The 72,089-nt window shown below is 36.5% G+C and overlaps 1 long non-coding RNA gene across 1 annotated transcript; it reads left to right on the top strand.

The window, feature by feature from the left end:
* Positions 1-28,401: 28,401 nt before the first annotated feature.
* Positions 28,402-59,212, top strand: LOC103106381 (uncharacterized). The gene is made up of 2 exons (XR_470233.2): positions 28,402-28,684; positions 58,905-59,212. It is a non-coding gene; the product is annotated as an uncharacterized LOC103106381 (long non-coding RNA).
* The last annotated feature ends 12,877 nt before the right edge of the window (positions 59,213-72,089 follow it).

The raw sequence follows: 72,089 nt of genomic DNA, 5'->3' as shown, positions 1-72,089 counted from the left end.
AATATTTATTGCATCTCTTTTTATAGTAACCCCAAACTGGAAACTAAGGGGATGCACATCCATTAATTGAATTGTTGAACACATTATGATCAGTGCATGACTGTGAGTTCCTAGAGGGTCCAGTATTCTATCCTACCACCTAGCTGATTTTATTTAACTATAATTTTTTTTATTTGGTAGAGAAATATATGACCTTAAAAAGATTACTCCCAATAATTTATCTCTCATGCAAATTTTTAGACCATACATGATTCTTTGATAGATGAAACAACAGAAATTTGTTCAGTGATTCATCATTTATATCAAATGATATAAAACAAAGATCTACTTGCACACTAAAGGGGTTTGCCACCATTATCAAGGATGCCCAGTATGAACAGAAGGATTTACATCTAAGACCTTCCAGATATTCCCATTTGTTGATGACCTTGTGCTAATTTTATCAATCCTTCAAACATTGAAGAGCCTCCTATATTAGTTTTACACTTAAAAAATAAGCTAGACCTAACAGTCTGCATAAGAAAAGTGTATGGAAGAACAATTGATGTCTAGATACTGACTTACATTTATACTGAAACCCCATGATCCAATTCATCATACAAAGACCTTAAATGGATACTGCAAATGGACAATGAGCTGGGCCCAGACTTTATTAGGAGGAAATGGGAGTATTTCAGAAGTTGTAAAGTGGTTTTAATGATGCCAAACTTCTACATGAAACAAATATCCATATTTTTACACCATCATTGTTCTGGTGATGCTATGTGGCTATGGATCTTGGAATAGTACAATATATGAAGGATCAGAATAGCAGATCTCCCAGAAGGTAATGGAAAGATTTATGATTCAGAGCTGAAAGGAAGTTTGGATTATCTAGTTCAGTGGTATTAAATTCAAATAGACATGGATCCCTGCAGGCTAAATATTGACTTTGAAAACCGTAAATTAACATTAACTGTGTTTTATTTTATTTTGTTAAGCATTTCCTAACTACAATGTAGTCTAGTTTAGACCACTAAACTTGACACCTTTGGTATAGTCCAAACTCCTCATTTTATAGATGAGGAAAGGCCCAGAAATGTGAAATAAATTCCCCATGACTATACAATCAAGCAAGCAAACAAACAATAAACATTTATTAAGAACCTACCATGTACCAGGCATTGTGCTAAGCTTCAGGTAAAAGTAAAAGACAGTCTCCACCCTCAAGGAGCTATGGTCTAAAGTGGAAGACAACTTGCAAACAAATATGTATATATACATAAAATAAGCTCTATACAGGATAAGTGAGAAATGATTAACAGAGGCACATCACTAGAATTCAGAGAGAGTGGGGAAAAGTCAAAGGCAGGATTCAAACTCAAGACCTCTGATATCAGATGAAGAATTCTTCCCATTGCATTGAACTGTGGGTTTAAATAATGCTTCCCATGTTATTAACAAAGGGGAATGGTGAACAAGAAGTGGCAAAAAAGATTTCATCAATGATATGTAACTTGAAAAGGAGATGGACTGGTCATTCAAAGAGAGTAATGAATAATAAATGCTATGTCCTGCAAAATTATGATATCTTGAAGTAAGTCTTCAATGAAGAACCTCTAAGGGATGGTGTAAGGCAGGACATGGGTAAGAGTTAGAAAGTATGAGAAGGCATAGGTGGGTTGTGGAGGATATACTCACATTAAAGAGGTAACGTTCCTTTACTCAGTGAAGGTAGGCAGCAAGTGAAGGCAATATAATTTAAACACCTACTATGTGCTAGTCCCTATGCTAAATACTAGTGAAGTAATAATGTGATCTTCCCAAGGTTACCTGGTTTTAAGACACTTCCAGGGGATTTGGGGGGAGCAGTGGGAATGGAAAGGCTACACTGGTTCTTGGCACACTTCTAGATCCCCCTCCTAACTCCTTTATACTTCCCTTCTTCTGGGAGCAAATGGGCTCTCCCCTCGAGAGACATTAGAGTGATAACTTTGGGTGATAAGCTTTTCTAAAATTTCTTCATTCACTTAAAAGAATCTGATATAGGGAAAGGATATGAAATAGGGAACCAGATATTAATACCCAGCTTTGCCATAGGTTCATCCTAAATAGATTTGGGCATTTAATTTCCAAGTGACCTTAGAAAAAAGACCTTAGAGAACATCTTCATGGTCTTACTCTCTTCTCCAAATGGGGAGACTATCTGGGCAAGTCACAACCTCTATGGAGCTGTTGCCTGATCATTAAGATAAAAGGATTTCATGAGGGGATCCTTAAGGTCCCTTCCATCTTTAAGTTTTATGACCACATGAAACCCAGAGGACAGTTACTTGTCAAATGCCTACTAAATGGCAAATCTTAGACCAGAACTTTGATCTTCTGACTGCTAATCTAGTGCTCACCATGCTGGTTGAGTTCTGCATTAGGGAATCTATAATTCTAGTTTCCTATCAGTCATGGCAGGGAGGATGGTAGTAATAATGTAGTAAGAAACAATCTATATTTGCCTGAGGCATGTAAGTACAAGCCCATATTCATAAAGCTGCTAGAAAAGAATGTAGAGGCACTCTGATTTATCTTTTGTACCTATGTTTTTAATTGTTCTTGGAGAACATTGTGTGTGTGTGTGTGTGTGTGTGCATATGTGTGTATGTGTGTGTATAGAGTAGGTTTTATCATCAAATGGTTCCAAAGCATATTCATTGATTATCTTACATAATTAATATACTTGATATACAACCCTATATTTTATATGAAAAAGCAACTTATTTATTTATTTAACTGTAATTTTTTTTATTTGGCAATTAAATGCCCAAATTCATGTAGAAGAAATCTATGGCAAAGCTGGAGATGAGTAGCTGGTTTACTATATCATATCCCTATTTTTTTAATTGCCCATTTTCAACTAACGTCTGAGCATGAAGCAAGGATCCTATTTGTTTGAAGTATAACTTGAGTCCCCAATCCCATTGGAATGGGACTCTCTTCTCATTGCTGGTGATTAATGCCCTGAACCTGTGGGAGGGACAAGGTGGAGTTGGCAAGAGCTGGAGAGAGAAGCCATTTGGTCTTTTCAGTATCTGGAAGTCTGTTCAGTATCTGCAGTTACTCTGGGTACTTCTGACTTCTCACTTCAAGAGCGAAAATAAATGATGGTACCGACCCCACTTCAGACTGCCAAAAAGAGAATGAGACTGGGAAGAAGTCATCATGAGAAGAGCTATCAGTCTCCATCTGGTCCCTGTCACCAACTTGCTACACTGGAGACTTCAGGAAATTTCCCACTGGGTGAGATCTAGAACTCTCTTGTGTTCAAGCTGAACTGCATCACTCCCTATAGGAGAACTCCTTCCCCTTGTATTGTCTAGTATGTTATCCCTTGTATACTTTCTCTGATTTCTCTTTCGTTAGCAACTTAGATAAATGGGTTTCTTTCCTGTCTGCTATGTGTGTTCATTGTGGAAGTAGCATTTGTTGAAAAGAAGTAAATAGAGCTTAGGGTCATTAAGAAATAATATATTTAGCGGGATGTGAAAGGTACACCCTCTAGACTAGTAAGATTTATGGAAGTAGAGAAGTCTAATTCTAGCCTGGTACTCCTCTCTCTGAGGCAAGCAGAGTGGCCAGAATTACAGACACCACCTCCTGCTTCCTCTCCTGGGAGAAACTAAAGTCTCCCTGGAGATGAGGCAGACCAGAATAGGCTAGAAGTGTCCATTGTGCCCTCCATGCTTGAATGGATGCTATATGTGGGAGCAGCCTTTCTACAAAAGCGACCTACATAGATTCTATCATGGCACTGGATGAGAACTTAAGAGGCTATTACATGTTTTCAAAGAGGAAAGGGATGAACAAAATGATAAATGACATAAACCAGAGACTTAGTCCCTGATCAGCTAATAGATAACCTAAAAAAATCTTTTTTTGTTCAAACGTAATTTATTTGTGATAGCATTAAATAACTTTATTTGTAGTGCACATTATCACCTAAATCACTTGGTGAAATCTGCCCATGTTCTTGTCTCAAGACAATGACTTTAATCTTTCCCCTTCCATCCTCTCGAAGGGAAGTGGGTTCTTCTTCAGGAATGCACCAGGTATTACTGGTTTGCATATGTGTGTTTGTGTGTGCATGTGTGTGTCTTATAAAAATGGCCATTTTTTACTATAAGGATTATAGTGCATACTTTGAAAAAGCTCAGATTTTTGTATAAACATGACTCAAAATCCCTCCAAACATTTTTGAGTTATGCAAGGATTAGATATAGCTAATTCCCATTGTTTTTCCTTGAACTTATTGAACAGAAAGGTTAAGTGCCATGCCTTGGGTCAAGTAGCTTGTTGGTGGAACTTTGACTAATCCTGCTGTCTCCATTAACCAATAATCCCAGGTGAAGACTCTGACAGGTTTTCTATTGAACTCATTGACTTTTAAGCATTTTTTTTGGCCCTGAGATTGAAAAGATTTTTTTACACCTGAAACAAGAGAGTTTATGGGTTACCAAATCTTCCTGAGAGAAAAGAAATGTGTTCAAAATGATTTTCCCCTGGAGCAAACAGATTTTTCATTGGCCATGAATTAAGCAATCAATCAACAAGCATTTATTAAGTGCCTACTATGTTCCAGGCACTATGTTAGGCTCTAGAGATGAAAATAGGAAGAAGGAAACAATCCCTCCTTTCGATTCTAATAAAAGAAACAGTGAGTACCTAGATAAGTAGAATAAATACAAGGTAATTTGGGAGGTAGGGCACTGGCAGTTGGGAAATTAGGAAAGGCTTCTTGAAGAAGGCAATGCTTGAGCTCTGTTTCAATAGAAAAAAGGGACTCTAGGAAATGAATGTGAAGAAGTTGATTTGAGGCATGGAAGCTAACTTATATAAAGACAATGGAAACAGAAGATGGAATATAATGTATTAGGAATAAAGAGAAGTCTATTTCAAAGGATCTCCAGAGTGTGAATAATGTACACTGATGGAGGAAAGATAGATTTGAGCCTGGTTATAAAGATTTAAAAAAATCTAAACAGTGAAGTTTAAATTTGAACCTACAGGTAATAAGGAGCCATTGAAAATTGTTAAGGGGAGAACTGGCAGCTAGGTGGCCAACTGGATAGATCTCTAGGCTTAAAATTAGAAAGTCCTGATTCTGAATCCTGCACCATTTACTTATTATATGTGTGACCCTGGTCAAGTCACTTTCTTTTACTCATTTTCTTTATCTGTAAAATAATGGTATTGGACTTGATAATAAGATATGTTTTATCCTGAAATCTATGCTACCAAGAGTGACAATCAGATCGACATTTAAGGAAAGCCCTTTTGGAAAGCAAGGCTGAGTTTGATTGGATAAGAAGGGGTAGGGAGACAAATTGGGAGGTTGTTGCAATAACATAGGCAAAAGGTGATAGTGGCTTGAACTAAGATGGTATTGCTTTGCATAGGGGGAAAAGGGTTGGTTGAAAGAGGTTATACAGAAATTGAAACAAGATTTGGCCATTTTTAGGGTTCGTGAGTGTGAGGAGACAAGGATAATACCAAGATTAAGAACCTAAGTGACTGGAAGAGTGCTGGTACCTTTGACAAGAACAGAGAAATTTTGTTAAAAGATAAAATGTACTCTTTCGGAGCACATTTAATTTGAGATGTTTCTGAAATATCAAGTTTGAAATGTTTTATAGGAAATTGGTGATGCAGAACTAAAACACAGGGGAGAGATAGGGTCCAAATATATAATTATGATTCATTGCATAGAGATAATAATGCAACTCATGGGCAATGAAGAGGTTTCTGAGAAAGAAAGTATGTAGGGAAAAAAGTGGGCTCCAGAGATAAGGCTTTGGAGAATATTCACTATTGTGTGATGTGATGACTAGCAAATGCAGGTGAGGACAGGCTAGACGAGCAAGAGAAAGACACAGAGAAAGTAGAGTCTCAGAAACACAGAGAGTGTCTTCAAGGGGAAGGTGGTCAACAGTATCAGGTGTGAAAGAGTTCAAGAAGAATGAGGCTTGAGAAAAGACAACAACTTTTACAATTGAGGGATTGTTGTTTAAATTGGAGAGAATTTTGACTGAACAAGGTTGTAAGGATTGCGACATGAGTAAGAGGAAAGGAAGTGGAATTAGAGAACTTTTTCAAGGAGTTTTGCTGACAAAAGAAGGAGAAGATGGAGAGCTATAAGACAATAATTGCTTTGAGGGGATGGTAGGGTTCAGTGAAGGTGTGTTTTTTTAAGGGAGGGTAAAACCAGGTCATGTTTTAAGGTAGTAGGGAAGGAATCAGTAGAATTTATTATTGAAACTCCAAAACATAATTTTGACTATGATATTTTATGTGAAAAAAATTTTAATTCTTTTCAACTTGTTTTAAAAATATTTAACCTTTTCTAGCTGCGTGGCCCGAGGCAAGTCACTTAACCCCAATTACCTAGCCCTTTCTATGATTCTAAGAAGGAAAGTAAGGGTTTAAAAAATAATCTTTCAAAAATAAAATGATGCTCTTGGATGGAGCAAGTCTTTTCAGGTCATAGATCAGAGAAGTCTTCCTGGACAGGTGGGTGTAGATGGATTTCAAAGTGCAAGAATAAGAATGTGGATTGGTGACATCATAGACATTTTGAAAATAGTACCTTCATAATGCTCCCCATTCATTAAATACTGTAAGATATGACAAAAATATAATGGTCACTCCTAAATTCTGCTATATTTTTTCCATTTAGGGCATTGGTCAAGCTGTAAACCTCAAGCATATTCTGCCCAATACCTAAGTAAATTTGTACTATGGTGTGTTTTTTAATGGAATTCATAAAACAAAAGTCTAATCAGCAAAAGCCTCTAGTATACACTGATTTCCAGATTAGCTTCATTAGCTTTACTTCCTTTGGAATCTTCTAGTTTCCTTTTTATGTATATAACTGGTGTGTATTGTAGGAAATTTCCCCTTTACAATCTCATCTATATGCTTCATTCAAAGTAAAATAAACCCATTTACTTGAAATACTATAAGTATTCTTTAAGAACGCCACTTTGTAAAAAAAAATTTTTTTAAAGGAAGCCACTTCATAAAAATGTTTAAAATTATTGTGCTGTGTTCAAATGATGTTTTAAGTACTTGAAAAGAAACAACAAATAATAAGTCTAAAATAAATAGAAACAGTCTGCCACACATCTTTGTTATAGCCAGTTTATATAATGCAGAACTTAGAAGTAATTTTAAATATTTGTATATTAAACTAACTTTTCCTGAGAAGAGAAAATGGGAGTTATAGATTTAGAAATGAACATTGAGAAAGAAACAGAAGAGATCAATAATAACAACAAAAGATTTTAAGTTAATTGCTCAAATATAGAAAACTCCAAAATAAGGGATAGTACAGTGACTTAGTCAGAGGGGATAGGAAAATGTATAGGGAGAGACTTGGCTCTGGATACAGAGGGAAGTATAAGCAAACAAATAACTCATTCTCCAAATAATCAAGTTGTGTCTAAAAAAAATGTAAAATCACATTTAATCAGCAAAAGTTCTGACCTCTAGATTGTTTTCAGTCACTACATTTATTCATGAAGCAGTAAAGCTGTTAGAAGTAATGGACCGTTGACTGGAGGACCAAAATTAGATCATGATACAAGGATTGATGTTTTCAAAGAAAAAGCTATTGGTAACTTGGTTTTTATATTTCTTTGACTTTTGCACTAACTGATATCTTTTCTTAAGCTTTACTAAACAAATGTAATGTAAAACTAGTAAAAAGTCTATTATTCCTATTATTTAAATAGATAGTTTTTTAATAGAAAGGACAATATTGACTAGTTTATAGAATTTAGATATGGATATAGTTTATAGTATATAGTTTATGGTACAATGCAAAGAATGCTGGACTTGGAGTCAAGAACTTACTTCAAATCTGGCCTCAGACTCACTAGCTATGTAATCCTGGAAAAAATTACTTAACCTTTATCTATCTAGGGATAATAATAATACCTATCTTACAGAGTTGTGAGGATCAATGAAGTAATATTTGGAAAATGCTTAGTACTGTGTCTGAACATAGTAGGCACTTAATATGCGTATTTCCATCCTCCCTAAATAAGATGAGTGTTAGATCTCTAAATCAAAGGAGTCTAAGCCTTTCTTTACTCAAGGAGTCACCTGCCAGGGGCTACCAAAAGTGTAGAATTAGTGTGTTAAAAGAACTAACTTGCTTCTGCATATTGATAAAATGACAAAGAATGACAAAAACATCTCCAAAGCCTTTTAGTGGCTTGTATTTGCCTTCTAAATCAGTACCAAACTCCTGTTTGGAAAAAATATATATCATTTGGCCCTATAAGAGATAATCATACTCATCCTTATATCTACATTCTACCTTCCACACTAATCATCTGATTGACCATATTGCCTGTTGGACCACAATCTGCTTTTATTTGATAATTCTGTCTCCTAGACACAGAGGAAGTCATCTCAATGCCTTTTGTACATTTTATGGTTGAAAATTTTATAGCCTTGATGCATAATGGCTAACTCAAATAGACATAATTTTCTATCATCCTAGAGCATCTAACTTTAGCTTATTGTCAGAATGCCTATTAGTGTTTTACATAGTATACCATGTAATTTGTATGCAAATTACTTTAAAGACCTACTTGCAAATTGGGAACAATAATTAATAAATTAATTTACCTATCATGTTTACACTGCAATTGTCAATTCCCTAGAGCAGTCTACATATCCTTAAGAGAAAGTGAGTTTTTCTTTCACATGTATGAGCTCCACATTTCTTATCCAACCACTCTGCTTCTGTTATTCAATTTTTAATATAATGATCATTTTCTGAAATGTTCAGGGTCTTAGATAGGCTAATTACATAATTATCCTTTAGAAAAGAACTTCAAACACACTAATTTATGAATTTGCTAATAACTTCTCTTTATTTTTGGACATTAACCCAAATAGCCTATAGAACACATCAAATCTTAGCTATAACTTTTACTATCTTTTATCATCTTGCATCCTACTACAACTCCTTTCGGCAAGGATCTAAAGTTTTTGTTACAATCACTTGTAGAAATGATTATTTGCTATTGAAACTGATGACAAATAAGGATGATATTCAATACTTTTAGAAAAACTTTGCAAATGGCATCAGTAGTATATTAGACATAAAATTTGATGTGCAAATAATTAAGATAAAATCAATGAAAATGAGGACAAATTTAAGATATTTGTATTTTATATTAAAATATTATCATGATCAAAGAGATATGATTTCATTGGCCAGATAGAAAGCCTTACCTCTATACTAAACTAAGTTGTCTTGAAGCATACTTGATGAGCCCACCTCTCAGAAAACAAGCCACATATTGGCCAATTCTTTTGTTAATTAACCTTATCAAAATTAATTAGGTTGGTATTGGGACAAAAATTATCCTGGTTTCATATTCAGAACTTTCCAAATTGGAATAAAATGGCAGAAAACTCAATTTCCTTGACATAGCCTATGAGAATTCAGAATCACTTCTATACTGTGATGAAATATTGGTGCAAGGCTTCAAATATATAAAGAATAGCAAACTATTTAAGAAGTTTAAAAATAAATGAATAAGAATTCCAGTTTATACTATAGAAATTAATCAAAGATTGATCTCCTGAGAGTCAAAAATTATTGCTTTGGCAAGAAGCCCATAATTAAGCAAATTCCCCTTTCCCCCTAGCTAGACATGTTGGCTATCCCCTAGATATGATTTTAGAAGAGGAAGACTAGCAAAAAGGAATGAGAGAGAAAAATTAGGGAGTGAAAAATGCTCATGGGTTAATGCATAAATCTAGCAAATCGAGAGACTAAATATAATGCTAATAAGAATGACCTAGGCCATTCAGCTATATCTAGCATTTTCTAGCTTAGTTTGGAGGAAAGAATGCCATAGCTGAGTCAGGAAATGCTTCCTAGTTTCAAATCCTGCCTTTAACACATATTAACTAGTTGTGGAATCACAGACAAGTCCTTCAAGCTTCCTAAACTTCAATGTCATCATCTGTAAAATAGGATAGAAAAATCTGTGCACTTAAATTCTTTTCTTCTTCTTCTTCTTCTTCTTCTTCTTCTTCTTCTTCTTCTTCTTCTTCTTCTTCTTCTTCTTCTTCTTCTTCTTCTTCTTCTTCTTCTTCTTCTTCTTCTTCTTCTTCTTCTTCTTCTTCTTTCTTCTTCTTCTTCTTCTTCTTCTTTCTTCTTCTTCTTCTTCTTCTTCTTCTTCTTCTTCTTCTTCTTCTTCTTCTTCTTCTTCTTCTTCTTCTTCTTCTTCTTCTTCTTCTTCTTCTTCTTTTATTCTTCCCTTTCTCTAGTCTGTTGCTGTCTATATTCTCTCTTTGTCTCTGTCTCTCCATCTCCCTTTTTTCTTTCCTCTCTCTTCTTTCTCTCTCTTTGTCTATGTGTATGTGTCTCCCTCTCAGTCTCTTCCCACTCTCTGTCCCTCTTTTGCTGGTATCATCAAAATTGGGAAATTCCTACAAGGAAAGTTGCCATTTCAATGCAAATCAGCAATTACTCCACAATTTTAAGCCTGAGACCTTGAGAAGTTGAATGGCTTACATAGAGTTCCATGGACAGTCTGTTTCAGAGACAATATCTGAACCCCATTCTTTTTAACTCTAACATTGGCTTCCTAACTATTAATCCTTGTTACCATCTCTAACAAATAGAAGTATATTAAATGACTGCCTTTAAGGTTTTCAAAGTCTATATGACTACTTGTCCAGTGTATTTCATTGATAAATTTTTTTTGGGGGGATGAGTTAGAACACTGAGGTCCCTTATCACTCTGATGTGTAATTCCCTGATTACTTCTTGGGATAGTGCAAAGAAGGCTGGTGTTACACTTTCAGATTTCTTGTGCTACCATTTTACTCATCATTGCAGTTCTGTGAAAAGTCCAAATGATCCAAACTTGGCAATGTCTATCATTTGGCCAAAAGAATACTCAATTAATCTACTGGAAATAAAATAAATTCATGTAGCAAATTTGCCAGATTATTCTTCTCATCATCCTCAACATTTTGTTTCTTTATCATTGGGAAAATATGACCAGGATTTATTTTTTTCCCAATAACTACACCATTCCTAATAGAAGAGAGGTCACTGTAGTTTAATGCTTCCTTGCACAGGGTATAATGATATCCCAGAGCTAAGCAACTAGGCAGGCAAATAGAGGACCTTGATCTGAGTGTGACCAGTCAGAGAAAGGAGACTTAATTAAGCTGGCATATTTGTTTCAGTCTAAGAGTTGTCCTATACAAGTGAACTAGTTTCAAGAGAAGGAGGCATGTGAATGAATGTACAGAATAAAGAAGACTGCTTTTGCCTCAGAAGCTAAAATGAAATCTTGGTAGATAGGAGATCAATGTAGAGTAACACTAGTATGGAATCAATTCACTTGCTTGTTATCCCAAGGTAGGATAAAGAAAAAAATACTTTAAAAAATAGTGAGGTTAAAAGAGTTGTTGGCTTACAGAGCTATCATCCACTAAAGATAGAAACAGCCCATATCATGACTTTTTGCATAATAGAATATACAGAAGTTTTTTGTTTTTTTTTGCAGCTTTTCTGGGTGCTATCTTGGGAAACAGGAGCCCATCAGATGAACATACTAGTATTAAAGAGAAACTGTATCTTTACATTTTAATTTGCCTGTCCACTTATGGCTCAGAAAGACTGTTGCTCATAAAAAGGAAGGTCATGGATTAATTTTTAGAGTGAGATTTGTATATGAAGCTATGAAATTCTGTTACCTATATTTTTCAAAAATATATCAAACTTAATAATTAGTAATAAAATCATGGTATACCCTTCTGAATCACATAATTTGAATACTTTATTGATCTGAATTTTTTTTATTTCTACATTATATTCCTCCATTCCCTTCGAAAGAAATCATCTCTGATGAACAGAGATGTATAGTCAAGTAAGTGGCACAGTGGATAGAGTGCAAGGCCTAGGTCAAATATGGCCTCAGTTACATCCTATACATGTGACCCTGGGCAAGTCACGTAACCCTGTTTGCCACATTTTCCTCATCTGTAAAATGAGCTAGAGAAGAAAATAACAAACTAGTATCTTTACCAAGAAAATATCAAATGAGGTCACAAAGATTCAGAGATGACTGAAAAATGACTGTATAACAATAACATTTTCAAGTAAAACAAATAAATATATTGACTCTGTGTAGAAATATGTCTTATTTTGTTTTCTACTCCATTATTTCTCTGCCACAAGTGGGAGGCATACTTCTATATCTTTGTTTCAAAGTATTCCCTGTTTTGATCCAAAGTATTTCAAAGCTTTTTTTATTGCATTTACATGATTGTCACTTAAATTTTCTCTCCTGGTTCTGCTTATATGATTCTTCATCAGTTAACATCTTCCCAAATTTTTATTTCTGAATTTGTGAAATTTGTAATTTTTTAGAGTGAAATATAATTCTATTATATTCACACATCATTTTATTAAGCCATTTTCCAATTGATGGATACCCATTTTATTCCAACTCTCTACTACAAAAAAGAAGTGCCACATCGATTAATGTTAAGTATTGAATTTGGGAAATAAGACTATTGAGGAAGAAGATCAAGTATTAGAGCATCCAGAGATTGATTTGCCTTGGAGTATCCTGGCCACTGAGCTTCTTCAAAAAAGAATGCTTTAAGTTAGTTGGGAGATAAAGCACACAAATGCTACAAACCTTTACAAATTTTGAGTGGGAGGGAGATGGGAGGAGGGGAGGGAAAGAATATGAATCATGTAACCATGGAAATTTTTTTCTTAATTAATTAAATTTAAATTAATTAAATTTTTAAAAAGTGATAAAATTTTTAAAATTTAAAAAACTTTACAATTTTGGCAAGGGTCTCAAAGGCAACAATTTCCAGTGGAATGTGGAAAATAATCTTTTGTTCTACCTTTGGCATATGTGTCTCAGATTGCAAGTCTGTATCATATAGTTGAATGGATAAAGCAATGGAGTCAGAGGATCTGGGTTCAAAGACTACCATTGATACTTAATACTTATGTGACCTTTGGCCAATAATTTAACCTGTCCATACCTCTGTTTCCTTATTTGCTAAATGAGTTTTAGAATAGATGACCTCTTAAGTCTTTTACCAACTCTAGATCTATAATACTTATTATTCATGTAACTACCAAAAACTACCATTGTTTGCCTATAGCAGTTAACCAAACTTAAGGTATTATTTGTAAAAAGAAATGTAGACTTGGGTTTATAAACACAGACTTTAAATAATATGAAATGTCATACTATTTTTACTAAATACTATTCTCTTAGCATATTTCTCAATACCAAATTTTGAACCCTATAAATTAATGGGATTTTTTTCTTCTTTTTATACATGGATATTATGGACAAAATTTAATTGAACTGTTATAGTCTTCCTTGATACAAATGGCTGTCATAGGTCTCTTTATATTATGTGCTATGACTCTTTAAGCCTCTCAGTTGCTCAATAATAAAACCTGAAGTGAACTATTGGAACTTCTCTATGACGTTTTCCAGGGAGTTCCTGTCACTCATCCACAGAGACAAAATTATACTTACTACATAGTAAAAGCCACTAGTAAAATTAGAAAATCAAATTCACATAGAGAAAATGTATGCTTGTCACTGCTCACTTATCTGCAATACCCAAATATTTACTAGGTTTATTTTCCCACATCTTCATTGAATAAATTGGGTGAGGGATCCATTGCAATAAAAGCTATTTTTTTAAAGTATTTTGTTTCTTTTATCTCTAGTTCTTTGTACTGTAGACTATTTTCCCCCCTCTGTCTTTTATCATATCCCACTGGTACTGCTCTGAATACTTATGAGTCAGTCTCCAAAAGAAAGCCAATCTTATTTTCTATAGTAATTAACCTAATAGGCACTCATTTGTGATGTTTAAAATGTATGAGAATGAAGAGTTCACATCATATAAGAAACTCACATATGTATTTGTATATATTTACCCACACATGCACACACAACAGATCCCCTGGGCAATGATGAAAGCAAGGCTGATAGAAAGACTTGGTCTTTGATCATTTCTGACAAAAAAGAGAAAGAAAGAAAGAAAGAAAGAAAGAAAGAAAGAAAGAAAGAAAGAAAGAAAGAAAGAAAGAAAGAAAGAAAGAAAGAAAGAAAGAAAGAAAGAAAGAAAGAAAGAAAGAAAGAAAGAAAGATGGATAGAAAGAAAGATAGGTAGAAAGAAAGAAAGATGGATAGAAAGAAAGAAAGATAGATAGAAAGAAAGAAAGAGTAGACCTGCCTCAGAATCACAGAATGACATGCTCATGACAGACTCCTTTAGAATTTATGGTAAAGTTGCATCTCATGTCCAGCAATGGAGCCCACCTAACAACCCTGATAGAGGAGAGTATCGAAAGGCGTTTTTTATGAAATACCTGAAATAATCAATTGCTTCTAAAATGGGAGAGTAGACATGAGGACGGTTTTTCAGGGATTAGTCTCTTGGGAAGGAAAACACTTTTAAAGTGGAATTCGGTTAATATGACTCAAAATCAAACAATTCCTAATGAAACAGGGAATCTTCTCTGAAAGAGAAATGATATATTTAGAAGATTCAAAAAGGAAATAGTAAAAATGATACAATAGAATGAAATGAATCAGAGGTAAGAGAATCTTTCGAGTGAAAATAACCTCTACAAGTCCCTCAAGCCAAGACACTTAATCCAAAAATCATTCCCTTGACTTAGAATACCCAGAGAGCAGTTTCAATAAGTTTGACTCTGAAGTATGAGATGATGGTGATCATAGAATATAGACATTGGGAAGTGCATGCTCAAGAAAATATGTCAGATCCTGTCATTAATATTAGGTTAAGGCGAATATGTGAAATTATATGATTTCTCTTCTTGTCAAAGTCATAGGGTTGTAAATTTAGAACTGGGAAGAATTTCAGAGGTTATCTAGTTCATCCCCCTCAATTTATAAATGAAGAAACCAAGGCCAAGAGAATCTAGATGACCTGTCCAAGGTCACATAGTTAGTAAGTGGCAGAAATGGGATAAACACACATATATCTGTATATACATACATACATACATACATACACACAGAGAGTAGACTAGAGGTCCTTTCAAAATTTCAAATTGAATTCTTCACAATCTTGCTTGAGGCTGTCTAATAATCCTTTGGATTATTAGGTTACTCAGCCCCAGTTTATAAGAACTTTTTTGGTCACAGAATAAGCATTTTATCTCTAGTTTTTGTACAATTGAATAAGCTGCTTCACATTCTCAAAATGCTCTCTTCCACTGATATTATTGCTGTTGAGTCATTTTTCAGTATGTCCAATTCCTTGGGGTTTTTCTTGGTAAGGTACTGAAGTGGTTTGCCATTTACTTCTTTAGCTCATTTTACAGATGAGGAAAATGAGGGTTAAATGGCTTGCCCCTGGTCACACAGCTAGTAAGTGTCTGAATCCGAATTTGAACCCAGGAAGATAAGTCTTCCTAATTCTAAGCCCAGTGCTCCATTCACTGTGTCACTCCTGCCTCATCTCTGCCATTTCTTTCCCAAACTTAGCTTTGAGTTCGATGGCAAACTTATCTGATTTCCTTTCTTGCTAAGAATCTCTCCTTTCTCAAAATATTTTGATTTTATTTACCTTTCTAACTGCTCTGTTCCCTCAACAGAACATAAGCTCCTTGAGAGCTAAATTTATAAACAAATTCTCAATGCATTGAATTAGATGCTCATTTTCTGAACTAAATAGTTATTAACAGGGAGGTGTATGTGTATGTGTATGTGTATATGTGTATGTGTGTATGTGTGTTTTTCATTTTTGCTGGCCTTTTGATAGATTGTCCCAATTCCCCACATGAAGAAGACTTTGATAAGTCATGTTTGAGTAGGATTCGGCGCATAGACATTGCTGACTTGAATGATTATAGCTTTGCAAAATTTCAATGAGACAAGATTCTGTTGACAAATTCTAGGAAAATGTACTCACAGTGGTTATTGAGAGGACTGGCATTAAACCATTACTGGGTGAAGTAGAGGAAGAAGCACCATTGTTTATCAAACATGGATGCAAAACCAGATCTTTCTTAGAGGATTAATCTCTTTGTTGTCAAACGATTTAAATGTGGAAGGACCTAGATTTCCTTATAGAATGTTAGACCTAGAAGGAACTTTAGAGTCTGCTTCTCACCTATTCTTCTCATTTTACACATGAGGAAACAGAGACTCCAAGTCAACTCAGAATTCTGTTCCCTACTCTCTTCACATTTGCACCCATCAATATCTTTTTTTAATCAACAGAATAGATCCAAGGATGTGGATTCAAGTCATCTGTATCAATGAATATATTCACGTAGAATATACACGTAGAATTTACAAATAGGATTCTTCACAATTTTTAAGGTAGTGGACAATGGGTACTATTAGGAATGGCCACCAAAATCTAAACATTTTACCTAATTCAATACAAGGCCCAAGAGCCAGAAAATCATGCCAGGAAGGCTAAAAGAAAATTAAAGATGAAATTCTTGGCTTAGAATTTTCTCCTTACTGCAAAGAAAAGCTTGAAGAACAGCAACAAAGAAGATGCCAAGCAGACAAGTTGTCCTTCTGTAATTGCCAGTCTTGTGTTCTTTTCCTCCTAATTCAGAGGACAGGACCATTTTCCTCTTCTCAGGAAAAACAGAAGAAAGAAGATGGAATTCATTGGCTTTGTTACTTTTGTTTCCATATAGGGCCATTTGCAAATGCTTACTGGCTTGCTGATTTTGTAGACAGACTCAACAAAATGGAGTCCTCTTTGATGACAGAAATCCCAGACTACATTTTGAGTCCCATTTTATGTGGATTTTGAGGCTATATTTTCAATGACGATTCTTCTTTTTTCATATTTGAAAATTTCTTAATCCATTTCAGCAAACAAGTATTTGAATGTTTGTAAATGGCATGCTAAGAAATCTATATAGTCTGTATTTAGCACTTCTCTATTAAAGGTTTTAGAGGTCTCTACCTACTGTATTTTATTTATTTATTTGTTTGTTTATTTATTTACTTACTTATTCACTTACTTATTTTTGAAACCCTTACCTTCAGCCTTGGAATCAATACTGTGTATTGGTTCCAAGGCAGAAGAGTGGTAAAGGCTAGGCAATGAGGGTCAAGTGACTTCCCCAGGGTCACATAGCTGGGTACCTACTGTATTTAAAAAAAAAAAAACTTAGTTAACTTTTCTTTTCATCAGATGAAGAATTTCAGCAGATTATTATATATAATCTTCTTGAGGGCATAGACTATTTCATTTTTGTTTTTTTGTGTTCTTAGCACCTTATAGTGTATAGTCCACAGCAAGCACTTAATTCATGATTATTCAATAAGTAAGTTAATAAATGAATGTCAAATAACCAAGTATTCTAGCAGAAGCACTAATACTCACATCATCCCTGAATCTAATTGTAAAATATTACCTATATAATATATAGCTACACACACACACACACTCACATAAACACACACATATTTTTCCTCCTTGGGAAACCTAAACATTTGCCAAAATTCATGCCTCAATTACTTTTAGATAACCAGAAGAAGAATCCTTTAGATTCACATAAGACAACTGGTAGATTCTGACAAAACTGAATGATAATTTAGTTTTTAATGAATAGGTAGAATGAGATTTTGTTTTCCTTTATAAACAGAGCTCTAAAATTTACTCATAAGAATTGAAGAGAGATCCCAGACTTCTGTGTTTTTGAGCCATTTTTAATATACTTATTACCAAATCACTTTTTTTGTTTTGTTTAATTTTGAATAATCTCTTGTTTTAAGGGTAGAATTAGAATATTTTGGGTAACAGGGTAAATGTTTCCAACTATGAGAATAGAAGCTGAAAACTGGCAAATTTATGACTTGTCTTTTTAAAAAGACATATGTAATATTAGAATACAACCTGTTTAGAAATTGGTCAGGATAGGCAGTAAGCTGTACAGTGAGCTGTTTATTCTACAGACAGTTCTGCATTCATGCATGCCCACACAGACAGACCATTGCATATATTCTGTACTCGGCTCATCTCTATGCACAGTGATTCTGAGCAGACAAAGGTGGTTTTATATTCTTTCAAGTGAATGTACCAACCAATATTATGATTCTATTTCTAGCAGTTCCCTGAAAATTGGGTCTGTAAACTTATGAGGGTCAATGACCCTTCAGAACCTTTACCCCATTCCCCCCATTTCCCCTCCAGCTAGACTTTTGAATCAGTGAGGAACTTGGAACTGAAATCAATTTGCTTATTGTCTCCAATAACTAGTGCTTCTTCTTTCCCTTAAAGAAAAAAAAATTTAATCTCTTTTAAAGAATGCAGGAACAATATTGTTGCTTAAGGGACTGGGCAGTGTAAAGATTACAAGTGGTATAATTCAGTTGGATATGAAAGTACTCAGACCCCAAGATGCTTTAAATAAAAAATAAAAACCAGGTGGTAAGGTCTTTGCATTATGGGGATGACTCCAAAACCCTACCTCAAGCATTTGCATATTGAGGTTTGGGAGAGTACCAAGATTGGAGTCCCTCTTGCTTCATATGATTCCCTGCCCACAAAAGAGCTTGTGCAAAACGAGCCCTATAATTCAATGCAGGCTGAATGCTGACCAAACCCTCCAAAATGTTAAATAAAAATGAATATCTTGGGTATGGGGGAAAGGAGGATTATCTTCTCCAAAATGCTTGGAATAGAGCCTAAGAAAATCAGTTGAGAAAGCCAAAACCTCATCTCCAGGGTCGGTGCCCAACACTTTCTGATGTGGAAGAAAATGAAGTCAGTTCTATTAAAGAGCCTTCAGTGTTTGTACCGATTTCTCCTCAATGTGGGGATGTTAAACTAATATTTATTGCCCAGCTACAGGGCCTCAGGAATCTGAAAATGTTTTCACCTCCACTGGGATAAGTTATAGGCTTTTCCTGAATGCCAATTTTCCCCTGTTTGGAGCAGTGCTGTGAGAGAATGGCATGTCCTGACTGAAAATGAACTGTTCTGAGAGTGAACAGAAAATGATCTCTTCAGAGGGAGCCGATGCTAGATGCTCGGAGGCCTGGACATTAGTGACCTGGAGAAGGAGCAACTTCTGCCGTGGTCAGGTTATCAATGAAGGGCAGCCCATGGGATTAGCCCCTTTCTCTGAAATTTTCCACCTCTTCCCCAGCAGCCTCTCCACAACCTACGAAGTACCCTCTCTCAGCCAGTTTTTTCTGTCATTAAATACTGTGTTCCAAGATTGAATATAAGTTGAATATAAGCTACTTGAGGGTAGAAACTGTTTAGATTGTTTTGGGGTTTTTTTTGGCTTATATATGTGTCCTCATTCTTAACACAGTGGCATACAGTAAGGACGTAATAATATTCTATCTGCCTCCCCCATCTCTGTCTCTTTTGGTCTCTCTTCCTTTACCTCTCTCTTTCTCTCTCTCTCTCTCTCTCTCTCTCTCTCTCTCTCTCTCTCTCTCTCTCTCTCTCTCTCTCTCTCTCTCTCTCTCTCTCTCTCTCTCTCTCTCCCTTTCTCCCTCCCCTACTTCCCCTCTCTTCTTTCCTTTGTCCCTCTTCTGTCTCTCATGCTCTCACCATGACTCTGCCTCTCATTGTTCTATGCTCCTGCCTGGCAGTGTTAGAGTGATGAAGCTGGTTTTGCTCTCTGGAGACTTGGTGGTAAGCTGGATTTGGCTGGTTCTTAGAAAAAATTGTGGTCACCTAACTCCTGCTGATTAGGTGATTCCCTGATGAAATGATGGGGGCCAGCAGTGGGGTGTAGAAATACTAATTATATGAAGAGCCACAGGAATCTATTCAGCTGTCCTAGAGTTTTAAATGGTAAGAATCCCCCTTTCGCCACTTACCGCAAACCCTCTAACATTACTGCCAAAACAAAAATCCTAGAATCACAGGACTCCTAAGGACCTTGATGGGCCATCAAGTACATCCCATTGGTCTGAGCATAACTGAAAGATGACTGTCCCAGAAAGATTTTGTTACCTACCAAATTGCCTAAAAGTCCCTACAAAAAACATTATATTAGTTCTCGCATTCAATATATTCCAGTATTTTGTAACCAATACAGTTAATTTTTTAAATAGCTGGCTTTCATAAAGTTCTGTAACATTTGCGGAGTCCTTTAAACACATTGTTTTGCTTGAGCTTCACAATAAACCTTTTAGGTTGGTACTATAAATATTATTCCTCCATTTTACAAATAAAGAAAATAACTTTTAGAGAGGTTCAGTAATTTACCTATAGACACACATCTAATAAATGTTAGAGGTAGGATGCTACCTCTAATTCAAGTCTTCTTAATTCCAAATTGAGCACTCTCTCCTTTACAAAGTGCTATTGTTAGAGCAGGGCTTCTTAACCTCTGTCCCATTAACTTGTTTTTAAAAAATACTTTAGTAACTGTTTTCAATATAATCAATTTCCTTTATAATAATATATATTTAATTTGTGCTCTTAAAGACATTATTCTAAGGAATTCAGCAGTTTTATAAAGGGATCTGTGAGAGAAAAGATCAAGAATCTTTTCTCTGGAGGCTGTATTGGGTAGTACAATGGTATTAAATATACTGCAAAGGGCTGCATGTGGCTCACAACACTTCTGAGTGTCGCCCCAAATAGATTAAAGTATAATTGGGAAATATTTAACATAATAAATTAAAATACAATAAAATATGCATAATATTAAAAATTTTAAACTAAATCTATTTATTTAAACTTTAAACTAAATTAAAAAATTAAACAAAATAAAATTTAAAATTAAATATGCAGCCAACAAGGATCTTAATGTATAGTTGTTTAGTGGCCCTTCTTTTCATTTGAGTATGACATCATTGGTGCAATGACTAGAGTCCTGGTCTTAGAGTCAGGAAGACCTAGACTTAAATCCTGCCTCAGACAGCTATGTATATCTTGTAAAGTCATTTACTCTCTCTGGGTCTTAGTTTCCTCTTCTGTAAAATAAATGAGTTGGACTAAATAGCCTCAAAGATCCATTTTACACAAAATCAATCACCCTATATGACTCATTTGCTGTATAGGAATCAACCAACAAACATATAATAAGCACTTACCACATATCAGACTATTCTGTGTGATGAGGATGAAAAAAACATAAACAAAGCAGTATCTACCCTCAAGAAACTTATAATCTAAAGGAAGAAACAAACTATTTACATTATATATTGCTTATACACACACACACACACACACACACACATATATGGTTTCTTTTGAGAGGTGATTTTGGAGCAAAAACACTAGCAAGAATCACAATTTCTTAGTTTGAATAATAGGAACCTAATTAAAAATTAAAACTACAACCTACACTATGTAAGAGACAATTTTTCATAGTATATAGAAGGTTGGTTTTAGAATCAAGAAAACTGAATTCAAGTCTTCTCCTTTACATATATTTAATGCCATGGAATCATCGATAGGTTAGTCACTTAACTTCCCAGTGACCAGGGAAACTAAATCTGAAAGTTATAGAAGAATTGCTGACCTGTATTGACAGAAGGAGTCTTCACACTAAGAAATCACAGACCACTATCAGAAAAATTAGTGATAACATAAGAAATATCATGGTAATAAGCAAATATGTTGTAAAGCCTGAACAGAAGTCCCTACCCTGGAGGAGTCTATTTTGGGGGCATTGTGGAGTGTAGCATACACAGAGAAATTAAAAATACCTTGAGAAAGAGGGAGAGCATTTCCAGTTTCTGGTGATCATTACTGTTCACCAGAAGAAGCTGTCTAAATGAAGTCAACCTCTGGAAGTGTTTTGGCATCTCTTTATAGTATTTCTTTTTGCCCAGTTGGGCTATATACCTGGAAGAGCAGCTGTTTGGGTATCTTGCACTCATTTATCCTCTGCCTAGTCCAATCCATTGGGACTGTACCATGGTAGGCTTTGATGCCAATTATGGTGAACTGATCACATCCTAGGGTCTTTATGGGTGAATCATTCTATTATTTACTTAAAAATAATAGCTGTCACATGCTTTTGAAACTGTACTTTCATGACTTCATTTGATTCCCACAAGTCTTTGAGGCATAAGATAAGTATCACAGTTGTTGGGGTTTTTTAATTATGCTTTGGTCTGGACCTCTGATTTACTTGGCTAAAGAAACTCTCTGTGTGATAATTCTAAAGTCCTATTGCAGGATAGACCCTTTTTTTGTAACTTAGAGCCTACAGTGTCATCTGGGTAAATCATTGATTGATTGGTTGATGGAGAATTTAAATGGCTTGTCCATATCATTGAATCAGTCAATCAATAAACATTTATTAAGCACCTACTATATGCCAGACATTATTCTAACTACACTATAAAAAAAAAAGCAATCCCTGTCCTTAAAGAGCTCAGAATCGAATGGGGAAGACATCAATAAAACACCAATGTACAAAGGAGCTAGGTATAAGATAACTGGGAAATAATCAACACAGAGAAACTGCTATAAACAAGAGGGGTTGAGAAAGACTTCTTTTAGATGGTGGGATTTTACCTTGGAACTTGGAGGGAAACAGGGCAGCAGAGATGAGAATTAAGAGTGTCTTGGGCATGGGGCACAACCAGAAACTAAAAGTGCCCTAAGAGGACAAATAGAGTCTCTTGGGCAAGATCACTGGATTGGAGAATTCATGGAGGACCATGAGATGAAAGAAGACTGGAAAGGTCGGGAATGAGGGTAGGGTTAGGGAATGAACGAGGGGCTTTGAGCACCAAGGGGAGGACTTTGTATTTGATTGAGGAGGTGGGAGGTGAAACTGGAACCCAGGTCTTCCTAACTCTGAGGCTACAATCCACTCAGTTTCTCAGTAATATAATAATTACCTATTACAGATGAAATAACTGGTCAAGGTGATGAATCACGTATGGTCAAAAGTGAGATCTGAACCTAGATTTTTAAGCTTCCAAGTCCAGCACCCTATCTACTACACCATCCTTACTTTTATAGGTAACAGTGAAATTGAGCCCAATGACTCAAGGAAGGAGCACATACATCACACACACACACGCAAACACACACACACATCACATCACATCACATCACATCACATCACATCACATCACATCACATCACATCACATCACATCACAGAAATGGAAAGTTATATTCAAAACCAGCTTCAATGTCCTGGCTTTCCAGTCCACCCTGGCACTCAGTCTTTGGGGTCAGAACTCGTCCCTATCTCCTCTTCTGGCCACAAGTGATGGGCAGTTTTCCTGGAGTGATTGTGCTATCACATAAATCCCTGGATAATCTCTGGCTCGCAGATCTTTTCTTGAGTGTGGGATTCAGCAGTTTATTATGAAAGGCCCTCATTATCATATGGATGCATAGCACAGAAAATGCTCCTTAACCACCAACTCTCTTATGAGCTAAGGGGATTTCTGAAAGCCTAAGTTGTCCTGTAAGACTGGTTTCTTCCTGCCAACTCTGGAGGAAAAAAGAAAAAAGAACTTTTTAAAAAGGAAGAGAAAACTGAACCTCTACAAATGCCAGAAAGATTGCACTTGAGGCACAGATGGAAAGGTTTGTTGTTGTTTCTCTTTGCACACACCCTATGCTGCATTAATGCTATGGATGTTCTAGGTTTCATTTTTATAAGGAGGGAAAAACAATCCACCCAAACTCTAATTTTGTTATCATCCTTGTCCCTCGATAGCAATGATACAGAAAAGTAGTTTAAAATGTTTAACTTTTAGAATAACCTTCTTTCTGAAATGTCCTTTAGGAAAAGCTGTATTGATGCAATAATATAACTTTCTATCATCTTACCTTCTTTTTTTTCCCTTTCCTCATTGCTGGCGATAGAGAAGGGGGAAAAAAATCAGACAGTCCAAATAGGGAGAAAGAACATGGAATAGAAGATAGAGGGCCAATTTTGGAGCCAGGAAGACTCAACTCTGGCCCATCCTGTCTGTGTGACAAGTCCCTCTGAGCATCCCCCTCCCCTAAATCTCTACAACTATATAAATTAAAATAGAATTGCCAGACCAGTAGAAGGAGTTCCCACACCAAAAATTCTCTACAGGGATGAAATCACAAGAAAGGACAAACTCCCCCTAATAAAAATTCCAAGTGGGACAAAGAAGATCCATCTACTATCTCCTACTTGGTGCTTCTCCATGTTTTAATGAAACCCTCATGGCACACTCCCCCACAGTCAATTACTTGAATCCAGCCTTTACATTAAAAATATAGATTGTTAGTTACACAAAAGGGAATTTGCCTGATTTCTCGGCATAAAAAACCCTATGTCATAAAAAATGTCCTTTCCCTAATCAAAATATCACCTGAATGAAGTCATCATGTTTAGGCTGATTGCATTTCCCCCCATATATGTGCAGCTGCATTTGCCTCTCCATAAATGTCATTTGATTATGAGAAAATAAACAGGAAGGGACTCAAAGGGAGTCAGTACAGGGCCTGCTTGTTTACCTGCTGCAGCTTTCTTAGCCGAAGAACAAATGTCATGCAAATGGTGCACCAGCAATGAGCTGCCAATCACAGAGACTTGGCATTCATGATGATTTGCTAAATCATTTAAAGAGACATGCTTTACTAAATGAAAAAATATCAGCAGCAAGGGCCTGTGTTTAAACACGGGGCTGAGTTATTATCCCAGTAGGCCGGGATGAAATGAAGACATCTTCCAATTAAAGCTTGTAGATGAACCCAGACAAACCACCCCCACCCCCAACCTCCTTTTTCTTTCTTTTTTTTTCATAAAGACAGGCAGATTATGATTGGGAAAGAACAGCGACAGAGGCTTTCATTACAAGCTGATTATGGTGATATAATTCCCAGCGCTGTGTGTCTGCAGGCCCAACTTCACATTTGAAGGTTTTTAATATAATTTCCTTAGGGTGAAATGCTGAAGATTTATTAAACTTTATGAAGGGCTTACAGATCCAATTTAAGAGGACATATCATAGGGCAAAACTGACAGACGATAAAATACATTCCAAGTATACATATTATATATACACACTATATATCTCTCCCTCCCTCTCTAATATAGATATACATTTCTACATGTTACACACACACATACACACATATGAACTGAGCTGTGAAACCATTTAAAATTATTCTTGTGAAAATTAAAATGAAAAGCCATTTCTACCAGTCTATTAGCCTTATTTCTCCATGGAAGGTTTCTGCATGCCTTTTAGAGAAGGTAAAGATTCAAGCCACAAAGGAAATGCTTGGAGTGGTTACCTAATGCTACTTAAAAAAATAAAATCATCCAAATAACAATGAGGTCATTGATTCATACTCAATGACAAAGAACACTTTTGGGGGAGCAATAAAACACTCAACTCTCTTCTTTCCAATATGCCGCCATAAAGTCATAATGCTGATACAGGTGCAGGTCTGGTCTCATGTGCGGGTAATCAATGCATAGTTAATCACAGACTGAGCCAGCCCAGCAAACCTGGTTTTCAGGGTCTGAGTTATTCTTCAGTACTGTGCCCTATAAACAAACACATGGAAAAAGGGAGAGCTGTTCTGAAAGTTGAGGTCGGTGTCTTGTGGTTTTTCCTTGGTCTTTGGGATGTTTAAAAAGCATAGGTGTAGGTCATTTTTCTGTTAGTCTTAAACCAGGGTTGTGTGGGGCCAAGCTTATGTTATAAATTTAGGTAAGAACTTTAGTGGTGAAAAGTGGTACTGGATATCCCTTTGCTCATGCCAATACAGAATATTTACGAGTGACACATTTTGTTCCTTCAACATTCACCTTCCCCAAAATCAGTCATGATTTGAAGATTCTGTGAAGGCTTACACAAATGAACTTTGATTCTGATCTCCCAAACTAGTCTGGTCTGGGATTTACTATTTTTTTCCTTCCTTCCTTCCTTCCTTCCTTCCTTCCTTCCTTCCTTCCTTCCTTCTTCCTTCCTTCCTTCCTTCCTTCCTTCCTTCCTTCCTTCCTTCCTTCCTTCCTTCCTTCCTTCCTTCCTTCCTTTCTTTCTTTTTCTTTCTTTCTTTCTTTCTTTCTTTCTTTCTTTTCTTTCTTTCTTTCTTTCATTATTTCTTTCTTTCTTTTTCTTTCTTTCTTTCTTTCTTTCTTTCTTTCTTTCTTTTCTTTCTTTCTTTCTTTCTTTCTTCTTTCTTTCTTTCCTTATCTTTCTTCTTCTTCCTTCTTCCTTTCTTCCTTTCTTCCTTCCTTCCTTCCTTCCTTCCTTCCTTCCTTTCTTTCTTTCACTCAATCTTCTCTTTCTTTCAGGCTTTCTCTCTCTTTCTTTCTTTGAGATTTTCTTATGCAACAAATTCTTTAATTCAGTACAAATCATGGGAGAACTCAGAATATCTTATAACAGTGGTCTGCTAGGCCTGAAAAATTCTATCTGTTCACCTGGAAATTTACTGGTCTTGCCTTAATCAGGTAGTTGCATTGGGGGGGGGGTTGGAGTTATTCAGAATTGAAACAATTAGAAGTCAAGAACGATTACCATAATCTATATTTATGTGTATGTATACAACATATATGTACATGCATGTATACACACAGATACCCCTTCCATAATGTGGAAGTTAGGGACATAATGGTCCTGCAATGTAGAAAATCTGCATAAAATATTTTGGCCTTCAAGCTTCATAACAGAGAAAATATTAATTTTTTCAAAATTTTTTCTTTTATTAGGTGTTTATAGCACCGTATTATAAAATCTGATTTTCTAAACTTTTTCTGTGTCATCTGCTGTTTCCACACAACTCCCCCAAATTCCCATTTAATTTCTTATGCCTGCTTTTAATATATAGAAACACTGATGGGGAAAGCCTCAATGTAGAAGGAATACCTGCATATAGTTATCTACATAGATAAGTCTATATAAATAGCTATAGCCACAACTATAGATATAGATGCAACTTTAGAACCATCTGTGGTATATAGTAGGTGCTACATAAATATCTGCTATTTTATCACATTTAAACCATTCTATATATGTTTCCAAATTAAACTAGTTACAATATTCTCATTGCCCTATTCAAAATGACTTTCATAAACAGTTTTGGAATAGACTCTAGTGAGATAGAGAAGACTCAAGGGAGTTTAGTTTTTCCTGAGAGGACTAGTATTACTTGTAAGGAACCCATTGAATTTGTGAAAACCCCCTTCTTCCTCTTCAATAAGAAAATGTTTTCCCTTCGTTTTAGGTTTGTTACATTCTCATGGCTTTACTTAGAAACAGGGGTTAGTTACCTATTGTGGGAATTCAAGATTTAGCAAATGACTGCCAGTCATTCATTCAAAATTAATCAATTAAGAGTAGTGTGCTAATTATTACAGAGATGCAAGGATTAGATAAAACAGCATATCTGTCCTTACCTAGCTTACAAGTACAAACAATTCTACTTCAATAATGAAAGGTTCTGCCATTTGGCCATATCAGCACTCTTTCCCAGGCATAGATCACCCCATTTGTATGTCTTAGGCGACAGTTGTTCAAAGCGATTGTGGATGAAAAATTCATTCTTCTGTAGCCACCGTCAGCTATAGTGTGCCTTCCCAAACTTAGCTAGGCTGTTAAACATGTAATTTATCACTGAGCTCATATACAAGACATTTTCAGCTTGATGGGACCTCCCACAACTTGAACTACACTGGCACAGCCTTTCAGCACCCAGGATCACTTCTATACCTATTCACATATTTCATCAGCATCACTTTTGAAAGGGCAGTCAAGCACAATGGGTTTGTCACTGATTCCCAATCTCTGCAGCCTCTCTCTTCTTCATTTGTGGCTGGCTCCATTACTGGGTCCTTGAGCTGATGCTGGTCAGCTGGGGTGATTCCCCAGTGAGGATAACTCCATGACTACAAATCATTCTCTAAGGGGCTAAGATGTTACCATAGTATGGAAGAGACATACTCCTACTATTTAGCACCATAGTTCTTGAAATTCCACCATTATACTTCCTATTTACACATATCAGTCTCATTGTAAATACAAAACATTTACTAAAAAAAAGGCAAAAGCAAGAATAATATAAAAATATGATATAATAATATATATTAAAGAATAATCAAAATATAAATATATATTAATAACAATATTCAAATGTTAGTAGTATATATTTTTATATATTAGAATAAAAATTATTAATTATTTATAAACCTGGATCATACTATGTCTATAGAGGGTAGAAGGCATAAACTTACAGATACTTATCAGTGAAGCATCCAGTATATGAATCCACATACCTGGGGAAAACTGTGATTCTATACAATAGGCCTTTATGACATTTGTCTCTTTCTGGTACAGAATGTGACACATGTAGGAATATAGTTAGGGATAAGTCTGGTTTCTAGGGTTAGTTGCAAGAAGGGAGTTTTGAGATAAGCCCTGGGAAATGATTCAGGGTAAGAAAGGAATTGTGGGAGTCTAAAACTGAAAATAACTGAACTAAACTTCCATCTTGGATTTCATCTCTCTGCCTACATTTCCATCAAGCTGAAGATGGGGGTTTGCTCTAAAACATTCTTCCTGGATAGCCAAGATTTTGTGGAGAAATCTTTGACATCTAGGTAGAGGATTATTTGGAGGAAACCAATTTTCCCTGAGTCTAAATATCATCTTCTAGTGGTTCAGCTGCCAGAATTCCTCTTGGCTAAGGTAATCCAAAGCTTTCCATCTATAACTTTGGGTTATATCATCATCAACATCAACCAAACCCAAGGGTTTTTACCTTTCTTTATTAATTACTGGTGGGAAGATTAGAATAAGTCAGATAGCTTGGGAATGGGTTTTAGGCAAGATAGGGTGCTGTAGGCAGGACCAGAGAAGAAACAGAAGGCTCCCCTTAAGCAGGGGACTTTGAAGTTGAGTGGAAGTAGTTTGAAGAGTATTAGAGCCATACCTACCAGTTTCCTTCATTCCTTTTATTAAAATATACTTTGTTTCCATAAGCAAAGGGTTTGGTGCTTAAATGGTCTTGAGGAATTCATAGGTGGGTTTTAATATCTAACATCCCTCTGGATAGTTGTCTAGGACAGTCTAGGACAGTCTAAGACAATGTCATCTGGTGAACAGAATTGTTCTTATTCTGGCTTCTCTACTCTCCTGCTTTTCATAGACCCCTAAAGCAGCTTTTACCATTTTTGCCCAACTACAACTTTTGGTTTGTGATCTTAAAAAAGGCTTGATCCCTTGTTTAGGTGCTAAGGCAACAGGACACTATTTCAGTGAAAAGCAGTTTCTCTAAATCTAGGTACTGCAAAGTTTTTCAGATCCTCTTTCCACTTTTAAGGTTTTTTTTTTTTAATTCTTAAACCATAGAGGTCAGCCAGGTAAGAATTTATTAAGCACTGTTATGAGTGCCAAGCACTTTGAAAAACAAACAAACAAGAAAACTCCTTATTTTAAGAAACTCATATTCTATTGAAGGAGGTAAATTGAAAATAATGATGTACATGCAAGATAAATACAATGTAAATGGGAAGTAATCTTAATGGGAAAGAAAAGAGGGAAAAAACAGGAAAGGCCTCTTGTAGTCAGTGAATTTTTTTAAACCCTTACCTTCTGTCTTAGAATCAATACTGAGTATTGGTTCTAAGGTAGAAGATTGGTAAGGCCTAGGCAATAAGCATTAAATGGTGTTCCCAAAGTCACATACCTAGGAAGTGTTTGAGGTCATATTTGAACCCAGGTCCTTCTGACTCTAAGCTTGGCATTGTATCCTCTGTACTACCTATCTGCCCTACAGTTGGTGAAATTTGAGGAGACTTGAAGGAAGTCAAAGAATCCAGGAGGTAGACGTGAGGTGGGATAGAGAGCATTCCTGACATAAGAGACAGGCAGTAAAAAAAAATCCTGGTCATAAAATTGATTGTGGAGTGTGAAGAACAGCAAGAAAGGATGTGGCATTATTAGATTGTAAGTATATAGAAGGGAGTAAATTGTAAGGAGATGGGAAAGGTGGGAAGGCTCCAGGTTGCGATCCCTTTAAAAGTGAAACAGAGGATTTCATGTTCCAGTCTCTGAAAGATGACCAAGTGTGAGGGGGGTTCTGTATGACATCAGAGCTGTGCTTTAGGAAAATCACCTTGGAAACTGAGAGGAATATGTGGGAGAGAGTTTAGGCAATGAAGACTGACCATTAGAATAATAGTCCAGGCATTTAATGGAGAACCTGTATCAGGATGGTAACTTTGTAAGAAGAGAGAAGGGAATGCATACAAGAGATGTAAAGGTAAAAACAGCAATATTTTGCAACAGATAGGATATTTGTGTTAAGTGCAAGTGAAGAGTCAAAGATAATACCATTCTATGTTTGGATGCCTGAGAGAAGATGTCTCTCTCAATAGTATTAGGGAAATTCAGAAGAGGGAAGGGACAGGATTCACATTTTTTGTGTGATATAACAACATAATAAAGCAAAAAGTTAATCCTTTAATAAGAGAATCAGTTTAGCTTGATGAAGGTGTACTGACACTTTAGTGCAAGGTTAAATGCCATAGTTACTCTGAGAGTCTTTACTCTCTTTCAAGCTATAATAGAGAACACAAACAATTTTCTCTACTAGCTTTTCACATGAAGAAGCTTGCTGTTTATGTCAATCAGCTCCCAACATCCAAGCTTTCCTCCGATCAGACAAGTTCCCTGCATCAGCTATAGAGCTTCTCTATCTTTAGTCAGCTAGTTTCCATTTCTGGCAGGCCTTAGTTCTATCAGCTTCTCAATTCCATTGATTTCTTAGTTCTCTCTTCTGAAGCATGGCATCTTCTCTTGTCAACTTCCCTATATGTTTTCAAGTAGCTTCTGATCTTCTCTAATCCCCCAAATCATATCTTCCTCGTGTCCCAAACCACCACTATCTTAAATTGTAAAGCTCCAAATCCACCTTTTTTTTGTCAGATGTGACAAAAATTATTAATGTTCAATAGTCTAATAGTCTCCAGACAGTTCTTTGATTTAGAGCTCCCCAGCAATAAATTTCTAATCCCTAGAACAGTCCTTTGTAATAGCTGCTGGGCAACAAGGAACTGAGTTCATCCTGATAAGTCTTTCAAGAAGTATAAATAGTATGATAAAATAATGCTTTTCCTCACAGTAAAACAAGACCAGATATGGCACTTAATATGCATCATTGAAAACAATTTTAAACATAGGGTTAGTTTAAGATTTATCAGCAAATCAAAAATAATAATTAAAAACTAAATATTCAAATCATGTGATAAGGACATATTTCAGATACATTTTTATAATTAGGATATTCCCATAGATTAATATTACTCTTGGGAATTATGAGAGATATTATTATCTTCATTTTATGGATGAGGAAACTGAGGCAGGAAGCAATTAAATGACTTGTCCAGGGTCACATGGATAGAAAGTATTTGAAGTCAGATTTGCACTCTTCTTCCTGTCTCCGAATTTAACATTCTATCCACTGTGCTACCTCGCTGCCCTGCAAATGTAACCAAGTTATAATTTATGTCCTACTATAATGGATGAATAGAATAAAATATATTTAATCAGATTAGTTTGAATAATATTTATGATATCTGATAACTTTAAATATCTTAGCAGTCTTACATTACACTGATATCAAGATAATTTTGTGTATTTTTACTTTTTTCATATAATTGCTTGAACATATTCATCTATGGAGATATATAGTTCAAATCACAGTTAACTTTTTTCTCTTCTTGTTCTTCTCCAGTTAGTTACAGAAAACAGTTTTTAGTTGGCCCATTTTGAAAAGAATTTTCCATTTCCTCTCTGTCTCTACTGCACATACACGCATTCTCTATTCCCTTGCCACCTTTCACAATAGACGGAAAATCAGAAACTTCATTTTGCAATACACTTGAAAATTTTGTTGATGTTTTTCATTTGTATATATTACAGTCATATCTAGATATGTGAACAAACAAAAAAGAAATAACCTTCCAAATTGCTCTCATTTTAATTAAAGTTCTAGAAGATTAGACTAATATATAAAATACTTCAGACCCCTTGCAAATCATCTGCATTGTTATTCTTCATTATACTTTAATTATTTGAAAGACCCATAGTTGCATATATGTAAGTACTCCTTTCACAAAAAGAGAGAGCAAACCATCCATGATTTCTCTAATATTCAATTCTGGTGTCCATCGACTCCAACACAATTGGATATTACAGTGGATTGTACCAAGTGTATAGAGAGGGTTGGTACGCTCTATCTGGCATGGTTTCCTGTATAAGTACTCAAAGCAAAAGGATGACAATATTAATGAGGAAGGAGAATCAGAGGCCATCAATCTGGAAGCTTTCTAGAGAAGATAGCTCATCGCTTATTTTAAGGCTCACAAGAGTGCTAGACTGAGGTGTCAAAACATCAATTCACACCATCACCTTGAGTCAAAAGTTACATTTCTGATATCTTCACCTCTGAGTTGAATGACCTTAAATCAGTGGCTTCTGCCTTTTTTGTTTCTTGGTTTATCTTCTGTCCTGAGAAGGCTCACTTAGCACTTACCTCCTTCCAAGAATTCTGAATCAATTACATTCATGAGGAGTCCCTGTGAACCAGGTTCTGGTGACAGTGAATGATTAACTGATTCAATAAACATTCATACCTACTATGTACTGTGTGTGTTACACCTATTATGTGCACAGGGCTGTATGAGGTACTGAGAGATAGGACAAGGATCAAATAAAATCTGGTCTCTGCCTAATGGATATCACAATCTTTTAGGGGTATATTGATGCCTTCATAATCAAATTAAATATGAGATCAGGGAAATAACCTAGATTTAGAACTAAAGGAGAGCTTGTCGAATCTACCTCCTTTTAAAGATGAAGAAACTGAGGCTGAAAAAAAATTAAGTGACTTATGCAAGGCCATACAATAGTCAGAATCAAGATTCAAACTCAGGCTTTCTGACTCAAAATCCAGTATTATTTATATTATCTCTGTCTATAGTTGTACAAGCAAAGTGCTAAGTGAGAACCAAAAGTACAAGAATATTATTAACTGGAGCAGAGAAGCCATGTAAATTAACTAAGGCTTCAGGCATGTGATGGAATTTGAACTGGGCTTTGTGGGTTAGGTAGAATTTCAGATGGCAGGGGTGGAGGACATGGAGCAGTAGAGATCATACAGATAAAGAGAGTGGTAGAAAAACACCTGACTTAGACAGTGAAAAGTGAAAAATTCCATTTGTCTGAGACTAGTTTTCACTTGCTATCTAAGCATGTATAACCTGGCCATTTGCATTGTCTGCATATGTGTCTGCCTTTTCTTCCCCATCAATTAACAAATGCTTATTAAGTGCCTACTCTATGCCAGGCAGTGCATTTCCTAGTGAAGGCATATGTATTGTAAACTCAATATTTATGGTAGAAATTATTTTTTGTTATTTCTATTTTCATTTTCTCTTCTAATTTTATTACATGTCTTTGGCTTGAACTGTGTCCTCTCACTGATTATTAAAATAAGCTTATGGATGGCTGGTGAGTGACATTTTGGAGAAAATTTTGACTTACAAAGTACCTTTTAAACTGGAGACCTATGGAGGAGAGGGGCAAAGCGATTATGCAAAGTAATTTCCAAAGGAGAAAAACTCTAATAGCTGAGCATATTAGGAAAGAGAAACAGGAAAAAGTCTCACCTGAACTCTTCTTGGGAGAAGGCTAAAGGATGCTAAGAAGTCATGGTAAGAAAAGGGGAGCATATTCCACACATGGGGCATCGTGAGAGCGAAGCTCATACATCTTTCCATTCTTAGTTGGGAGCATACCTGAATCTAACTCCACAGGCAGCCGAGATCGTCACCAGGTACTTTTCTGTCTTTGTTTCCATTCATGTTTTGCAAGGCCTCTGTCTTCTCTTTGAACTCAGCCAAGACGCCTGTTTGATGCTTGATGCAGCATTAGCCCAAAATTGACTGTACTCTGCTCCTTCCATAGACTGTATCTTGTTAGTTTGTATTGATTCTCAATAAAGGATCTATGTGCTTGTCCTGCATCGAGCACTATTAAGTCTGTAATATATTCTATCTGTAATACAAAGCTTTTAGTTGCTTGTGGATAAGCATGTGAAGCAATGGGTCATCTCTTGGTAGAAGTCTGAGGTCCCAAACAAAGTAAACCCTTCCCTGTGCCTAATTGCAAATAACAGTAAAAAGTCAATAGAAATCACACCCAGGGATGTTGGTTTGCCTGGGATTGAAAGATTTAAATAACTTTAAAAAGTAAGAGGTTTTAAATCCCCAAATAAGTCTTTTTTAGGCTTGGGAGTAAGTCATTATCTTATAGAAAGTTCAGGACTTTAGGGAGGGCTAACTTCACACTCTTTCCTGCCACTGAGTTGCCTATAATTTATTAATGCTCTTTAACTTTGAACCAGTTGCTTGAGAATTTCTCTGGCTCATTAATCAGTCCTGTTTTGAGGGAAGTCTTCAGAAGACGTGTGGAAAATAGGCAGATTTTGGAGTCAGGAAGCCCCTGGATTCATGTCCTGCTTCAGAAATGCTGGTTATATGATCCTAAGCAAGTAATTTAACTTCTTGGTGCTCTGCATGATTATCTAAGACTATAAGTTTCAAACAAGTTACTTACCTAAGCTGATAGAGTTTCCGTACTGTGGTTTCTCTCCATCGATAAAGTCAAAGCTTTCTTTGATGTGAGGATGGGGGGACATTTGGGGTGGGAAGGGGATCAAAAATTAAATTAAGCCAGAAGAACATTTGACTAAGGAATAAGATGTGAGTTCCAGAGTCTGTTGCTATTTGGCAGCATCCTCTGATAAATCCCCAAGTCCCTCTCAGTCTCCTCTTTCTTATCTGGAAAACAAAGAATCATGCTTGTTCCTCCCAACCACACAGGGTTTGGAGGAGAATTAATGAGACTGAACCCAGAGAAAATACTGTGTGCTCTCTGGAAAAAAAAAGCATTATACAAACTCCATGTATTATTAAAGAAAAAGCAAAATCAGTCAGAAGGAAATTGGAAAGTCTCAAAGCATAGTGAACCTCCACCAAAAAAAATATTATCCAGGATGGAATTCAGTTGTCCCTCAAGATAAATGGTGTTGTCCTTCCCTCCTTAACATATTCTACCAATATTTCATCATCACAAATGGGGTGACCCTACTGCTTGCTTTCCCCCCCCCCCTCTAGCTAATACATTGAGACAAGCAAATTGTTCCTGAAATCAATCTCTTGGTGGCCCTCTGCTTGTTACCTTACACTGATTTAGTTCACAAAGCCAAGCTTAATCCAGACAAGGAATGCTGCTGCCTCCCATGTTTAATGACAATTTGACAGATTAGTTCTCTAGATAGTACAGTATCAAAAGCTTTCTGCAAAGTCCAGGTAAAATATGCCCACGGCTTTGCTACAGTCAACTCTTTAAAATACTTACTCAAATAGCTTTGTCAAATGTGTTCACTGTGATCACCTTTGGCGAATTCATGCTGCCTCATTCTTAATTAGATGAAGCATTTCATGATGTTCCCGTGATGCTTCTCCCTGAATTAGTTCCTCTGGCATCTTCCCCACTGACAAAACAATTCTCAAAGTCGGTATTTTCCTGGATTGGCTTCATTTTTGCCCTCCAACACAGGAAGCCTGTATAGCTAGCCTTTATTCTTTCAGTGAACCCTCTATTACAAGCACTCATTAAAGTTCCCCTTCCTGGGTGATTCTGATTATTGGAACCATTCTGACTGCTGGGTTTTTCATGTTTTCAAAGAGCCTGAGAGCTAAGTGTCATATGAATCCAAGTGATGATTATAACAGTAATAAAAACAATCAAGAAGGCCAAAGGTCAAAATGAGACAGAGCTGCCAAAGAATGCTAAGGATAACAAAAGGGACGTCTTTTTGTTGTTGTTAATTTAAATTAATTTATTGAGTCAATTTAGAACATAATGCCTTAGTTACAACAATCATATTATTTCCGTCCTTCCTCTACCCCCACCCTTCCCACAGCCGCAATTCCACTGAGTATTACACGTGTCCTTGATCAGAACCTATTTCCATGTTGTTGGTGTTTGCACTAGGATGTTCATTTAGAGTCTACATCCCCAATCATATGCCCTTGACCCATGTATTCAAACAGTTGTTTTTTCTTCTGTGATTCTACTCTCACAGTTTTTCCTCTGAATGTGGAGAGTGTTCTTTCTCATAGATCCCTCCAGGATGTTCAGGATCACTGCATTGCCACTAATGAAGAAGTACATTACATTTGTACATACATACACAGTGTATCTGTCTCTGGGTACAATGTTCTCCTGGTTCTGCTCCTCTCAATCTGAATCAATTCCTGGAGGTTGTTCCAGTTTCTATGGAATTCCTCCAGTTCATTATTCCTTTGAGCACAATAGTATTCCATTACCAACATATACCACAGTTTGTTCAGCCATTCCCCAATCAAGGGACAGCCCCTCATTTTCCAATTTTTTGCCATAACAAAGAGTACAGCTATGAATATTCTTGTACAAGTCTTTTTCCTAATTATCTCTTTGGGGTACAAACCCAGCAGTACTATGGCTGGATCAAAGGGCAGACAGTCTTTTAGTGCCCTTTGGGCATAGTTCCAAATTGCCCTCCAGAATGGTTGGATCAATTCAAAACTCCACCAGCAGTGCATTAATGTCCTGACTTCGCCACATCCCCTCCAGCATTCATTAATTTCCCTTGCCATCATGTTAGCCAATCTGCTAGGTGTGAGGTGATATCTCAGAGTTGTTTTGATTTGCATCTCTCTGATTATAAGAGATTTAGTACATTTTTCATGTGTTTATTAATAGTTTTGATTTCTTTGACTGAAAATTGCTTATTCATGTCCCTTGCCCATTTATCAGTTGGAGAATGGCATGATTTTTTGTACAATTGATTTAGCTCTTTATAATTTTGAGTAATTAGACCTTTGTCAGAGGTTTTTGTTATGAAGATTGTTTCCCAATTTGTTGCTTCCCTTCTAATTTTGGTTGTATTGATTTTGTTTGTACAAAAATTTTTTTAATTTGATGTAATCAAAATTATTGATTTTACATTTTGTGATTTTTTTCTAACTTTTGCTTGGTCTTAAAATCTTTCTTTTCCTAAACATCTGACATGTATGCTGTGTTCTTTTCACCTGATTTACTTATAGTTTCCTTCTTTATATTCAAGTCACTTATCCATTCTGAGTTTATCTTGGTGTAGGGTGTGAGGTGTTGATCCAAACCTAATCTCTCCCACACTGTCTTCCAATTTTCCCAGCAGTTTTTATCAAATAGTGGATCTTGGTCCCCAAAGCTGAGATCTTTGGGCTTGTCACAGACTGTCTTGCTGAGGTCACTTACCCCAAGTCTATTCTACTGATCCTCCTTTCTGTCTCTTAGCCAGTACCAAATTGTTTTGATGACTAGTGCTTTATAATATAGTTTGAGATCTGGGACTGCAAGGCCTCCTTCCTTCACATTTTTTTTCATGATTTCCCTGGATATCCTTGATCTTTTGTTCTTCCAAATGAACTTTGTTATGCTTTTTTTTTTCCTAAGTCAGTAAAAAAGTTTTTTGGTAGTTCAATGGGAATAGCATAAGTAAATTAATTTGGGTAGGATTATCATTTTTATTATGTTAGCTCATCCTACCCATGAGCAATCAATGTTTTTCCAATTGTTTAGATCTAGTTTAATTGTGTGGAGAGTGTTTTGTAGTTGTGTTCATATAGTTCTTGTGTTTGTCTCTGCAGAAAGATGCCTAAGTATTTTATATTTTCTAGGGTGATTTTGAATGGAATTTCTCTTTCTAATTCTTGCTGGTGAAGTGTGTTAGAAATATATAGAAATGCTTATGACTTATGTGTATTTATTTTGGATCCTGCAATGTTGCTAAAGCTGTTGATTATTTTGACTAGCTTTTTGGTTGATTCTCTAGGATTCTTTAAGTAAACAGATCTTGGTCTCCTTATTGCCTATTTTAATACCTTCAATTTCTTTTTCTTCTCTAATTCCTACAGCTAGTATTTCTAGTACAATGTTAAATAATAGAGGTGATAATAGGCATCCTTGTTTCACTCTTGATCTTATTGGAAAGGCTTCTAGTTTATCTCCATTGCAGATCATGTTTGCTGATTGTTTTAGATATATACTGTTTATTATTTTCAGGAAAGGGTCTACTATTCCTATGCTTTCTAGTGTTTTTAATAGGAATGAGTGTTGTATTTTGTCAAAGACTTTTTCTGCATCTATTGAGATAATCATGTGATTTTTGTAGGTTTGCTTGTTAATATGGTCAATTATGTGGATGGTTTTCCTAATATTGAACCATCCTTGCATTCCTGGTATGAATCCTACCTGGTCATTGTGAAGAACTCTTGAGACCACTTGCTGAAGTCTTTTTGCTAGAATCCTATTTAAGATTTTTGCATCTATATTTATTAAGGAGATTGTTCTATAGTTTTCTTTCTCTGTTTTTTGACCTGCTTCACTTTGGAATCAGTACCATATTTGTGGCTTAAAAGGAATTTGGTAGAACTTCTTCTTTGCTTATTCTGTCAAATAGTTTGTATAATATTGGGATTAGTTGGTCTTTGAATGTTTGATAGAATTCATTTGTGAATCCATCTGGACCTGGGTATATTTTTCTTAGGGAGCTGTTTGATGGCTTTTTCAATTTATTTTTGTGATATGGGGTTATTTAGGTAGTCTATTTTTTCCTCTTTAGTCTAGGCAATTTATATTTTTGTAAATATTAATCCATATCACATAGATTGCCATATTTATTGCCATATAATTGGGCATAATAATTTTTATTGATTGCCTTAATTTCCTCTTCATTAGAGGTGAGGTCTCCCTTTTCATCTTGGATACTGTTAATTTGGTTTTCTTCTTTCCTTTTTTAAAATTATATTGACCAGTACTTTGTCTATTTTATTTGTTTTTTTTTTTCAAAGTACCTGCTTCTGGTCTTATTTGTTAAATCAATAGTTCTTTGAATTTCAATTTTATTAATTTCTCCTTTGATTTTTAGGATCTCTAGTTAAGTCTTCATCTGAGGATTTTTAATTTGTTCACGTTCTAGTTTTTTAATTTGCGTGCTAAATTCATTGACCTCTGCCCTCTCTAATTTGTTAATATATGAACTGAAGGATATAAATTTCTCCCTGAGTACTGCTTTGTCTTCATCCCATAGATTTTGAAAGGATGTCTCATCACTGTCATTTTCTTCAATGTAATTATTAATTGTTTCTATGATTTGTTCTTTAACCAATTTTGGAGAATCATACTGTTTAAATTCCAATTGATTTTTTATTTTCCTCTCCATGCACCCTTACCAATTATTATTTTCATTGCATTGTGATCTGAGAAGGTTGCATTTATTATTTTTCTGCTCTTTTGCACTTGTTTGCAATGTTTTTATGCCCTAGTACATGGTCAATCTTTGTGAATGTACCATGTGCTGCTGAAAAGAAGGTGTATTCATTTTTGACCCTATTTATTTTTCTCCATATATCTACTAACTCTAATTTTTCTAAGATTTCATTCACTTCTCTTATCTCTTTCTTATTTATTTTTTGGTTTGATTTATCTAGTTCTGAAAAAGGAAGGTTCAGGTCTCCCACTAGTATAGTTTTTCAATACATTTCATCCTTGAGCTCCACTAGTTTCTCCTTTAGAAATTTGGATACTATGCCATTTGGTGCATACTTGTTGAATACTAATAATTCCTCATTGTCTATACTGCCTTTTATCAGTATGTAATTACCTTCCCTATCTCTGTTAACTAGATCTATTTTTACTTTGGCTTTGTCAGATATCATGATTGAGACTCCTGCCTTCTTTTTATCATTTGATGCCCAATAGATTTGGCTCCATCCTCTTACTTTTACCCTATCCATGTCTACCTTCCTCAGGTGTGTTTCTTGTAGACAGCATATGGTAAGGTTTTGGATTCTAATTCACTCTGCTATTCACTTGTGTTTTATGGGTGAGTTCATTCCATTCACATTCAGAGTTATGATTATCAGCTGTGTATTTCCCAGCATTTTGATTTCCACTCCTAATCCTGCCTTTTCTTCTTTCACTATTTCCTTCTACACCAATGTTTTTTAATCAGTCCCCCTAATTCCCATCCTTATTTTACTTCCCTTTCTACCCCCTCCCTTCTTATTCCCCCTTATTTTCTTTACAGTCTTTTTAAATTACCCCCTACCCTCTCTCTCCCTTGTACTACTTCCCTCCCCACCAGTCTGTTTATTACCCTTCTACTTCCCTATGGTGCACAAATCAATTCTCTGCCTCAATGAGTTGGATTGTTCTTCCCTCTTTGAGTCAATTTCAATGCATGTAAGAGTTGAGTATTTCCTATCTCCACCCTCTTTACCTTTCCAGTGTATTGATGTTCTCCCCCCTCCCACCATGAACTTCTTTGTGACATATAAATTTACCCCCTTTTGCTTCTTTTCCCATTTCTTTTAGTATTAACCTCTTTTTAGCCCTAGTTGTGTGTATATATATTTATATATATATATATATATATATATATACTAATATATATGTATTTATGCATATATATCTATATACATATTTATGTCTTGGCATTTTATCCTATACAAATTGTTGCTATTCCCTCTAAGTATAATTCTTCTAGCTGCCCAGGTGATAATAACAATTTTTAAGAGTTACCAATGACCTCTTTTCTTATAGGGATACATATCATTTTAGCTTATTGGGACTCTTAAAAAAAGTTGTGGTTTTTTTTTTTGTTTTTCTTTTTTCCCTCTTTCTTATTTACCTTTTGATGATTCTCTTTAGTTCTGTGTTTGGGCATCAAATTTTCTGTTCAGGTCTGGTCTTTTCTTTACAAACACTTGGAATTCTTCTATTTTGTTAAATGACCATACTTTGTAAGAATTTAGTCATTTTTGCTGTGTAATTGATTCTTGGTTGTAGACTTTTTTTTAAAAGTGATATTAGGGGACAAAGAAAACAAGGGATAGAGCTGGAGGGGAAAGTGATGATGAAAATGGTCACCAAAGAGAAAATTTCTGCTTCTGTTTTTTTTTATGAGAATTCAGGTTCATAATGAAGCTAAAAATAATAACTAACATTTATGTAGTACTTCAAGGTTTGTATAGCACTTTATATATACACACATATATATTTCTTTTTATGTTTGATACTCCTGTAGGGTAGGTGCTTTTCTCTTAATTTTAGAAATGAAACAGAGCCATAGAATTTCATGACTTATTTAAGTTTACAACGATAGTAAGTGTCTGAGGCAGGAATTGAATTTGTCTTTCTGAATGAAGTAAAACATTCTACCAATATTTTTGCCACCTGGCTATCTAAAGATGAGAGATATTTAAGAAAGAATAGCAACTGAAGACAAGTAATGAAATTATAAAATGGGTAGCTTGTTGGCCTCAAAGAGAAATTGCTCACTAGGTTCTCATGAACAAACTCCCAATGTACTGAAGGCTTTGAAGATGTGGCCATTGACTTCTTGTTAATGATATTTAAGCAATACCAAGAAAAACAGTAACAAAATATGGAGGATGAAAGAGGTGCTATAGGACTTGGACTAGGCAAATACTGTCCCAATTTTCAGAAAGGGGAAAAAGTCAATTCTTTGAAAATTGATGCAGCCAGCAAGGTAGCATAGGGTATAGAACACAGGGCCTGGAGACAGGATCTGTATTCAAATTTAACCTCAAATATAATCTAACTGTATGATCCTGGGCAAGTCACTTAACCCTGATTGTCTACTTCTTACCATTCTTCTATTTTAAAATTTATACTAAGACAGAAGGTAAAGGTTTAAAAAAGAATGAAAGAAAAAAAGAAAATTTATTCCATTGGACTTGGTAAATGTTTCTAGCAGTTCTAAAATGGATTATTATATTAAAGAGATTGTGAGTACAAAGAAAGGAAAGTGGTAATCACTTTTAGTTAGCATAATATTAGTAATCATAATAGCAGCAAACATTTATTTAATGCTTATCATATGTCAGGCACTATGCAAAGATATTTATACTTATTATCTGATTTGGCCCTCACATCAGCCCTGGAAGTTGAGGTTTTTATCACTATTTTAAAGATGAAGAAGCTGAGGCAAACAGAGTTTAAATGACTTGCCCAGGATCACACACTAGTAAATCTCTGAGACTGGCTCCTTATCCATTTCACCATTGCACCACCTAGCTGCCCATAAAGTATGAGCCCCTTTAAAATAAGTCACAGAACTCCAGTTTACTAATTCCAGAAGAAATGTGAATCAAAGCAGCTGGAGGTTGCATGTCAAGCCCAGAAAATAGGAGAAAAAAGTCCTTTATTAATGTGATAGTTTTGGGTGAGGAAAGATATATAGGTATGCATTCAGATAATATAAAAAGAAAAAAGATAAAAAATGTATTAAACAAAAGAAAAAATTCCCATCCTTAATATCTTTATAGAGGGGAGAGACTATGGGTATGGAATGTATAGCGAATACTTTTGTTGAATGTCTTTTCACTCCTCTTTTTCTTTACCAGAGATAACTAGACTTGTGATTGTATTAGGTTAGGGAAATTGAAATTCTATCAATGAAGGTCAGCATCTTTTCTGTGTTTTATAGTTCTGAAAAGTAGCCTAAAAGATTGAAAAGTGAGGTAACTAGTCTAGGGACATGGAACCAGTATTTCCATTCCAATTCTGTTTCCCTGACTGAAACAAAATGTCACTTTCAGAATAAGTTCATCACTTCTAAACTCATCATTTTTGTTGTTTGGTTGTTTCAGTTGTTTCTAACTCTGTGTGACCCCATTTGGTGTTTTCACAACAAAGATACTAGAATATTTTGTTATTTCCTTCTCCAGCTCATTTTACAGATGAGGAAACTGAGGCAAACAGGGTTAAGTGACTTTCCCATCATCCTATAGCTAATAAAGGTCTGAGATTAAATTTGAACTTAAATCTTTATGATTCCACACACCAGGTGCCACCTAGTTACCCCTCTAAACTCACCACTATTGCTAATTCAAGCCTCTTCACTCAACTCCCCTCTGATTGCAGGGCTGCAGGGTAGAATACCAAACTCCGCTCAATGCCTTCCTTTATAGAGGCAGAAACTGGACTCATCCTATTTTGCTCTGCATCTACCACCCTTCCTGGTTTCAGCTTCTTGCAGCAAGATACCACATGCCAGATATCCCTGCTTTCTGCCCTTTTCTCTTGCTATCCTGCGCCTTTTTTTTTTGTATATTTTCCTCTCCCTTAATTTGTAAGCTCCATGAGGGCAGAGACTGTGTTTTAAAAATTATTTTAAATTAGCTATATCCCTTGCACTTAGCACAGTGCCTGGTATATAGTTGGTACTTAATAAATGTTGGTTAGATTAAATTTGATGTGAAACTTGAATCCAGGTTACAGGTTCTAAGACCAGTTCTTTATTTACTACACCACTCTGCCTTTGAAAAATCTGTGTCGGAAAGGAAGTCTAGCTGGGGAGGAGAAGGAAGAGGAATATATTTAGAAATGATGATAATGTGAAAACAAAATAGATATATAGACAGATTGAGAGATGATGGATTTAGTATCATTGTAAAAAAGAACAAATCATGCAAAATCACTCCATTTCCTTTTTGAACAAGTTTGTTAAATGGATACATCCTGGAAAGTCATAGATATATTATGTTTGGCATTTCAATCAGGCTTTTGCCTTCTGGATAATACGATGAGACCTGCCCTGGATGACCATGCACTGAGTGAAGTTCATATGATTGGAAACCTGCACATAAAAAGAATTAATAAATTAAAGTCAAATTATTGGGCCATCTCTAATGGGGTATTTCAAGGTTATCAAAGATCAAAGGGTTTATGTGTTGGGCGGGACCTCAGAGATGGTTTAATCCAAATCCCTATGTTTTAGAGATGAGGAAAATGAGACCCATAAAGGTTTTGTAACATGTCCAAGGTCACACAGAGGAAGGTCTCCTGAAACATATCCCATTAGCACCTAGTGACCTGGAGTTCTAAGAATAATTCACAGAAATATAACAATTTAAGGTCCATACAGTGCCTTCCTACAACAACTCAGTGCAAATATTATCCCCATCTGGCAGGTGAGAAAAAAGAGCCTCCAAGAGCTTACATTGTATCACAAAGTGAGAATTCGAATCCATGACTTCCAGTTCAAGGTTCTTTCTATTATCTATCTACTATTTCCCTCTCCCTCCTTGATTCTCCCTAAGAGAAGCTATGTTCCATACTGATCTTTTGTTCTTGCTATATAATATAATGTACATATTGGACTTAGAAAGAGCAGAATTCAAATCCTGGCTCAAACACTTACTTGCTATTCATTCACCTCAGGGTGTTCAACTTTAAATGGTAATAATAATAGCATAGACATTCACAAGATTCAATGTGAGGATTCAATAAGATTATATGCATGTAAATATGTTATATGCATCTTTGGAAACATATTCACATATAAACATAGGTACATCGATTATATGTGGTATGTACCTATGCATATTAACATATGCACACATATATGTGATTATCTATTTATTCTATATGTATGTAAATTGCTTTATAAACTTTGTATAAATTTGATTTATTATTATTATTAACTTTAACTTTTAAAAACATTTATTATGGTCACATTTATGTTTTCTTTCTATTTAGTGGCTTGATGTCATTCTGTATCCTTTCAGTCATTTTTTTGTCCTGTTTCCTTCCCTCCATACTGAAGTTTTATTCTTTCTCTTTCATTTATGTTATTCTTATTATCAAAATATTTAATAATCAAATGAATCTGTGATCGCATCAATGCCTTCATCTATGTGGTTTACATTCTATCCATACCTACTCATCCTGGGTAAATATCCTCCCTGTCTGCCCCTAAGTTTATCACAGAATATTTGCCCAACTTCCTTGGAGACTCCCTCGATGTCTCTGGACAGTGAGTGGGCGCCCAGGAGTCCATGGGCAGTCCATTGATTACCCCCCGATCTTGCCGCATGAGCAGTTCGTCTCCTTTATCCCTCACATATTTCTCTGATGCCACCCTCCCTTCACAGCACCTCTCCATCCGAGTTTTATTTTCGTAGCCTGTTTCTCTATTGCCTTTGGGTAATCCTCAGTGTCAATTCTTTGGAGGCGATGGTGTTCCATGACTCATGGCCAGATAACATATTGTTGTTCCCATTACACCAGTGTTATTCACAGGCTCATAAGTGACACAAGTTTGTTGAACATTGTTCTGTATTTCGAGCTTTCCCTCGAAACGCTCCTTACATAACGACTCCGATATTAGATTTCAAGCTACAATGGGATGCTTGTTATATAACTTGGATTGTCAGTCCCCACAGTATAGGAGATATCTATTCAGAGCCTCATCCAGCACTGAGCATGTTTTTGAAGCTCAATCCATACTTTTTATCAGACAGAAAAAAGCAGCAGCTACTAGGAGAGTAGGGCATGGTAGTCAGGCACTTTTTTTTTCTTTTCAAAGGAATTTTGAATCGTTTTAATAGCAAACCATTCTGGGTCATTGTTATTGTGTTGAGAGGTACCCATGCCCCTTACTTCTACACTCTGAGGCTTAAAACTGTATAACATGAATTCAATCAAGTGCCGTCCCTATGATTACTTTGATTTCTGGGACAGATTTTCAAGAGCAACTTCTAATTTTAGGAATAGAAGCTCTTTCTCTCTTTCTATATTCCCCTCATCTGTGTGCTTGAACTTCCCTTTAAAGGAGAAGGAAATTAGGCATCAATGTGTGAAAGGAGGAAGTCAGAATGGGGCGGGGAGGCGAGGTGGATTAAGTTTTTGGAGAGATTTGATATTATTCTGAGCCAATTCTCTGAATCCCATTTCAATATCTAGTATTCTGAGGACCAGAATGAAGCTTGAAGTTGTTTGAATCATTTTGTGATCTAATTATATTTCTGTTTTGCGAGCGGCAGTGTGCCATAGTAGATAGTGAGCCAGTCTTTAAGGCAGGATGACTTGAGTTCTAGTTCAGCCTGTGATGCATTCTGGATCCACGACCTTGGGTGAAACATAACCACTTGGTGCTCTACATGGCTCTTTGAAAGTTTAGGTTGAAGAGAAGGCGCTGTCCTGCATTAGTAAAAAGACCTTCCTCACCTAGGAGTTTGCACACCAATAAAAACATAGAACAAGTTCCTATCACCTATCTGCTCTGAATATTTAAAAAAAGATTCCAACCTTTATCTTATTGATTGAATAGATTCTATATTCCATAGGCATAAGGATAGGGAACTAGTCAAGTGATTTCAATTTTACAGAGAACTCCTAAGTAAGAAAATTCTCTTTATCAATGTAGGGAGGCACCGTTAACAATTTTTAGTCTTGGAGTGGCGCAGAGTGCTGAGAGATTAAATAATTTGCCCAGAGTTACATGACTAATCTGTGCCAGAAGTGGGGTTTTCCCTTAGGTTTTCCTGATTGGGAAGCTGGACTTTATTTGTTATGCCATGATTGTCCTGTTTTATTCATATGTTTTAAATGCATAGTCCTTGTTGGCTTTCGTTCACTTCTCCCACCTCACACACACATAAACATGTATATGTGGACTAACTAAATACAAGGGTGGAGAAGTAAATAGCTGAGTACCTGTCTGTGCAAGAGAGAAATACGTATTTCAAATGTCGCTTAAATGGATGTGGAAAATTAAATAGATAGAGAAATACACCTTGCTGTCTTGAGGCAGTCCTATTTATGTAATTTTCACTTAAGCTGATTTCTTCATTGCCTGGAATGGCTGGACTTTGGTGACATAGGAAAATAGTCACCCATATCCATGATTATAAGCAGAGATCAGGAAAATGGCAACAAAGTAAGTGAATTTCATTTACATTTAAGGAGCACCAACACACTTAAATAGACTGTACAGGGGATACAAGTAAAATGTGACATACTGTTTAAATGAGCTTCCAATCTATTGGGGGAGGGAGGAAGGCTAGACACAAGGAGCATAAAAGAAGGGTCTTTGGGAATCTTAGGAGAAAAAATGGATAAGATTCTCACAGGATGGGCAAGTATAGGTGGGTTGCAACTTCATCACTCAAAGGAAGAGAGACACATTGATGGGATGATAGATTCATTTGAGTCTTACAGGATGATCTGATTATGACAAAGGATGATAGGATCATATATTTAGATCAGAAAGAGATCTCAGAGGCTATATAGCCCAACGCCTTTATTTTACATTTGGGGAAAATGGATCAGAGAAGTCGTGACATGCCCATGTTCATATTGACAATACGTAGCACAGGTGGAGTTTGAACTTGTATCTTGTATTTCCAAATCTAGCACTCTTTCTCACTGCTTATAAGAAAGGTAGCTTTCTATTCTTCTTTATCACTCCTTTGCACACTTAGGACACTTAGCAATAATGATACATTCCATAAGAGTTTGAAAAGTAACAATTGATAAACTCTTAAGACAATATTTCTTTTCCTGGATCATCTGACTGATTCCCATTTGATCTGCCCCAGTTTCAAGTTCCAACTTTTCTTTCATTATTGTCTGTTGGACCACAGTTCTGAGTGTGGAATATTAGCCTTTCCTAGATTAAAAAATGATACATGAGTGGAAAGGAAAAAGAATAAAGTATCTTCTTATTTGTAGTCATCTTACACTTGCCTCTGTGTTACTTCAACTATACTGCCTTCCCATGTAGACCACTTACCTCATGCCTCAGTCAAATTTCTCTTTTTCTTAGACAAATTCTTCAAATTTGAGGAGATGATTTAAAAAATTTCCTTACATGACCTTCCTACTACTTCTCTCTGGAGTTCTTGGCTCTCTATCTTGGGACCGTTCCCCCCAAGCTCCCAATCATTTTCCTTTTTACCTCTAGGCCTTATGTTTTCAGTTTCCTCACTGAGCAATATTTCCTCCATCTCTGCTCGCTGCCTGTGCCATCCCATCTTGCTACTGGCACTGGGGACTCTTGCCATATGCCTGCCTCAGCTCCTCCCACTAGCTTATACACAGCTTCATTTTTATCAGCCAGGCTCTCCAAGTCCCTTCTGGTATGTGAATCCTCCCCACCCATGAAGAGCCTTGTGCAATATGTCTCAAGTGCCTCCCGGAACTGGAAACCTTTTCTGCACCAATATTTTGAAGTCACACATTGAGGGTTTCAAATCTGTCACTTATGTGGGCCTTGGTGTGTTACAATTTGTGTTTTGATTTTGTGGTGTTGTGAGTCTCAATTGCCAGGAACTAAAATAGAAATGGGAAATGGGGACTTTTTCTCATAATTCACCATTCACATTGAATCTCCCCCTCCTCTCCCTCATGCAGTGCGAATACCAGCGTTTGCGTTGAACACTAAGAGTAATGTTGGAAATGTACTGAACAGACCCCCTTATATTCTCTTCCAGTTGCTCCAAGCCTGTATGCTCAATCCTGGCCAAGCTCCTTCTGTCCTAGCATTTGGGAGCTGGTGGATGTTTGTATTTCCACCTTCCAAAGCCCAAAGGAGGATTCCAAAATATTGGGAATGCGGACACTAGCTATGTGGGAATTCCAAGTGTGAAACAATTTATGTTGTGGTGACTTAAGGTTTCCTGCAGTCATAACACTTTGGGCAGTATGTTTCTCAAGTTCCAGAGGCAAAAGCAAAACTAGGTTAGGCCTACTTACAGTTAAATAGGGCCTTTGAAGAGAATCCCACACAGGATGAAGAAAGGATATCCTTAACTAATAAAATACTGATTCAAGCCAATCTCCTTTTTACAAATGTCACAGTTAGGATAAGGTAAGACTGACCCCTTCTGGTGAGCTGAGATGGTACTTCCCCACATAGTCACCTCTTCCAAGACAATTCTAGAGGGTTCGAGAAAATAGTCTTCAGACTTAGCTCCAGTGAATTTTGCTACACATGAATAATATTGTGTAGGAGTGGTGAAATATCAATTAATCAACCAATAATCACTTATTAAGTGCTTACTATATGCAAGGGACAATACTTAACACTGAGATACAAAGAGAAATGGGAAATAGCTCCTGCCTTCAAGGAGCTTACATTCTAACAGAAGAGACACCATCCACATTCACAAGCATATATGAAATATAGATAATATATATATATGATATATATATATGAATATAGATAAGTTGAATACAAGGTAACTTGGAAGGGAAGGCACTCACAACTGGGGAATAAGTAAATGGTTCATGTAGAGAGGAATGCTTGAGCACAGTTTTGAAGGAAGAAGATATTCTAAAAGGTGAAAGTGAGGAAAGTGTTTTCTAAGCATGAGGGAATATCAGTGAAAAAGGTGCAGAGATGGGAGATGAAACGTCATATGTGAGGAACAACAAATAGTCCAATATTATTCACCTTGAGAGTGAGTGAAGAGTAATATGTAAGAAGTCTGGTTAGAGGTCAGGTTGTGAGGAATTGTAAATATGAAACAGAATATTTTGCATTGGATCTCGGGGAAAGGTAAGGTGACATTGTGAGTCCTACTTCAGTTAATAAGGACCAAGTGGTGGATTATTGAAATACTCTAAGGGAGAGGTGATGAGGGTCTGAATTAGAATTCTGGTTTGATGAATGGAGATAAAGAGAAGTAGTAAACAGATATGGGAAAAGAAATAATATTTGGCTTCTGATTGGATACATAAATGTGAGGACAATTAGACTCATGGAAACTGATTGTCATCAATTGAGAATATATAAAAAGGAAGAAGAGGGATGAAGACAAAGCCTTGATGCATACCAAGGATGAATGAGAGTAAGGAGTCAAGGATGACATGAGTGTTATGAATCTGGATGATTGGAAGGATGATGGTGCTCTTGAAACTGATAGGAAGTATTATAACAAGGGTTGGGGATTTGGGGGGAAATATAAGTTCTGTTTTGAACATATTGAGTTTGAAAAGCCTATGGATCAACCTGTTTGAAAAATCCAGTAGAAAGTTGGTCATATGGGACTGGAACTTAGAAGAGAGAAGAGGGAAAATGCATAGATTTAGGAGTTATTTATGCAGAAATGATAATTTAATTCATGGGAGATGATTAGACCATCAGCTAAGGAATCTAATGAGGGATTGAGACTGAGCCAGAGGAGACATCTATCAATAATGGGCATGACATGTATGTTACATCCACAGAGATAGTATAGTTAAACAGGTAGGAGAAAAACCAGGGGAGAATAGCATCTTGAAAACATAGTGGCTCTAGGAGGATAGAGTTATCAGCAGTGTCAGATGTCCCTGAGGTCAAGAAAGATGAGAACTGAGAAGAGACAAATGGATTTGACAGTTCAGAAATTATTGGTAGATTTGTGGAAAGAAATTTCATTTGAGTATGAAGTAAGGAGCCAGATGAAAAAGAATTAAAGAACAAATGGGAGAAGGAAGTAGAAACAATTAGCATGGGCAGAGATTTTCAGGGGAGTATCTAAGAAAAGGAGAAATAGAGTGCAAGAGGTAGCAGAAATGGTAGGATCTAGAATGAGAAAAACTTGGAAATGATTACAGACAGTAGGAGAAGTCAGATAGGAAGAAAATTAAGATGAGAGAAAGGAAATAATAGCAAAGAGAGTCTGCTAGAGAAAAAGAAACAGAATGGGATCTGGAGTACAAGATGAAGGGGATTCCTTGAAGAGGAGAATAACTATAATTTCATCAGGGATTTAAAAAAGGAAGATCATGATCAGTGGTATTCAAGAATTATAAGATGATGAAAATGATAATAGCAATTATTATTATTATGGTCATAAAATAAGGAGAAAAAGGAAATATGGAGTTTGTGTTAAATGGCCTTTATTTTCATGGTATGAGGTCAGATTCCCAACTTAAATGGTGGGAGTAGAGGGGGTGAGTGAGGAGTGGGGAGGTTTTGGCAGGATTGAGTAGAGAAGATAAAATTTAGAATAGCCATTGTTTTTAATGAGATAGAGAATCAATCAGGAAAGAGTAAAAAGATTGCTTCGTGCTGGTGCGATTAGATAACACACACAAATATTTAGTGGATATCATCAGAATTGGTTGTATGCCTTTCTCTAGCTTTGTTCAATAGCACATCACTAGGAACGAAGGAAGCAGATGCTTGGAGTAATCTAGGTTTGGAGATATCAAGAAGTGAGGAGCAATAGGGCATCAGAGCAGGATTTGTGATATTTGAAGATAGTATAGAATTGAACTGACTTACTACAGGACTGAAATCGAGGGCAAAAGTGAAATTGTAACCTGAACAATGGTAATGGCCTTAAAAAGTAATGAGGTATGGGTTTGGAGATTGTGGTGAAAACAAAGAATAGATTTAGAAAGAATAAGGTACAGGGAAAGGATATCTGACAGGAGGTTGTAATCAGATAAAGAAATGTCAGAGTTCTTGAGCCTGGAAAACGTGTAGATGATGACAAGATAAAGTATGAAAATCCTTGGTGGGCAGATATAAATGGAGAAGTAAGTCATAGGAATTAAAGATTAAGGAATAGGGAAATTAAAGTATTTAAAGGAACATAATGTATGTTAAAATCACCTAATAGGAGAGTAAGAGTTGAATTAGAGACACTAAGTCATACAGGCATTCATTGAAAAAAGGATGGAGAATGTCAAGGGATTTCCCCCAACCCCCCACAAAATCAAAACAATAGCTATGATGATCTGAATTAGAAGTAGATTCTGGAAGTGGCAAAGGAATAGTATTTTAACTCCTATTCTTCACCAATGATTTATTGGATGTGGAAAAAAATACAGAATCAGACTAATGGAAAGGAGGATCCAAAATGTAGGATCTTTATTTGGGGCAAGTGCAAAAGTAAGGTCACAATGGCAGCCAGACAATGAAGGATTATGAAAGAAAAGGATCTAAAATGAAAGGGAATTTGTTAATTATAGTGCAAGAGTTCTAGAAGGCACAGAGGAAAAAATGTGCCTATAAATAATGGGACATTGTGGAGGGAGAGTGGAGTTGGATTAAGAGGAGAAAGTGGGCACCAAGTGCTAGGAAAGTATTTGCTACTTGTAAGTTTTCAGGATCCTCAGAACAGTGACTGACAAAGAAGAAGGAGTAGTAGTTGCATAACCTTTGAAGAATTAGGTTAGGCAGAGTATCATTGGATGGGAAGAGCTTTGCTAATTAAGTCTGGTGAGTAGCATGTTCAAAATCATTCAACTAAATTCTTTGTGGTAGATTATCTATGCCACAGTTTTCTTAAATTTGCAAATTAATTGAGAGCTATATTTCATCTTCATGTTTCCTTCCAGCTTCCAATTCTATGAGTTCCTATTTATATATGAGGCATGACTATGAATATAATAATCACTTTTTATTTTAAAGATATATAGCCAATTTCTATCCAAATCAGTTATTCCTTTAACATGGTCTCCTTGGAAGATGCTAGACTTATTCTGATATTGCTGTCGTTCTTCTAAGTAGAACTGTAACTAGAGCAGGGCAGCCAGGGCTTTGCTCCAAGGTGAAAAAATTCTAAGTGTTGACTATACTTCCAGTTTTAGCAGCATAGGAACAACTAAACTTAGCGTCTAGTTGACAAGAATAGTTAAAATAGCAACTTCTAAATAATGCAGGGGTGGCCATATATTTTGAATTTTACTCTGGTCTGTTGGTCTTCTATTCCCCTACTTCCCCCAAATCCCTCAGCCCAGCAATGTCTGAGGTTGTGTCCATGCCTAACCTCAGCACAAAAATTACTAGTTATGGTTCTGACTGAGGATTTTTTTACCATTTCCTTTGGAATTGCCTCTAGAGAATATCAGTCACACACAGATTCTCAAAGTAGCATGGAATACTCTCATTGCTGGCAAATCTCTATCCTTTCAAGATGGATCTGAAATTGGAAATAGAAGCCTCTCAAAGTTAAGTTTGGAGACAGGCATTGGAGTTCTTGAAGCACAGAAGAAACAACTTCATGACCACCCTTTTTTGCAGAAGGAATCACTGCCATGCCTTGTTTAGAAGCTCTGAGTTTTAATGAAACACTATTTGAAAAGCATTTTATTAATTGGGCCACATTAGGTAGCTTGTGCCATGGTCTCTAAAAAGGTGCTCTCCCAACATTTGTCCTGGAAATCGTGTTATAAACCATGAAAAACACCTTTCTGTGCCCTAGGCCCTTAGAGGTTAGATCTCTAGAGCATCAAACATGAAGTTAAAGTCTTTATTAACACATTATCTTGTCTGTCCTCTATAATTGTATCATGGTGCAGAAAGCTCTCATTAAAATTTACCACTTGGAATGATAAAATTTCATCCAAAATTACAGTCTGTCTTCAAAAATATTTTAGTGCATGCTTGGAAAAGAAAGCCATCTTTGGAGGCATGTTTGGTTCAGGAGAAAAAATCCATCACCAACAAAAATCAATGATTGCTTTCTATGAATTCAAATTATGTTCTGTGATATCTCTTCTAAAAGTTATGGTATGTATATATGTATGGAATGGAGGAACATTTTTATGCCAAATGTTCTTACTATCGCTTATCAGTAAATCTCTCCTCTAAGAGGTAGGAGAGAGAGAGGGGAGGGGAGAAGAGGAAGGAGGGAAGGAGCGAGGAAGAGACAGAGGAAAGGAGGGAGGGGACAAAGAGAGACAAAGACAGAGAGAGGAAGAAAGAAAAAGTGTTGATGACCTCTCCTTTCTCCATCTGAATGAGACAGAAGTCAGAGAATTTTTTACATGAATTTTTTTGTTTTTGTTTTTATACCACCTTCATTTCAAATAGATTACTCTCCCTTCCCTACCTAACAAGTCACTTATAACAAAAGGGGGGGAGGGAAGGGGGAGAGAGGAGAGAAAGAGAAACTCATAAAAAACTAACCAATGTATTAAATGACTGTCAATGTATGACATATTCTATACCCATCATCACCTTTTCCCACCTTTGTAATGCAGGGAATGAAGTGTATTTTCTCTTGTCTTCTTCTGGGTGAAGTCTTTTGGTCATTATAAATGCATAGCATTCAATTTAGCTTTTGCTCTTTCCCTTTACATTATTGTTGAATAGAGTGTTTTCCTGGTTGTGCATGTTGTAGTCTGTATCAATTTATGAAACTAAAGGAATTAGACTTCCATGATTCAAAGCTTCTCCAACCATGGAGATTAGGCATGGTGACACAATAGCTCTTGAAGACACAATACTTAGAATGACCATTGGCTGACAAATATATTGCTAATTTTTTCCCTTATGTACTATATAGAGAATGACACCACTGGAAATGTTTTTCAGTGGCCTCTAAACCAAATTATGATAGTGATCAGTTGAATGGAGAGAAAAAAGAGGAATAAGTAACAAAATAACACAAAACAACCTCCTTTTATAAGGCCTTACTAACACTCTCTCTTTGTGTCTACCCATAGGAACAAATGTATATGTTTTCATGTTATTAATTTTATCATTATCACTAAAAATAGTTATTTAGCATCATTGCATAATGGAGTGCCAAATACATAGCAGAACAGCCATAGCCTGTTTTGGGGGAGTTTCCATCTTGATGATGACTAAGACATACATAAAGAGAACAGAAATTAAACAAATAGATTTTTTAAAAACTATGCCATTCATAAGCAGCACAATTGGAGGTGAAAGTAATGGAGATTAACAAGCAGAGGCTTACATGTTTTATCTTCTCATGTCATTATTTATTTTTCTAGGGAAAAACCCTTAGTAAAATATCCCATTTTGAAGATGTAATTTGAAAATGGCAATTAATTGGAAATAAATATACAACCTACAGATTTAAGGATGATGAATGATAAATACACTTTAGGGAAATGAAAGTAATAAATGACAGATTCTTAAAGGGAAGCTGTTTATAACATTTGAGTTATCTTTTGAAAAGGATAACTTGCTTAAACTGAACCAACCTAGGGCAGAGTGAAGATGGCAGGGTAAGAGTAGTCATTTGGCCTCAGCTCCCAAAATAACCTGGAAAGCTCACTGGACTGGATTCTAATCAGGAAAGCCAAGAAAAAAGCCACACTAAAATTTTTTTCCAGGCCAGGGCAGCTTGGGAAGATAGGCAGGGAGGTCTGTGGATACCAAAATGGGGGCTGGTCAGGAAGGCAGTACAATAGTGAATGGGCAGTAGGCAGAGTGGTCGCTGGCTATGGTGAATAGTGTTATAATTAAAATTTATCTTGGAGACTATATATTGAATTACATTTCTTTATTAGTAAAAGTGAGAGAGAAAAAGAGAGGAAATTATCACCAGGTCTCCCTTAACTACCAAAGTATCCTGGCCAGGCTGTGCTTCTTCACTTCTGAGATTCAGACTGTTTTACAAGCACTGGCACGGGAAAGATAAGATCAGAGACTGCTGGGCAGAGCAAGGAGATTCCTTGCTTAGGATGAGGCCCGTGCCAAAAAAGACCTCCACTACTGCTCAGTCCCATCTTTTATATGACCAATGACTTTACTTTTAATGGGGTTTTCTAATAGGACAGTCAGGGTCATGAGTTCTGACCTCCAGGGACATCATCAGCTTCTTCCAAAGTCAGGCACAAAATTTCTGCCACGTTAGCAGTCAATGGCACCTTACCTTAATGCACCTGTGCCTGAGAAGGGGCTATATTTTTATATTAATTCACACAATAGTAGAGCCCATGTTGGATAAAGGAACTGAACATCTGGGCAGTAGGAGATTCTGGGGGCTTTCTATACTAGCAATGGGCACAGGAATGTGTACAATTTAGCCAGTGTTTAGCCTCTGGATGCTCAGTCTTAGGTCGCAGTTCCAGAATAAAAAGAATAGTCATGAGGAAGCAGAGGTCCTAACTGGGTGCGGAGCAAAGAACAAATTCCAGAAACATAACTATGTAGTGCTAAGCCCAAGGGCAGAGTGGGAACTTACCTTTAGCCCCACACATATGCCTCTAATAGAATAAACCAGGAGAGGAGAACAAAGCCAAGGTGCAACTAGCCATCCAGTTGCTCTGAAACTGTAGACCTTCCCAGTGGGCTGAGTCCAGCAGCAATCTATGGAAACTCAACCAAACTGTAGCCAAAAAAACCAAACTCAGAAAAATTTTAAAGCACAATCCAGTAGGGCAGTGAATCAATCTTTCCCTGAATCATATCACTTTAGAAGCATCATAAATTTGTAAGCTCAAAGACTAAGGTGTGAAAGCAGCAGGATATAAGAAACAGGACAGATTAGATATTGTCCTGTCCACCAGGTGATTAGAACCCAAAATGACAGCAAATCAAAAGCCAAGAATTAAAGTAGAAAAATGAGCAAATAACAAAAAAAAGGAACCTAACATGAGAAAACTACTATGATGACAGGGAAACTCAATATGGAAACACAGAAAAAGACAATGGCTTGAAAACACCTACATGAAAAGCCTCAAATAAAAATGCAGATTAGACATGAGCCCATCAAGAATTCCTAGAAGAATTCAAGAAAGGAATTTTCCAAAAAGCAAAAAATCATTTTTGATAGAAAATGGTAGAGAAAAATTGGGAAAAGAAATACTAGCTATGAAAGAAAATTATGAAGAGAATTAACAACTTGAGAAAAAATACACCAAGAAAAATACTGAAGGAAATAACTCCTCAAAAATCAGAAACAGCTAACTGGTAAAAAGAGGTACAAAATCTCACCAAAGAAAATAACTTCTTAAAAAATGGAATTTGCTGTGTGGAAGCTAACAATTCTTATGAAACATAAAGAAACAACTAATTGGACCATCTATAACTAACTTGATGCTTCTTATCAGCATTTTGTTAAAATAGTTTATTGTGGTTTTCTTGTCTAATCATCTAATTTTATAAATGAGAAAACTGAGATTCAGAAAAAAAAATTGGTAACTTGCCTAGAATGAATGCTTCAGTTAGCAAATGACAAAGGCAAAACCCAAACATGGGTTCTCTGACTCTAAATCTAGCACTTTTGCCACTGTATCATATTTTTAAGCCCAATGTTTGAGCAGAGTTTCTCAAATCTTCCAAAGATTCTTACAGTTTGCTGAAATAATTCAGGGGGTGGTGGAAGGAATATTGTGATATTAGGCAGGTGCATGCAGCTGGTTCCATTATCTTTGTGATCTTTGCTTATTGCACATAGAATGAGAGCTTTGAGTTTTATGTCTAGTTTTCTCGTATAGTGATTCATCCTATCTTTCCATTTAAACTGGAATTCTACCTACTCTACCTTAAACTAAATTCTACCTCAAGGGTCGAATTGGGGTCTCCTAGTTCAGATAAGAGACTCCTCAAAAGGACAATCTAAATCTCTTGCATTAAATTGAGGACTCCATAAAGGCAGAGTCTGAGCTTCTCCTCCTGAGACCTGGGATTCCTGGAAGAGCAAGTTCTGCCTCAGGCTAGAGGCTGACCAAGGGCAGGTCTTGGGTTCCTTAGTCTGAGACCAATCTGAGGGCAGGACTAAATTTCTCCATTCAAACCAGGGGCTCTTGAACAACAAGTCCATGTGCTTCCCAGCATATTAGAGAACCTTTCTGCTCTCAGCCCTACATGGATACTTGTATATAACTAGGTGAAACTGGGAAATTTTAAATGAATACAAAGAAGAGACAAACTGACTAATGCATAGAATGTTGGGATTGGAATCAGGAAAAAGGATGGAATCATACCTCTTATAGGTGACAATTTCTGTGTGCCTCAGGTAACTACCTAGAACTACCCCCTTTAAGTCTTTTGTTCTGGACTGATGGAGGAAGTTTTCATGCCAGAAGTTTCCTATACTGACAAAATCATAGATTTTTTGAATATTTGTATATTGAGGAAATAAGAAAGCTCATATACAAATAACCAAGACTCATCAAAGAAATAATGTAGTTGGAGTATTGAATCCCAACTACAGAAGGGAACAAATATTTATTGAGCATTTACTATATGCCAGGTACTGTGCCAAGCTTTTTAAAAAATAAATATTATCTTATTTGGTCTTCACAACAACCCTGGAAGATTGATATTATTATTATTGGCCTTTTACAAAGAAGAAACTGAGACAGATTCACCCAGAGTCACATAGTGAATATCTGAGAAAGGATTTGAACTCAGGTCTACTTGTCCCCAGACCTACTGCTCTATCTGTCTATTGAATCATCTACTACCAAATAAATGCAAATATGCCAACAGCTAGTTCTGCTCTGGGGTTGCTTCTGGTGATCCTGGTACAGCACATGTGAGACCTACTGATTTGGAGGGTTTCTCAGATTCAGCAAGAGCAGTCACAGAGGCAATAGGAATTATTGTTTCTCGGAAGACTGTTTTGATCTACTGCCTTCTGCCACATTTCTATAAAAGGACTCTATAATGAGGCATTAATTTGCATAATTAGCACATGGGCAATAGCACATGCCCTGACAGGCCTTCTCTATAGATGTCAGATCCACTGACAAAATATTTTGTATGAGTTGTTGGAGGAAGAGAAGAGAAGAGAAGAGAAGGGAAGGGAAGGGAAGGGAAAGGAAGGGAAGGGGGAGAGAGAGAGAAAGAGAGAGAGACAGACAGACAGACAGACAGACAGAGAATGAAAGAGAAAACAAGAAAGACAGAGAGAGAAACAGAAAGAGAGAGAGAGAGAGAGAGAGAGAGAGAGAGAGAGAGAGAGAGAGAGATTTTTCTTACTTGAAAATAGCCTGACTTAGCTACAGATGATAGACCATGGGTGACTGTACAAGTTCCCTCTTTTGTGTGACTTAGTTTCTTCATCTATTAGAGGAAGGTACTGATAGATATCTATCTCATAAAGAATCTCAATGGATGTGAGGGGAATCTTCAGAACCATAAAACTCTATAAATGTAGAATTATTACTCTCAAGTGTATTTAGAACCCTTACACCTGTTTGTAAATGATTCAACTCTTACAATGTTAATCAGTTCTGAAGAAAAATAAAAGGAATACAAGAATGGATGATAATAAAAACAAAGATATTTTCTTCCTAGATCCAAATAAAGAGAAGATGGTGAGATTGGTTCTGAACACTTGCTCCACTGGAAATGGAAGTTACCCACATCTGTTGACTGAATGTGAGCATTGACAAAGAGTGGCCATAAAGAACAGCAGCAGTTCTTCAGACGTGTGGGACAACAGTCTTCAGTTTGGTTGTCAAGATGAATGAGGTCACCTGGATATTGTTTAGACAACTGCAAGGCAGAGCAATATGACCCAGGACTGGTGTCAGATCTCAATACAACTATAAGGCCAGGGGCAGCTGGAAACTCTTAAGCATTAAAAACAACTGAGAAAGTAATGTTGACTTCAAAAGGCTCAGTTTGACATGTGAAAATCAGAGTGAATGAGCTATAATAATAGATGGATGTGATGCAACCTACAAAGGACAAATTTATTGGCATCAGCGATACCTCCCAAGATGTATGTAAATACAGAGTTTACAGTTTTTTCATCTTACTCTAAACAGAGGACTTAAAGTAAAATAAATAAACGACACCATGACCCATGCACTTTACCAAAATACAAATTTTGCCACAATTTTTTTTAGAATACCACTTGGTAGTTCTTTATTTTTTAAAAAATGTATTGGGATTTCTACACGAAAGTCCTGGTTTTCAAGGTCCCAAGGGGCTTGGTTCTTCAGGACTTTTTCAGCTGTAGTAAAAAAGATTCTGGGACCAAATGTAAATGATTAGAGGAAAGCTCTAGTGATACCTTCACAATGTGGTCATTATCTAATTAAGTTTAGAGAGGCTTATTATTAGATTGACCCAAGGTAATTCCTCTTCCCCTTTTTGGTCACAGCAACTATCTAAGACCATATTCAAGCACAGAAATCTATCCATCAAGCCATCTAGCTGCTCCACCCCTCCCCTTCATCTAGGCTTTTAATGAGAGTCAAGCAGAAAATGGAACAACTGTCTAGCTTCTGATGGCAATCCACCTAAAGTATGATCTGGGATAGTCCTTTTAGAATTGGAAATCAGCTACCAATTATCAAGTCAAAGAGATTAAAAGTTGTGAAAGTGCAAATGCTGTATCATTTATAAATAATCCTGTTGATGGGCATAGGTAGGTATTAGCACACAAGACAAAGATAAGACAGAGGCTATTTTTTTCAAGTGTATCTATCATCACCAGACTCCACATCTTTGGGGTTGAATTCAAAGCCTCTAATCTAAAGCCAGGATTAACTTCAGGGTTAGAACAAGGAAAATCAGGGAGAGAAAAGTCAGTTTGGTTTGGGGACCCTTCAGGAGGATCTTTGTCTAATTTCAGAATATGTAAGAGATCATGTCTAGGCGGCATGTAGGGGATTTTAAATGAATAAACTGGACATCCTGGCATGGGGTGGGGGTGGGGTGGTTCAGGGAATGATCACCCTGACCTGAAGCTCTGTTCTGCTCTTTGTGCTTTTCCTGATGATGCCTTTGATAGAGCAAAGAAATATCACACACGGGTTAGAGCTAATAGGTACTGCTCATGCTAAGTTGGCTTTCTTTTCAGTTTGCTACATGAAACTCCTGCTGGTTTCAAGTGTTCAGTTTCTTATTTACAATATGTTTTATTGACATAATAAGCTGTTTAGGTCCAGACCTGAGATGAGAGGAAGGTTTTCCTGCAAAACATGCTAATTCACTAAGTCTCCCGAATCAGACCAACAAGTCAGGAAAACTAGCCAACATCTGAAGAGGCCTTAGAAATAAAACTTTTCATTTTTTTCCTGCTATATATACTTTTTTACGTGCCAAATTAGTAGTACATCCTAGGGACATTTATTGTCTTTAATCTTAAAAAATATTTTTATTATTTGAATACATGTTTATTGTGGGTGAAGAAGACAAAAATTGTTCATTTCCCCCTGAATAATTGCTATGGGAATTTTGCTGTCATTTAGTCAATTTTGATCCAACTTTTTTTTTTAAACACTTACCTTCCATCTTGGAGTCAATACTGTGTATTGGCTCCAAGGCAGAAGAGTGATGAGGGCTAGGCAATGGGGGTTAAATGACTTGCCCAGGGTCACACAGCTGGAAAGTGTCTGAGGCCAGATTTGAACCTAGGACCTCTCATCTCTAGGCCTGACTCTCAATCCACTAAGCCACCCAGTTGCCCCCTTGATCCAACTTTTTATGACCACATTTTAGGGTTTCCTTGGCAAAGATTCTGGAATGGTTTCCCATTTCCTTCTATAGCTCATTTTACAAGTGAGAAAACTGAGATTTGCCCAGGATCACAGTAGTGCCAATGGCTGAATTTGAACTCAAGAAAAGGAGTCTTCCTGACTCCAGGCCTGGCTCTCTGACCATTATGCCACATAGCTGCCCCTACTTCACCACTTTTATAAGGAGAAAAATACATATGGGTTTGTTGTTAGAAGTTTAGAAATAGGTTAAACTAATCTTAATATTAAATAAATGACTTGATCACAATTCTGAACAGAGAAAATATATTAGACAGATGATACTAGTATTAATAATGAGTTTGATGTCATCATTATGAAATTAAACACAAACTTTCTGATTTCTTAAACGTGCTGGACATTTGCTGATAATGACAACCTTAAAATATGATTTTAATTCTACAATTCCGTGTTCTGGTCAAATAACTTAAATGTTAGGTTTGAATTAGAACTTGAATTGTACATTTTAAAAACTTTTCAGGAACTTTTACCCCACCAATATTCTAATCTGTCCACACAATTTGGTTACCCATTTATCAAAATGTATTTGCTCCTAAAGGCAGCCTGGTAGTACAATGAATAGAGCCCTGGCCCTGGATGCAGGAAAACCAGGGTTTAAATCTGGCCTTTGACCTGTACCAGCTGTATGACCTTGGCAAAAGTCACTTAACCATTGTTGCCTCAGCTTACCGATCTGTAAAATGAGCTGGAGAAGAAAATGGCAAACCCCTCCAATACTTTGCAAAGAAGATCCCAAATAGGCTCACAAAGCATCAGAAATGACTGTAACAACCGAACAACAAAAATTTTCTCCTGAGCAGAATATGGTAATTACACTGATTACTGTATACTGTAATATATAATATATATTTCATATATATTATATATATAATAATAATATATAATATATTGTATTGTAATATAATAAATATATGTAATATATATAATAAATATATATAATAAAAATACATTGATGTTTTTACTGAGAACATATCAGAAGCTTATAGAGTTTGTGCCAAGTTTCCTTAAGTGTTTGTATTGGAATTGGTTTTGTGTCTTCATCAGTTCTATGTCCAGTTGATGTATGGGAAGAAGGAATCCAAGCCTATTCAAATATTCCTATATCCTCCTTCAACACGGAGCAGCAAATGGATTTTTTTCCATTAGTTCAAAGAGGGCATTTAGAAAGCTGGTTGAGCCCTATACAAAGACTGGTTTTGAACTATACAGTGGTACTAAAGCAGAAAAGCCCAACATTAGACTTTACACTGCTGTTAAAAGGAAACAAACCACAAAAAAGGGGAAAAGTAAATTCCACAATAGCAAAGGAGAGGAAATCACCTCCAGGAGCAGCATCAGTCATTTGTGGGTCATCTCGACTTTGCAGGAAGGGTTATCTCAGCAGTTAGGGGTTTTCTAGGTGGTTAGCAATAGGAGCCAGTGAGGTTAAAACAGCTCATCACTTTATCAGGATTATTGAGGGTATGAGAGAGGACTTAATAGTCTGGCAGTCCTTTTTGTCACAATTTAATGGCATATCGATCGTGCAGAGTGAACAATCATGACCTTCAACTGTTTACAGATGCTTCGTAGGGAAAAGGCTTAAGAAGCTTATTTCAGGGGAGCTGGGAAGGTTCAGTCCTGACCAGTCAAGTTGGGTATCATCAGACTGAAGTCAAGACATTTCAGTTTAAGAATCCTTATACACTGGAGTGGCCCTTACAATTGGCAAGATCTCAAGTGGTTCAGGAAAAGTCAGCACAGGACAATCAGTAAATAAGCATCAAGGGAGTAATCACTGCATTAAAGTCAGTGGATCAGCAATGAGGAATATTAGGGGGCAAAAAAGGTGCAGAATATCATTAAACTGCAGTAGTTAAGAGCCTGTGACTGGATTCTTTTAGAAATGACCCATAGCCTGGGATTCCCAAAGGGCTCACATGGACCAGATTTTATCCTGAGGGTTGGACATTAAAGGGCTAGTCTTTATTCCTTTGGTTGATGGCCACCACCTTGATTAATCCAATAAAGTAAAACGAGCCTAAATTATAATTCATGTCCCCAAACGTGAGTGACAGGTTATCCAAATCCTGTACAAGAGTTCAACATACAATACCACAATTTGGAGTATGGGCCAAATCTCATTTTATACACAAGAAAATAATTACAGAAATATGGCCAAATACAGAAGAATAAGGTATTTAAATAGCCAAGGGAACATTATATACAGCAAATGAAAAATTGTTTGAAGAATGACTTGTGTATGTTCACCTCTAGAGAAAGAATTGAGAAACAGAAAGAAGTAAGACATATATGTATATATATATTTTTTTTTGGTCAAATGATGCCTTTTCTAATAGGGGAGGAGAGGGAGGCAGTAAACTGAATATTTTAATATAACAAACAAATAAAATTAAATAAAAAGACTTGTATTATTACCACCCTGTGATTTAGAGCCTTCCTCCACCCTACCCCCCAAAAGTAAACTTGCTTTGTATCTTACTGAAGAAGTTGCCCTTTTTCTGAACAGAATTGAAAGATTTTAGTTTTTCAGTAGTTTTGGGGTCCAAATAGGTCCTTGCATAAAAACAATGTGAACCGTCTTTTTTCTTCTTCAACAAGCAGGATAGATTCAGGACTCTGGAACTCAGGAACACCTGACCAAGACAACTCTCAAAGTTGGTACTATTCAGGAAACTTTTCTGTTAGAAGATTAGATTCTGAGATCATGCTATTTTGCTGCTTAGGAAATTCAAAATCCCCTGTCCTCTATGAGCAAGAAGTTGGTATTCAAGAACACTATTCTTGAACTTCTCTCTGAGGTCTTTCATTATAAGTCACCATTGCTATTTCTAATAGAAGTGATAGTGGAAGGAAGAAATCCCCTCCATCATCTCCTTCCTCCTGTTTCCCTCCTTTTATAAACACACACACACATACACACACACACACACACACACACACACACACACACACACACACACTTTGGAAGAAAGTATAAGTGAAAAGACAAAGAGCAAAATTCTCAAGAATTAAAATCTCCAGATCATGGGAAGTTTGATTTTTAGGCTAAGAGTGTTCACAAAATTCAGAGCTCCATGTGTCTTGTTAGCTTGATTGAGGACCTCTCCAATTATTCAGTGATTCCTCTGGTCCAACCTCCAACAGAGGTTATTAGGATGGTGGGATCATTAGGATAGTAACCATAGTGCAATGTACTAATATTTCAGATGACAAAATCTGAAAAAAAGAGAAATTTTTTTGAATGCTCTTACTTTATAAGCTTGGAAGGTATTTTGAAAATTAAGTTTAACAGCACCAATTAATTTCCTTCTCTATACTAGACATGATAGAAAACAGTATGATGTCTATCCTACAGAAGTATACATTCTATTGGAAACAATAATATATACATATACATATACAAATAACATATACACAATACATACATAAACAATAATACATATATAAGGAAATATAAAATACATGAAAATTAAGTGCATGGTAATTACAGGGTTATGGTAGGTAGTAGAGAGTACTAGACATTGAAGGAATCAGGAAAATATTATCTAGGTACTATGAATTGATACAATTTTTAAACCCTTACCATCTATTTTAAAACTGATTCTAAATATAGTTTCCAAGGCAGCAGAGCAGTAAGGACTATACAATTGGACTAAGTGACTTTCCCAGGGTCACACAGCTAAGAAGTGCCTGAAGCCATATTTGAACCCAGGACCTCCTATCTCCATGTCTGGATCTCTTTATATGAATTGATACTTGAAAGGTTTTAGGGATTCCAAGAGTTAGATGTTAACAAAGTGAGCATTCTAGGCATGAAATACAGACTACACAAGGACACAGCAATGGGAAATGGAATGTCTTCTACAGGGAATGAGTAGGTCAATTTGACTAGAACAAAGAATCCATGAAATGGAATATATGATAAACCTGGAAAGAAAGATTGAAGGCAAATTGTGAAGAAGTTTCAATAACAAATACAAGAGCTTGTATTTTGTCTTGGAGGCAATAGAGAACAACTTAAGCTTTTTGAGCAAGGAAGTGATGTGATTGTGTCTGTGCTTTTAGGGAAACCACTTTATAAGCAATGTGGAGGCTGGGTTAAAGAAAGATGAGACTTGTACCAGGAGACTAATTAGGAAGCAATCACAATAATCTAGATGCAAGGTAAGGAAGGTCTTGGTTTGGGAAGTTATAGTTTGAGTAAAGAGGAAAAAATGTGACAGATGTCTTGGAGCTAGGATTAACTATATGTGGCAACTAATTGGATAGGGAGTGAGGGAGAAGGAATTTTGGGGAAGGACTCCAAGGCTGTGAACCTGGACAAATAGAAAAATGATGGGTTCCTCAGCAGAAATAGAGAAATTATGGGGAAGCTGAATTTAGTGGAAAGAGATGTAACTTTGTTCTAGATTTATTATACTGGAGATGTCTTGAAGGCAGCTGGAGATGTGAGATTGGATAGAGAGCTAAGACCTGGGAAGGAAGGTTTGAGTGCCATATGCAATAGAGAGACTGGTTGAACTCATAGACTATGAGATTGCTGAAGAGTGTTGAAAAAGAAGAGGTCCTTGAAAGTAGATGTCATAGAGAGTAGACTATGGATGATAACTCTGTAAAGGATACTGACAGGGACTGATTAGTCAAGTAGGAGGAGAACTAGAAGAGAATAGTGTTACAAAAACCAAAAGTGGAGGGAACATTCAGAAAAAATGGATAGTTAACATTATTAAACACTGCAGAGAAGTCCTAAAGAATAAAGACTGAGGAAAGGCCAATAGATTTAGCAATAAAGAGAGCAGTGGTGATTGTAGAGAGAAGTATTTCACTCACATGGTAGTTATTAAATCCAGACTAAAGCATTTGAGAAATGATTAGAGCCTGAGAAAGTGGAAGCAGGTACAGACGGGTTTTTTTTTCTGAATTTAGCCAAAAGAAGTATAGATATAGGATGGTAGCCTAAGTATAGCAGGGTAATTTTTTTCTTATTGTATAGAGCCCTATGCACAATAGAAACCTGCTATTAAAGACCATATAGTTATGTTGAAATGTGTAGGCTGGGTAGTCATGACTTTATCCCAAGTACTTGCATCTAGGAGGCATGTTTATTCCCTACAACAATCTGTAGTCTGCCATTTTAATACCTTATAATCTTCTACCTGCCTATTCCTCATTGACAAGTAATGAGGTTTCAGGGATTGGGAGTAGAAAATCTGGGATTGGGTAAGAAAGCAGAGTTGTAGACTGGCAAATATGAGGGGCAAGAAGTAGTGGCTATCCATTTCTACCATGACTATACTGTAGTCTCACTATATCTATCTCTGTCTTTGTCCCTATTTCTGTTTCTGTTTTCTTTGTCTTTAGTTTTCTATCTCTTTCTTTATCTCTGTGTCCTTGTCTGTCTCTTCCTCTATCTCTGTCTGTTGGTTTGTCTTTCTCTCTCTAGGTAAGCCTGAGTTGCTTCCCTCTGACTTGCTCAACTGAATTTGCCCCAGATGCCCAGGATGCTAGTTATAGATCTTTCCCTAGGCAGCTATTTAATGGAATATTTATTGAATGCCTATTATCTGCCTTGAAATGTAGTCAATATCCATGGAGGAACAAAAAGACACAGACCCTGCCTTAAAAGAGTTTACAGCTACCTTAGTTTGACCAATATCATAGTCACACAAACTCATTAGAGAATATTATTGATCACAGAAGGTCAGAGCTCCAAGGTCTTGTAGAGATCATTTTGTCATCATCCTAGATCTGAGCTGGAAGAGATATTAGAGACAAGCCATAACTAACTTTTTTCACTGCTTAGGTAAGCTGCAGGACCAGCTAAGGCAAGAAACATGAACTGTGCTCTCTAATCAACAATACAATTCATGAAAAATAAAACTAGAAATAAGTAAGACAAAGAGAAAATTTGTTAGTATAGTGTCTTAGGTGATAGAATTTCAGAGATGGACAGAAATCATCTAGTCCAGATGTCAAACAAGGCCCACAATGCTTTGGAGTGCCTGGGAAGCAGATAAAAGTATAATTAGGAAATGTTTAACAAATCAGCAAAAACACAATGAAATATGGGTAATGTTAGCATGTGGTTCTCTAAGTCAATCTGTACCATTGTATAGTTTCAATGACCCCCTCCATTTCTATTTAAGTTTTATACCACTGATAGACAAACCTTTCAAGGAAATACTGGGATTACTTATTCTTCTTCTTGTGGAAAATCCTTGTAAAGAGAAGTCAGGAGTGATGCTGCTCTGCTTGGAAATAGGGGAAGAAGGAGGAAGCCTTGGAGAGAGAATGCTATGGAGTGAATTGGAGATTATGGGGCACGGAGAGTAAGGGAAAGAGAAAACAGGTTGTAGACCCCCCCCCCCCCAGTTACCCGGAGGAAACCACTTCATTTCTATTACTCAAGCAATATCTAAGTTCAGACTCCTTTCACATCCCTCATGCATGGGGATATAGTGGATAAAATACTGAATTTAATTTAGGAAAACAGGAGTTCAAATCCTGTCTCTGACACTTAGTAGCTATGTATTCTGGGTGTACCTCAGTTGAGCCAATTTTTCTATAAAATGAGGGGTTCAACTAGATAGTCTTGGAGATGACTAATGACTTTAAATCTACTCTTCTTTTGTCTCTTCTGAAGGAGTGTATGTATTAAATTTCTGTGACATCTAAATTCTCTAACTGGAGCCTTGGAGACTATTTGGTTCAATTCTGTCATTTCACAGATAAGAAAACTGAAGCCTATAAAAAGGCTTGTCAAGTGGCTTGGCCAACATGACAAGAATTGAGTAGAAGAGCTGGGATTTGAACTGCAAGACCATAAATTTAGAGTCATAAGGGACTTAGAAGGTAACAGAGTCCAATACTTTCATTTTATAGATGAGTTATTAGTTTTTGTTCTTTGTTTTTGAAGAAGGCCAATGACATCATGAGCTGGTATCTTGACTCTGTGAATGAATTATATTTAAGTGAGACAGAGTAACAGTCTTCAGCCTCATTCTCTCTTCCAAAGTCATCCAAATCCAGTGGCAAGACAAGTCAGGAAGACTGGTGATGACCCAGGATACAGTAGATGATGTAGATGTCTTTGACGTCCAACCAAGCTCTAAGCACTTCACAGTGCCTGCTTTCAGCTGCCCCTATGGCTATTGAAACAAACTGTTCTCATCTATGCTTGGAGTAGATTCTCTCTTAACCTGCTAACAGGTTTCTGACATGTTGGCTACCCTCAACCTGGTTTAGTGTATCTGCTGAGATGGTTTACCAGCATATGGCCACTGTGCATGCTTCTTGGATCTTCTTGGAGCCATAAGTAAGAGTTGGATTCCAGATAGGCACTAACGGTAGATGAGTAGCCCTGAAAAAGTCTTGGTGCTCATCCTCCTTGAAAACCCATATACCCCATATATGGATAAATTGAGTTTAGATTAAGTGACTTGATGAGGATCACATGACTAGGAAGGGGCTGAGATAGGATTCCACCCAGGTGTTCTCAATTTCAAGTCTAGTTTTCTATGCACTATGCCACTCTCCGCCCAGGTCCTCCTAATCTGACCTGTGTTTTTTCCCACAGCAGCACCCTGAAAGGTTTCATGGTTTCCCCAAAGTCAAGAGTAATAGGGTTGGGGCTAGATCCTATGATTTTGGTCTCTTGGTACAGTGTTTACACTACCAAATAATGCAGCTGACCTCCCTTAATACTTTTGTCCTTTGGCTTATTCCTTCCCAAGCAATTAGAACCCTCCCTTCAGATTCTTGCTGAGATCATTTTAAGAAGCCAGTGGCCTCAATCCTTGTTAACGAAACTTACACTTTTAACTTTGACAGGTTGTAATAATGCACAATGAGTGCTAGAGTACACTATTCTGTACACAACGCATTACTGTTATTTTACTATAATAGCACTAATAATAACAATCATAATGACACATGTGAACCATTATTGCACACCTGGTTCTGCAGAATGTACAAGATAGTGGAAATTTAAGGAGATTTAAGGTTTTTATGCAGATGGATAAGAGGTTTACTGTTTCATCTGTATTGAAGGAAAGAAAATAGAACCTCTAGAGACCAAGACAGAAAGACAGATATATGAGACAGATGGAGCTAATAGGAAAGAGAGAAAGAGAGAAGGACAGAGAGAATGTGCCTGGCATGCTAATAACCTACAAATATTGTGGGAGGAAAATCTTTAAGTTTTAAAAACATATTTAATGCATTCAGGGTGAATATGAGAATTTTTTTCCCTTATACAAATGTAGATCAAGCTATTGCTTCAGATGAGCTACTTGTAGCCTAATTTTTTCAACAACCCAAGTGAGTCTGGCTTTCCACAGAGGTGCTGTGCTTCCAGAGATGGGAGGAGGGATTGTGCAAGATCAAACAAAAACAAAACATAACCTTATAATAACTAAATTAGGATGGAAGTCACTGCCAACACCAAAGCAGAGAGATAAAATCTGAGTACTCTACATGGCAATTCATAGGGCAATGGTCATACCATTTCTGATTCTTGATGATGAAGTAAAGGAGAAAGAATAGGGTAAGTAAAGTCCTTCCTTTCTCAAGGATTCTGTTCACAATGTCCTTGATGTGGTTGACCTGGGATCTCTACTCTCTGGATGCATCTGATAAGAGAATCAGAAAACAGCAGAGAGGTAACAGCTGAAAAAAAAATTAATAGGTTGTTTTTGCCAATTTTAAAACTGCAGGCAGCCAATCAAAGAAAGCTGCTTTTATCTACATGGTGGGAGATTCAGTGGACTCCAGTTAAGCAAGCTGAGGATGTTCAAAAGGTTTCTTAAGGATGTGTCCATGTTAAAACAGTGAAGGCCCTTAGAAGTACAGGTTACGTATATAGAGATATGGAGGTCCCTAAATGTCCTATGAATGTAGAATCATTTTTCTGTCATTATGGTAAACTAAGGTGACACCCATAAATATGATGCACAAATAGTACCAAACTACTTACTCAACTGTATTTCCTACAATGTATGCCCAAATCTTATCTGTACTTTGAGGAGGCATCATCAGCATCATAGTGCTATATGTGGCTCTTGAGTCAGCCCCTGGGTTCACATTCTAGCACTGATACTTGAAATGAGCCTGAGAAAAAATTTAACCTCTTTAAGGTCTTAGTTTTCTCATTTGTATAATAAGAGATTTGGACATGATGACATTTCTTGATGCCTTCCCTTCCTTGCCCTTCCCTTCCCTAGCTTTTCCTTGCCTTACCTTGTTTTCTCTTCCTATGCCTTGCCTTGTCTGGCCTTTTCTCTTCACTTCTCTTGCCTTCCTTTACTTTGCCTTGTCTCCCCTTACCTTGAATTCCCTTCCCTTCCCTTCTTTTCCCTTGCCTTGCCTTCTCTTCCTTTCACATCTCCCTTTCTCCTCCAGGCCAGAAGTGCAAAAGCCATTCACAGGCCCTAAACCATCATAAATTAGCCCAAAGCTTTGACTTACTCCATTTTTTGACCTGAGTGGATATCCCCTCTCTAGGCAACCTGTTGCTTTGCTTCTTTCTAGAGTCTTACAACATTTTTGCTAGGTTTAATGCAATACTGAATTGACTTTAGCCCTACTGAAGTTCAGAACTCCCAAACTCAAGTGATCCACCAGACTCAGGCTCTCCAAAAGAAACATTTACCCAACTCTATCTTTCTTTTGCCACTTCGTATATCTATACATGCATATATGTGGAAAGAGAGAGACAGACAGACAGACAGACAGACAGAAGACAGAGACAGAGACAAAAAATAGAGACAAAGAGACAGAGATTTTAGAGAGAGATAGGGAGAAAAAGACAGAGAGGGATTTGACTAGATGACCTCTAACATCCCTTTCAATTCTAAATCGATGACCCTAACCTACAATATGCTTACTAAATATTTGTTTGTTTCTCAGTAGCTATTTAACCAATTACTTTCAGACTCCTCCCCACTTTTGTTTTTAAGATCTTCTAGTAACAAAAGTTTAGTATCAATTTATTTTTTATCTCTCGTCCTCTGTAAGAAACACAAATACTTCCTATTTGAAAATTTCTTCATTTTATAGGTATCGCTACTTTTTCTGTGCCAACAATCTGCTGATAAACTTTGGCCCATCTGGTCTTCAGACAAACAATAACCAATGTGTCCACTTGGTCCATACTCAAAGTCCTAGGTTTTAGTTTGATAGGATCAAACAGAGCTTGAACTATGTTAGCATAACCATCCAAGGTTACCTCTGCATGCCATAAGTAAAATAGAGGATAAAGTATTAATAAGCAGTTGAATATTTAGAAGTGGACATCAGAAGGAAGAAGGAGAAGCAAAATGTGGATAGAATGAATTATCAGCAAGAGGCAAATTACTGCAGTGGAAAGGGCTCTAAATCTGGACCTAGAGGACCTGGGTTCAAATTTTGCCTGATGTTAAAAAAAATCACCTAGTCTCATTGGGTCTTTGTCTCCTCATCTATAAAGAGAAAAGGTTGGATTAAATGATGTGTGAGCTTTCTTCGAACTCTAAATCCTCTCAGGGCCAGCAGACTCAAATGTCGGAATGGTGGGAAAACACAGAGCTGAATATTTCTAAGTTTAGTGTTTGTCCACTGAGGAAGGGGGAGAATCTGCTCTGTTTGCTTTTTACTAACACTAGTGATATTTTTCTACTGTGCTTAATCTTGCTAGTAGCAAAGAAGTTCAGCCATGGGAATGATTGGCAGGCCTTTAGAAACATATCATCTGATCCTGAGAAAGGTGCAAAGCAGCTCTAAAGTGGGGTGAAAAGGAGAAATGGCTTAATATTTAATTATTATGATGGTTGGACTTTCAAATCCCAAAGTCTTGGTTGATTGGGTCGGCACTTGAAATGATATTTAATGTTCAACATTGCTTTGAGTGAAAATGAGTTCAAATGAGCTAAGGAGAACTTTAATGACCTTTAAAAAACTTTATTGAATAAAATAGAAGGGAATTGGCAAGGCA

The sequence above is a fragment of the Monodelphis domestica genome, chromosome 7 (assembly GCF_027887165.1).
Source record: "Monodelphis domestica isolate mMonDom1 chromosome 7, mMonDom1.pri, whole genome shotgun sequence".
Lineage (NCBI taxonomy): Eukaryota > Metazoa > Chordata > Mammalia > Didelphimorphia > Didelphidae > Monodelphis > Monodelphis domestica.
This window is presented reverse-complemented; position numbering and strand designations above follow the sequence as displayed.